This window comes from Muscardinus avellanarius (genome assembly GCF_963383645.1).
Source record: "Muscardinus avellanarius genome assembly, chromosome: 11".
NCBI lineage: Eukaryota > Metazoa > Chordata > Mammalia > Rodentia > Gliridae > Muscardinus > Muscardinus avellanarius.
This window is the reverse complement of record NC_137797.1, coordinates 91745420-91817508: the sequence shown is the minus strand read 5'-3', so window position 1 is coordinate 91817508 and position 72089 is coordinate 91745420. Positions and strand designations below refer to the sequence as shown.

The window sequence follows — 72089 nt, the reverse complement described above, 5'->3', positions numbered from 1 at the left end:
GGTACTGGGGTTCCTGGAAGTCCTTCTACCTCCGGGCTACACTCCCAGACCTATTTTTACATTTCTATTTGGAAACAGGGTCTCTTAAACCAGCGCGGCTGGCTTCGAACCTGTGCGATCCTCCTGTCTCCGCCTCCCAAGTGCGGGGATTACAAGCGTGCGCCACCACACCCGGCTTTCGCAAGCCTATTGTATTTATAAGTTTCGATCATTCTTTCAAGAGCTGTCAAGGTCTTCTTTTTAAAAAAATGGGGTTCTTTTTCCTTTTTTCAAATGGAAATGAGCAGGGAGATGCTCCCTGACACTCCGAGGTCACATCTGGAAAGACAGGTAAGGGGATGTTAGCATCTCTGGCTCTTGGCTGTTGCCCAGTGTCACCTCTGACTTCTTCCCAAGGGCGTTTGTCCCCACTTGACTCAGGTCAAGGGCGGATGCTCTTCAGAGGAGAGCTGGCCCCAGGCACAATCCCAAGACTAGCAAAACATTTGATGCGATGAAGTTTCTATGCACTGTCTTTCCCCTTGCTGTTTTTGTCCCTTTGCCCTAACTCAGTTTCGCCTCCACCGCCACTATGCCACTTGGGTCTAAGAAGAATGACAAAACCTCGTGAATTCATTGGGTGGGCTGCTGCCGCCACCTCCACCCGCTACCCCTCAGGAAGGCGCGCATTTTAAAGCAGTGCGTTGACAAGGTTGGCCATTTAGGCCGGTGGCCTGGCTAGGAGCCGGAGTTTGGAAAGCACCATGGTTTTCAGTGTCCAATAAGTAATCACAGTTTGTCACCTTGGCCTTTTTCCAGTTTCCATGTTCTCATTCTGACCAGCCCTGTTCTCCTCTCCGTTGCCAGTCTTTACATCCCCCAGCCTTTGCCTTTCTCTGCCCAATCCCGTTTGCTGCTTTTTTTTTTTTGTGCTACTAGGGATTGAACCTAGGGCACGCCACCACTGAGCTGCCTCCCGAGCCTTTTTATTTTTTATTTCCAGCCAGGTTCTCAATTCAAGGAATGACCTTGAAATGGTTTTTTGAGCTCTGGCTTTTCTTCCAAGAATCCCTATTTTCCAGAGACATGAGACCTAGCTAACATTAACACCCTCTCCAAGGACCTCTGGGATCTTTATATTTATCGCTCTGGAATATCCCTAGGACCTCTTAAAAAGCCCTTCGCCCTTGGCAGAGAAACTTCTCCAAATTTATTGGCAACATAACTAAGAGGAAATTCAGATGACCATCTGGGAAGAAATAAACTTCATAATAACTTCAATTCTAAGGGTTTATTTGCCTCTAAAAAGGAACAACTCAGAGATAAACACCTACTGGACACCTCTCCTGTGATCATTATTTTATTTGGTATTACTTTTCTTTCTTTTCTTTGTCTACTTGCTACTTTTTTTTTCCCCCCGTTGGTACTAGGAATTAAACCCAGGGGCATTCTACCTCCAAGACACACCCCCAGCCCTTTTTATTTTTTATTTTGAAACAAGGTCTTGTTAAGTGGCTGAGGCTGGCCTTGAACCTGTGATCCTCCTGTCTCAGCCTCCCAAATGCTGGGATTGTGCGCTACCATGCTCCGCTCTCCCACTCACTTGTATGATCTCTCCAGCCCTCATGGCCTGTCCCTGCTCACTTCTCCACCCTCCTGACGCCCTCTGTTTACACCCCACCCTGCAGTCCCATCCCCACACCATGACCACATCTTGCTGCTCTACCTTGTGACCAACACATTTTGTCTCCAGTTACCCTTCAGCTTACTTACATAGTCTTCTGTTTCTCTTCCTTTTCCTTGGTTCCCTAGGTGGGCATCAACTACCAGCCTCCCACCGTGGTGCCAGGAGGGGACCTGGCCAAGGTCCAGCGGGCTGTCTGCATGCTTAGCAACACTACGGCAATTGCGGAGGCCTGGGCCCGCCTCGACCATAAGTTCGACCTCATGTATGCCAAGCGGGCCTTTGTGCATTGGTATGTTGGAGAGGGGATGGAAGAAGGAGAGTTTTCTGAGGCCAGGGAGGACCTGGCCGCCCTGGAGAAGGATTATGAAGAAGTGGGAACTGATTCATTTGAAGAAGAAAATGAAGGGGAGGAATTTTAAATATACATCTTCCTCTTGGCTGTGTCTCTTTATTGATGCTTTTCTATTTGAAGTGCACTGAATTAGTCAAGAGGAACAGACTGTGCTCTCAGTCCCCGCCCCTACCCCAGCCTGCTTCCTGTCTTACATAGGAGCCTGGTGTCTGACTTCAATACACTTGGGTGCCGTGACTGGCAGGAAACGATGCCGAGCTCTATCAGACCTTCCCTTTAGCCAGGGTAGGCTTGTCACTAAACAAAAATGAAGGTCAAGCCGGGCGTGGGGGCGCACGCTTGTAATCCCAGCATTTGGGAGGGTGAGACAGGAGGATCGCGGTTCGGGGACAGCCTCAGCTACTTAGTGAGGGCCTTTGCAACTCAGTGAGACCCTGTTTCCAAATAAAGGATAAAAAATAGGGCTAGGGGTGTAACTCAGAGGTAGAATGTCCCTGGGTTTCATCCCCAGGACTGAAAAAAAAAGAAAAAAGAAAAAAGAAAAGAAGAAGAAGAAAAATGAAGGTCACTTTCTGTGGGTGAAGGTAAAACCATCAAGTTATACATGTGAAGAGGCTGGAACAGTAGTTTTAATTCTAGATCACATTGTTTCCACCCCAAGACATGGCAGCTGGTCAGGGAATCATAAAACACTTGGAGAAATGAGAGATCTTGGCACTGGGAAGATTCCAGAAGTTCACATGAATGGACTCATAGCATGGCCCAAGAAGGGTCTGGGCTTATCCCACTTACCACTCATTGAATATTTGAATACAGTCATCCCTCCCCCTTATCTGCAGGGTACATACTCCAAGACCTACCACTGGGTGCCAGAAACCACAGCGACCACTGAACCCTACAGATAATGTGATTTTTCCTTTACATATATACTTATTGATAAAGTATAATTTATAATTTAGACACAGTAAGAGACTAGCAACGATGGCTACTAATGAGATGGAACGATTCCAATAAAATGCTATAAAAAAAATCATGCAAGGCCCTGGGGATGTTGCTCAGCAGAAAAAGGTGCGCTTGGCATGTGTGAAGCCCTGGGTTTGTTCTGTAGCACCAAGCATGTGCACGTACACACAGTTACATGAGTGCAATCTCTTGCTCTCTTAAAATATATTAGTGTGCTGTTCTTGCCCTTCTTACCCTGGGAAACTCCAGCTATGGAAGTGAAACTTCAGATACCGGAGCTCTGGCACTGCCCTAGGATCTAGAGAGTTAGCGATAAGACGGACCCATCTCCTGCCTTCCCAAACACATGAAGTGATCAGGTGGTGGGCGGCCAAGCAAAATGAGGGCCTGGAGGAACGGGGTGGGCACGGCCAGCCTTGGAGAGCACGGCGGAGACTTCAGAGTGCTTCCTGAGTAAAGCACCAAAAGCTTTAAGTAGAAGGATATCTACTGTTCATTCATTCATTCATTCATTCATTCATTCATGGTATTTGGGATTAAACCCAGGCACATTCTACCTTCAAGTCACCCCCATGGCCCTTTTAATTTTTTGTTTGCTTGTTTTTGTCATGATGTAGATGAAGAAACTGAATCTTGAAGAGTCGCCATGTTGGAGGCATTGAGGGGTGGCCTTCAGAGAGGAGGGCGCTCGGCAGGTCTACCCTCCTGTCCACCCACACTGTCCTAACCCATGGTGCTTCTCCCAGGTTCCAGACGCTGCCTACTAAAATGGATGGGGAGAAGCAAGTCTTCATCATTTGCAAAGCACGGAATGCGTGGATGGTGCATCTCTTCCCAAAAGTGGAAGCTCTGGCAGGATTTTAGAAATAATCCAAAAAGCAGTGTTTTCCTTGGGAAGCTAAGACAGGAGGACCACAGGTTTGAGGCCAGCCTCAACAACTTAGCGAGATCTCGTTTCAAAAATGAAAAGGGCGGTGGGTGTAGTCTGGAGGTCAAATGCCCGCTCCTAGGTTCAATCCCCAGTCCCTCTTCGTTCCTCAAAAAGCTCTCACCTAGGCTGGACCATTGTGATTCCCTGTGCATTGAGTTCTGGGCGTAGAAACTAAAGTCTAAAATGTAAGGCTGCTTGTTAAGCTCATGGTCAATGAGACACAGCACAGTGTCTCTAAGCTGGTGCCATTATCGTGTGTGTGTGTGTGTGTGTGTGTGTGTGTGTGTGTGTGTAAGAATAAAACTACAGTGTCTATAAAAAAATTTAGATGAACACATTGAATAAACTATATGTAGAAGAGACATACCTCAACATAAAAAGTCTATATACAATAAATCCATAGCCAATATTGTATGGAATGAAGAAAAACATTTTTTTCTAAAATCAGGAATGAGGGGAGGACATAACCTGTCACGCCTCTCTCTTTCTCTCTTTGTGGAATTGACCCCAGGACAACTCTACCACTGACTCACACCCCCAGCCCTTTAAAAATATTTTCCTTTTGGCCAGACGTGGTGGCGCATGCTTGTCATCCCTGCACTGGGGAGGCGGAGACAGGAGGATCACGCAGGTTCGAAGCCAGCCGTGCAGGCTTAAGAGACCCTGTTTCTAAATTTAAAAATGTATAAAAATAGGTCTGGGAGTGTAGCCCGGAGGTAGAAGGGTTTCCGGGAACCCCAGTACCACACAAAAAATATTTTCCTTTTGAAACAGGATCTCACTACTTTGCTGCATACTGCTGGCCTCTACCACTCTGACTTAATATAGTACTTGAAATTTTAGCCAGAGGAATCGGGCAAGAGAAAAGAGTATAAAGAGAAAAGGAGAAAGTCAAACTACCCCTGTTTTCAGAAGATATGAATCCCTACTTAGAAAACTAAGATGCTTGCAATTCCAGTGCTTGGGAGGACGAGCAGGAGGATCATGGGAGGATCACAGGTTCGCAGCCAGTCTCAGCAACACGAGGCCTCTGCAACTTAGTGAGACCTCGTTTCAAGTAGGGCTGGGAGTGTAGCTCAGAGGTAGAATGCCCCTGAGTTCAATCCCCAGTACCTCCAAGAAAGAAAGAAAGAAAAAAAATTAGCATCTCCACCAAAAGACTCTTAGAACTGATAAACTGATTCAACAAAGTAGGATGAAAAATAAAAAAATCAACATATAAAAATAAGTAGCTTTTCTATGCACCAATAATGAACCTACTACACAATAAATCAGGAAAACAATCTCCTTCACAGTAAACCCCCCCCCCCAAAAAAAAAAAGAAAAGGAAAAGAAAAAGTAATTCAATCAACAACTGGTGAAATGGTTGAAGAGGAACCGGGCGTGGTGGCGCACGCTTGTAATCCCCGCTTGGGAGGCTGAGACAGGAGGATCGCGCAGGTTCGAAGCCAGCCTCAGCTACTTAGTGAGGCTCTCAGCAGCCTAGTGAGACCCTGTTTCCAAATAAAATATAAAATAGGTCTGGGAGTGTAGCCCAGAGCTAGAAAGCCCCTGCGTTTAATTCCCAGTACCATAAACAAACAAATAAGTAAATAAATAAGTAAATAAATAAACAAATAAATAAATAATAAATGGTTGAAGAGGCACTTCTCAAGGAAGAAGTACAAATGGCCAAAGCATATGAAAAAAGTGCTTAACATGTTCAGCCATCAGGTAAATGCAAATCAAAACTTCACCGAGCCAGGCATGGTGGCGCACACCTGTAAGTACTTGGGAGGCTGAGACAGGAGGATCGCAGGTCCTTGACAACTCAGCAAGACCTTGTTTGAAAAAAACATAAAAGGGCTAGGGGTGTAGCTCAGAGGTAGAGTACCCCTAGGTTCAGTCCTCACTACAAAAAAAAAAAAAAAAGATTCATTGATTCATTGAGATTTTTTTCACCCCAGTCATAATGGCAATTATCAAATTAAATAAGTAAATAAATAACCATTGGTAGAGATGATGTGGCGCAAAAGGAACCTTAGACACTGTTGGTGGGAATGTACATTAGTACAGCCACTATGGAAAACAGGACATAGGGCCCTAAGAAATTAAACACAGAGCTGCTCCGTGATCCGCTCTCGCACCCCTAGTTAATGCCCAAAGGAAATGAAGTCGGCACGCAGAGGGGCGGCCTGCATGCGGCTGCTGTGGCGCCATTAGCAAGAGCCCAGATACACGACCGGCGCAGGTGCCACCAGTGGAGGAAGGGGATAAATATTTATGGGGTTTTATTCAGTCAGAAGGAAGAATGAAATGATGTCATTTGCAGGAAAATGGGTGTAACTGGAGGTCATCGTGTTAAGGAAATTAGCCAGGCGCAGAAAAATAAAATACTGTTTTGTCTCATATGCAAAACCTAACATAAAAGGTGACTGGAAAATAGAAGACTGGAGGGAACTGGGGAGGAGGGTACAGGAGAGAGCATGAGAGGCCTGAAGGGTGGGTACAATCAAAGACGATACCTGGGTATAAGGCAGTGTCATACTGAAACTCATTAACTTCTACAATGAATATTATGTTTGAATAGTTATAATAATAAATAAATTCATATATAAGAAGAAAGTTAACATCACCATTTGTAACACAAATTGAAATCAGGCGGTTCCTGATGTGATGTCTAGAGAAACATACAACGTCATATATGTAGTACTATCATTAAAAGGGTGTAACCTGAACCGAGCGTGGTGGTGCTTACCTGTAACTCCAGAACTTGGGAGGCTGACATAGGAAGATCACAGGTTCAACACCAGCCTCAGCAACTTAGTAAGACCCTGTTTCAAAAAATAAAAAATAAAAAGTGCTGGCTTAGAAGGAAGAATGCCCCTGGGTTCAGTCCCCAGTGTCAAAACAGAATAAAATAAATGATAAAAATTAAAAAATAGGTGGGTAATCTGAAGCATATCTGAGAAAACAGGCCAGTCTCAAATTATAGGAGTCATTCTAGGAAACAACAGGCCTATACTATTTAAAAAAATCAACAAAAAATAGTCAAGGAATTGGTTCAGATGAGAGAAGACTAAAGTGACATTAAAATGATATGAAATACAGGTGTGGTAGCACTTGGGAGGCTGAGATAGGAAGATTGCATGTTTGCGGCCAGAGTCAGTAACTTAGCAAGGCCCTCAGCAACTTAGTGAGCTTCTGATTCAAACAAACAAACAAACAAACAAACAAATAAACAAACAAACATGTAAATTAAATAGGGCTGGGGTAGCTTAGAAGTAGAATCCCCCCTCCAGTTTAATCCTTAGTAACACACACACACACACACACACACACACACACACACTGACTAATCAGGGTGCTATATCATCACACATCTGTCAGAAAGACTAAAATAAGAACAGCACAGCACCAAGTGCTGGGGAGGATGTGGGTAACTGGTTCACGTAACATTCTGTGGGAATGTAAAATGGTGCAGTTATGCTAGGAAAGAATCTGGCACTTAAAAAAAAAATTACATGTGCAACTACATACCATCCAGCAATGGTACCCCTAGGCATCTATCCCAGAAAAACAAAAAGCATCCACATAGAAAGATTACACATTTTTTAACAGCAGTTTTACTTGTAATGGACCCAAAATGGAAATAACTCAGATATTCTTCAAGAGATGAATGGAGTGAGCTATGATACATTCATCTTATGGAATATTACTTGGCAATAAAAAGGAACAGACGGTTGATAAACTCAGTAATCTCGATGAACCTCCAGACGGATATGCTGAGTGAAAAAGCTATTCCTCAAAGATTACATACTGCGGGGCTCAATTTATACAACACTTCTGAAATTATGAAGTTATAGAAAAGATCCAGGGAGTGATTGCCAGGGGCTCGAAGGGGAAGGTAGACCCTTGTGTAAAGAAGATCACCAGGGTTCTGTGCTCAAGGGATGCTCTGTGTTTCGGCTGTGTCAATGTCAGTATCCTGGCTGGGATGTGTAATGCAGTTTATCACTGGGGACAAGGTCTACAGGATCACTCTTTCTTCTCTCTCTCTGTACTGAGGATGGAACCCAGGGGCATTCTCTCTCTGAACTACACCTCAGCTCTATCTTATTTTTTAAATTTTGAAACAAGGTCTCATTAAATTGCGGAGGGTCTCATTAAGTTGCTGAGGCTGGCCTTGAACCTGCGATCCTCCCGTCTTAGCCTCCTAAGTACTGGAGTTATAACCATGCACTACCATGCCTGGCTTCTGTATTCTTTTTTATAACTGCACATGAATCCACAAAATAATAATAAAAACCTAAATGAATGAGATTGTGGATTGAATCCTGTATTGGGGGAGAAAAGTTGTTGTACAGGACAGTATCAGGAAAATTTAAATAATGACTGTATACTTAAAAAAATGTTTTGCATGGGCATTAAATTTCCTGAATTTTGTGATGTTTACACTATGACTGTATAAGAAAAACTATATATATCTTTGATTCTAGATGGCAGAAGAATCCCGATCTCTGCATTTTTCTATCAAATACTCTATATAATGTGTATAGATATGTTATAGATTTGTGTGTATATATGTGTGTGAACGAAAAAGAAAAAACATTAAAACAGTCATGCCACAGTGTCCATAATGAGTGTCAGGTATATGAGATTGTTATAATCATTTTATAATTTTTACTTAGGTATACAATTGATTTTCCCAAATAAAGTATTTAATAAAATCTTTCAGAGGTCTTCTAATAAGGCAACCAACTGACGGAAGCCAGAGACTGACCGGGGAAGGTAACAGATTTCTTTGCTCTAATCAGATTTAGTTTTCCCCTGAGCCGTGCCAGGAAAGTGAAACTTAAGAGTTCTGTTTGACTGCTTCAGTTTAACATCACCCTCTTCGACTTCAACTACTATGGGGAGATTTCAGTTATGCCCCTAAAAACTCAATTTGTTATTTATTCTTGGAAGCATGCAAATACAGTAAAATTTAAAATGCAAGAAAAAAAAATCCTTGACAAAATGCAGGGAATATGAAAGAGAGGTGTGCAGAGTGAGCCGCATGAAGTGTGCCAGAAAAGAGTTGTGTAAAGAAGTGCCCAAACTTGATCAGCCATTGGGTCCATCTTGCCCAATTAAAACATCGCTTGCTCTCACCCCATGCAATAAACCTGGCCCTTTTTAATCACCATTGGATAAATGATTTCTCACCTCAGGCAAATGACTTTCCTCTCAAGTAGTTTTGACTGCAAAGGAGAACACAATTATTCCATCAAGTTAGCCCCAATCCTCTTCTTCTCTGACCAAGTTTTTAGGCAGAATTTTCAAGTTGAAATGGTTAGGTGTGGTCTCTTGTCTCATAGGGAAGGGAGAGAGAGAGAGAGAGAGAGAGAGAGGGAGGGAGAGAGAGAGAGGAGAGGGAGGAAAAGAAAGAGGAAAAAGAATAAGACATTTAGCTGATGAGAATTTTGTGATCCTAAGATATATAAAATAGGCAGAAATTGGATCTAAGAGCTAAACTTTCTTTTGAGACAAGCTTTAAACAGTTTCAGTTTAAACTCGTTCCTGCCTGGTACTGAAAAATAGTTTACCAAAAAGCACAATCTTCAGAGCTTTCAGAAACAATAACAAACCTCATAATATTTCTTTTTGCATTTAAAAATTTCAGGACAGTATTAAACCTACAAAAAATGTTGCTGGTTCAAAGAACTTAACACCAAGAGCTGTGTGCATGTATGGTTTTTTTTTTTTTTAATCACGTTGAACTTCACTATGATGTATAATTGTCATGTACTCATAAAATAATTTTAAAAGACATTTTATTTGGTGGAACTGGGGTTCTTGGAAGCCCTTCTACCTCCAGGCTACTCTCCCAGATCTCTTAAACCATCAAGGCTGGCTTCAAACCTGCGCGATCCTCCTGTCTCCACCTCCCAAGTGCGGGGATTACAAGCGTGTGCCACCACACCTGGCTTTAAAAAGACATTTGAAGGTCAGTTTTTTATTTTTTGGAAGGGGGAGAACTGGGTATTGAACCCAGGGGCATTTTACTCTGGAGCTACACACCCAGCCTTATTTATTTATTTATTTATTTATTTATTTATTAAACAGGGTCTCACCAGGTTACTGAGAGTCTCATTATGTTGCCGAGGCTGTCCTTGAACCTGTGATCCTCCTGCCTCAGTCTCCCAAGTACTAGGATTATAGGCAGGAGCTACCATGCCTGGCTTCTCCCATTCTTTATTTGCAATTTCCTTTCCTGACAATTTCAAACCTGGTGTCAGTTATCCTTAGTATATTCACTTATTGTATCCTCTCCCTGTACACAAGTGAACCCTCATCTCTACACACACGCACCCTCCCTACATGGACAGGTCCTGACCTGCCTGCCTCTGCCCTTCCCGGAGGGGCCTCCGGGCACCTGGGCCGGGCCGCCCTTGTTCCACCTGTGCGGACTCCTCTCCCACTCCTGTACGGATGCTCCCCTCACCTTGCCTGGTGTCAATGCCCTTGCTCTGGGCCACTGTGCAACTCTGCTACATGAACACCTACTTTGTTCGGCCCACATAATGGCTTTAGTGGCTGAATTCGTCAGCAAGAAAAGGGGAAGAAGGAGAATGAGGAGAGGAAGGACCGCCATAATAATTGGAATGGATCCTTTCATTATGTGGCTCAGTGTCCAGTCCTGAGCTCGACCTGTAGAGAGCTATTAGGTTTTCCCCTAAAAGAATATTTCTGACTCAGTTGACTGTCCTTCGCCCAGAGTCAACAAGGTTTGGGGTCATAGAACATTCAAAGTGAAAGGTTTGAGAGATCAGGTGGTGATGTTCAGATCAGGTGGTGATGGCATGAGGGTATTGATTGACCTCCCTGTAATGTATGTGTTTTGGATTGGTCTTTTATTGTATTTCAGTGGTGACAGCACGAGGATATTGATTGACCTGTAACCTCAAGAGAAATAAACCCATAGACCCCCTCCCCTTTTGGTACTGGGGATTGAACCCAGTGGCATTCTACCTCCGAGCTCCACCCCTAGCCAACTGTTTAATCTTTGTTTTGAAACAGGGTCTCACTAAATTGCGGAGTACCTCACTAACTAGCTGAGGGTGACCACGAACCTGTGATCCTCCTGTCTCAGCCTCCCAAGAACTGAGATTACAAGCGTGCCACTATGCCGGGCTCTCCCTCATCCATTCTTACTGGGGTAGCAATGCTAATTATTTTGCTTCATTGAATTACTAAGATCCAAATAGAATTGATCAATTGATTACAAATAGCTGTCTGCTAATAATTCCTGGAAGCAAATATAATTTGTTCTCTATAATTTTACAGGCTTGAAATATTTAGTAAACTGTATTGAATTCTGAGACATCCTTTCTCATTTGAGACATTCTCTCATTTGAGAGTTTTTGTGGTTCCTGTTTATGGACAAAGCTTAACAGGCTTATAAAGCTAGTTATATAATTGATTGGCCAGCAAATAAATTGGGGACCTAATATGTACTCACTTGTGTAAACACCATGTTGGATACCCTCAACCTGTTTCAGAAAAAAAAAAAGTGACATTGTGTATCATACTGGTTTCTATTTCTGTAGAAGAAAAGGGGAGTCTTAGCTTATATGGACATAGGTATACAGCACATATTTTATGCCTGTCCTCACGCTTCTAACACATGCACAATTATATTACAGGTATACTTATATATCTTTGTTATATTTTGAACAGAACACATACTTGGCTGCAGACCCTACTAGCACTCAGGAAGGTCCTGACTTTGGGCTGGAGACTCACTCTCACCTTAGCCCCAGGCCTTTAAGAAAGAAAAAGCACTTGTGAAGAGATTTCACTCTACTTCTCTCCACAAATTAACCCAGTAGCTGGAATCCAAGGTCCCTGGCAGAGAACTCCCTCTTTCTCTCTCTACTCCCACGAGTCTACAGGCAAGAAAGAGATCTGGGAGCCAGGTGTGGGGTGCATGCTTGTAACCCCAGTACTTGGGAGACTGAGACAGGCAGATGGCAGGCTTTAGGCCAGTCTCTGCAACTTAGTGAGACTGTTTCAAAAATCAAACATGAAAAGGGCTGGAGGTGTAGCTCAGAAGGAGAAGGGTTCAAACCCTAGCACCCCATCCCTCCAAAAATAAAATAGAAAAGAAAAAAGAAAAACATCTGTAAAGAGATAGTATTTTAAGTGCGCAAGCGTCAGATTCTTTAACCTTACTTGCATATTCCTGTCGGGGGTGGGGGGCTCCTCACAATGATCTATTATTTTCCATGAAGGAGTTAAGGTTAAACCCAAGGTGGTCGCGGTGGTGGTTAAGACTGAGGCTTCTGAAGACGCCTCCTCTTCAGAATCTTGGCTTCCATGCTCACAATGTCACTTGCAGTCTTGGGCATTTAATCTCGGGGTTAATAGAGGCCCTCAGGAGAATGTGGTAAAGTCGAGAAAATTAGGTTTAAAGCTTCATGGAAAGCCTGGCCAATAGCAGCGACCCAGTAAATGTTAAAAGGTCTACCTTTAGACCTGATCATTATAAACTCTGAAGGGTGCTAACTATTTCATTCCCTTCCCCTCCACTGCCACTGCACGTGGAGCCTCTGCTCTGGGCTCCAGCAGGACAGCAGAATGCAACTTTACACGTGGCACATTATCTTCGACCCTACAAGCCATCGATGCTAAAAGACACGCGATTTAAGAAATTATAGTACAGCATGAGAAAGATAAAGAATCGAAGGAAGGAAAGAAAAAGGGAAGAGAGGGAAAGAAAGAAAAAAGAAAAAAAAAAAAGAAAGGCCGCTCTCATCATCAAGAGATGCCAGGCGATTGCTAAGATCCTCCTCGCAGGGATCTTGAAAAGTCAAATAACAAGCGTGGAATCACAGCCAACAACAGCATAGACCGAGAGGCACCAGCCGGACCCAGTGATCCCGGCCCCGCTCGCCCCGCCCGCGCCGCTTCCTCGCTGAGTTTCGCTTGCGGTTTAGGGGAAAACGAAAGCCGGCGGGGCTGGGGCGTGGGCGTGGCCGGGGGCGTGGCCCGGGAGTGTCGGGGGCGGGGCCTGCGGCGCGGCTCGCTTATGACAGGACCCGCCAGGCGCGCGGTAGTGGCTGCGGCGGTGTCTGGGCTCCTGCTGTAGTGTCTGCTCCCCGGGCTGGACCCGAGCCGGATCGTCGAGTTGAGCAGCGGAGGCTTGACGCTCGCGAGGCGCTTGAGGCAAGTTTGGGGCTAATTTGGGAAGTTTTCTTTCTAAGGAAAAGACGTCCCACGGAGCTCTGCTTATGCGCCTCCTGGATAATTAAGGAATTTATTTGGACCGTGCAAATGGTTTGTATTTATTATACGCATATATTGGACCGATGGCTTTCCAACCTTCCACGCTGATATATGTTTTTGGACGTTTGGCATAACTTTGTGTTTAATTAAAAACAAAATGTCCAAAGTGTTGCAAGCTTGTTAGAAAAAAAAAAAATTCAAGCGGTGCGGACAAATGTGTGAAGTAGAAACATGGTTTTCTAAGTCCCCAAATTGGTGTCATTTCTGTGTATATTTTATCCGATGTGCTAATCTTTAAAATTGTTTTGTAACCTGCCCAGTCTATTATGGATTTTTTATGGCAGGGCATATAGATATGTTAGTGGCGTAGCGTAATAAAACTGATGCCTTATAGGGGAAGTACGTTATTTAAAACAAGGCATGGACCTTTAGGTTGTTTCCAGCATTTAGTAGTAGACTGAATATCATTTTATATACACATGCATGTAAATATAAGAATATATTCTGAAGGAATGCAGGAAGAAGAATCTAAGATATTGACAATACTAGTATAGGGAATCTACTAGAAATAAGAAAGCAGGATATTAGAATTAAAATAGGACCCTTGTAGAAGTAAGAGAGTAACAAAAACATGTGAGAGTACTGTGAGGAAACATTCCCCTCTCCTGATAAAATTAAAATGTGAAGAATTAACCTAGAATAAAACTGTGAGTCTCTGCTTCGGTAACCCCACTTGCCAATATAAAGTACAACTTATAAGTTCCTGCTTATGATAACTGCCTGAGTTTTGGCTTCTGTGAAACTGCTTGCTTATATCCCAGCTACCTTAATGTTAAAAGTTGTTTTATTTTAAAACCTAAGTTACTGTTAGAAATTATTTTAAGGATATTACTAAAGTTTGAAACATTTTAAAATAGTATAAAGTAGTTTAGAGAGTGAAGCTATATGAAGCTACTTTTCTTGGAAGTGAGTTCCAAGCCCGCTATAAACCTTATCTAAAGAAGACACCTGGTATTCAAGGGCCGAGCTGAAGGTTACCATAGTAACCGAGCATGAAAGAGAAAGTCACTCCTTGGCGGGCAGTGACGTAGAAAGGCTGTCCTTTAAGACTATTTGCTGTGATTCAAGTGTGTGTGTGCTTTCTTTTGAAATTATTGGTTATACTTGTTTACCTTTTTATCTGATTGGTTGTATCCTACAATTTGGCGGGCTGTGACGTGTGTAGCCACCCCTTCAGGGGCTATAAATATAGAGCCTGAAGTGTGCTAGGGGTCGAGCTCCGACCACTTTCCTTGCTGTCTACTGAGGCTGAACGCTAGCTCGGCCAGAGGCTCCCTCTGGTAGCTGCTGGGCAATTCCTCTACTGACAGTCAAGCTAGTGAAGGAGTCTCGACCACTGGCGTGCCAGTAAGAGCTGCAGCACTATAAACTCTGCTTGTGAGTTGCAACCTTGGTGTGTCCTTCGTTATTTGGGTAAGGGGGTGACTCTCGGACCCTAACAATTCGTGGATAATTCCTAGTCATAGAATTGCTGGTCAGTGGGCATATGTACTGAGAGATTTGATTGATTTTTGTCAAACTGCAAATCAGAGTCTTTGACTTTTCTTCTTTTTTTTCTTTCTTTTTTTTTTTTTTGCGGTACTGGGGATAGAACCCAGGGACATTCTTCCTCCCAGCAACACCCCCAGCCCTATTTTTTTATTCTTTATTTTGAAACAGGGTCTCACTGAGTTGCAAAGGACCTCACTAACTAGCTGAGGCTGTCTGCGAACCACGATCCTCTGGTCCCAGCCTCCCGATTGCTGGGATTACAAGCCTGTACCGCCAGCCGGGCAGAGTCTTTGACTTTTAATCTCTCTCCCTCCCTTCCTTCTTGTTTTTCCAGGACCAAAGTGAATTTATTTATTTATTTATTTATTTATTTATTTATTTAATTATTTATTTGTGGTACTCGGAATTGGACCTAGAAGCATTCTACCTCTAAGATACATCTCAGCCCTATTTTACTGTTTATTTGGAAACAGGGTCTCATTAAGTTGCTGAGAGCCTTGCTAGGTTGCTGAGACTGGCCTTAAACCTGTGTGATCCTCCCGTCTCAGCCTCCTAAGAACTGGAATTAAAACTCCATTCTAAGATCTTTGAAAATCTGAGTTCATTGTGTTAGGAAATTAAAGCACAGGCTTTAATTTCATACCCTGCAACACTGAAGTAGTTAGATTTTGATATTCCAGGAAAGAAGGCAAGCGTTTTAAAATGTTGAAAACTATTTCATGAAGTTTTCCTTTGGATGCCTCACTGAGTCGAATGAGGTGGGAGTTAAATCTCAATATCTAGGGTACCTACTGTGGTCATAGGAACAAAATGGAGAAGAAAGTTAACACAGGTACTTTCCATCTTTTTCCTTTTCTTTTCTTTTCTTTTTGGACTAGGGATTGAACCCAGGGGGTTCTACCTTTGAGCAACATCCAGATCCCTGTAAAACAATTTTTATATTTTTATATTGAAACAGGGTCTTGCTAAGTTCCTGAGGCTGGCCTTAAACCTCTGGATCTTCCTGTCTCAGCCTCCCAAGCGTCGGGATTACAGGTCAGTACTACCACACCCAGCAACAGCTCCATCTTGATTTACAAAGGACTAGCAAGAAAACTAAAGGAGCGTGAACCTCCCTTCCTCTTGCCCTATCCTTGCCTGGGATACAGGGAATTGAACCCAGAGGCATTCTGCCTTCAAGCTACATGGCTAGCCCAATATATATATTTTTATTCTCATCAGACAAATGGGCAGAACCCCTGTTTCTTAACTCCTCCCTTGGACCTCTGTCAGAAGGCAGATCTAATATACTACAGGCAGAAGGCAGAGTAAGCCCTTTTTACAGGACCCAGAACTCAGCACAGCCCCACACCCATTGTTCTTCAAAGCAGCCCCTTCCCATAGGCCAGGGGGAGGGGAAGCAGAACTTGGGGACCCAAGACCTGTGGAGAAGGTTGAGCAGCCAGACACAGGGGCTTCTCTGAAGAGGCGAAGACATCCCAGGTCTCCAAGGCCTCCAAGCAGCCTAGCTCAGGTCTTCAGGACAAGGGTCTCGAGGCCTTTTTGGGGTTGGGGTCCATAGCTGGACTTGGACATGAAGCCCAGGTGGCGTACTGAGGGGGGGTCTGCCCTGCCTCAGATGATGTTGGGACTCAGCTGTCATCCTGCTTGATGTGGTAGCTGTGAATCTTGCTGTTCACACTGCTGCTGCACTCTCCTCCCCCTGACCTATTTTTATTTTTTGTTCTGAAACAGGGTCTCACTGGGTGCTGAGAGTCTCACAATTTGCTGAGGCTGGCCTTGAACCTGTGATCCTGCCATCTTAGCCCCCAAAGTACTGGGTTTACAGGCAAGGGTCACATTACCCAGCAAAGGTTTTTTAGAGATTTTATTTTTTACTATTAAAAAATGTGTTGCCTGCCAGGTGTGGTGGCGCACGCTTGTAATCCCCACGCTTGGGAGGCGGAGACAGGAGGATCGCGCAGGTTCGAAGCCAGCCGCGCGCGCTGGCTTAGGAGACCCTGTTTCCAAATAAAAATGTAAAAATAGGTCTGGGAGTGTAGCCCGGGGGTAGAAGGGTTTCCAGGAACCCCAGTACCACCAAAAAATGTGTTGCACAGTTTTGGGCTTAAAAAAGGGGAAATATTTAATGTGACATAGCCAATGAGCTGGGCTTGGTGGTACACAATTTTAATCCCATTACTTGGGAGGCTGAGACAGGAAGACTGCAGGTTTGAAGTCAGCCTTAGCTGACTTCACTTGGTGAAGCCCTCAGCAACTTAGTGAGATTCTGTTTTAAAATGAACAATAAGCTGGGAGTGGTGGTACATGCTTATAATCCCAATATTTGGAAGGCTAAGACCAGAGAATCGTGGTTTGTGAATAGCCTCAGCTACTACTACTATTACTACTTAGTGAGGCCCTTTGCAACTAAGTGAGACCCTGTTTCTAAATAAAAAATAGGACTGGGTCCCATCCCCAGTACTTCTCCTCAGTGTCTTCTCTCTGATGGATGCCTGTTGCACCTGCTCAGCTCACGGCAGGGCGGCTGCTCACTCTGCCTTCCCACTCTTCCTCAGATCTCAGATAAGTTTCACTTTCCTTCCCTTTGTTACCCCTCCCCTACTCTTGGGCTCTCAGCCCTGAAACATGGCTGTACTTTTCTGTTGCCTAAGGGGGACCTGGCCCATCCGCCTGCCCAGCGATACTCTCCACTCAGGACCCTGTCCCTGGAAGATGCAAGCTGGCCTTTTCTGGTCAGTTCTATCAGATCTCTGTCAATGATGGCCTGAAGTTCCTATTTCTTACTGATGGAATTATTGGCTATCATCTTTTCACTTTAAGCTTCAATCTCCTAGGCTGAGGCTCATGAGGAACAGATGTTTTTAATGACCTTTTAAAATATTTAAAACCAATTGAGCTGGGTGCAGTCATACATGCCTGTAATTCCAGTACTTGGGAGGCTGAGACAGGAGAATTGTAAGTTAGAGGCCAGCCTTAGCAACTTAGGGAGATCTTGTTTCAAAATAAAAAATATATATATAGATGGTTCAGGGTATAGCTCAAAGGTAGAATGCTTCTGGGTTCAATCCCCAGTGCCACAAAAAAAAAAAAAACTAATTGACACAATATTTATGAAATACAGTATCAGTACTCGTAGTATATGATATGGAGGGATAAGATGAGGGTAACTGGCATATTCACTACCTTAAACATTATTTCACTGTATTGGGAACATTTGAAATCTTCTCCACTAGCTATTTTGAAATTGAGTTGATTTATTTCAACTATAGGTACCCTACTATGCTATAGAACAGTGATAATGGCAATTATCAAGAGTACAAAAAAATAAGTGCTGATGAGGATGTGGGGAAACAGGAACCCTTACCCACTGTCGGTGGGATTGCAAATTAGCTCAGCTGCTGTAGAGATCACTGCGGAGGTTCCTCAGAAGTCTGGTCAGGGAACCGCTACAAGACACAGCTATACTCCTGTTCAGTACTTTTTTCAAAGGAATTGGAGTCAGAATGGTGATAGAAACATATCTATGTTCATGGTAGCACAATAGCTAAATTATGGAACTAGCCCAGCTGTCTGTCAACAGACGAATGGGTAAAGAAATGGTGGTATGTTCACACAATGACATTTTACTCAACCATAAAGAGGAACAAAATTATGCCATTTGCAGGAAAGTGGATGGAAGTGGAGAATATTATACTGGATGAGAGAGGCAGCCTCAGAAAGTGAAAGATTGTATGTCTTCTCTCCTGTGTGGAAACTGGATAGAGATTGGGAAACAAAAGAGACTTTAGATAAATGAGATTTCAGTAAATTAGTGGAAAGGAATTAGGGGAGAAAGGGGAAGAGACTTGATGACGGAAACGTACAGATAATGCTGCGTAGTTATAAGAAATGAACACTCATCTCAGTGACGTGTATGGGGGACCTGGAGGGAAACACAAGCGCCGTGTGCATGTCTCTGTCACCCTGAAATTAAAAAAATAATTTTTGTGTATAATTAGATGTACCAATAGAAGTATATAAAGAAAGAAGTGTTTTTCTTTTTTATCTAACGGAATCCTTGCTCTTGATTATAGTCTCTATTTTCATCCCTCTCCTACCCTTGCCGGTCTCTGGTAGCCACTGTCCTACCCTCTTATATTCCGTGAGAGCGGCGTTTGTGGCTTCCAGTTATGAGCGAGGCATGCAGTTTGTCTCTCTGTGCCTGGCTCGTTTCCCTTGGCGTTAACGTTTCCCAGGCTCATCCATGTGGCCATAAATAGCAGGAATCGTTGTATTTCTCTCTTGAGAAGTCTGGTAATAGCCGTAGAGGGATGCTTCTGAACGTGATGTTTCTTACTTCTTACTGCCTTCAGTATTCTTTGTCTTTGATTATGCTGTGTCTTTTTATTTATTTATTTATTTTTGTGGTATTGGGGATGGAACCCAGGGACTGTTTTACCTCCTGCTATACTCCCAGACCTATTTGATACTTTATTTGGAAACAGGGTCTCACTAAGTTGCTGAGAGCCTCACTAAGTAGCTGAGGCTGGCTTCAAACCTGTGCGATCCTCCTGTCTCAGCCTCCCGAGCCCGGGGATTACAAGCGTGCGCCACCGTGCCCGGCTATGCTGTGCTTTTCAAATTCTTCTTTGGGTTGAATTTGATTGGAGACCTCTGAACCTCCTGCATGTGGATACTGCCTTTTCCCAGGTTTGGAAAAGAGTTAGTCATTATTTCCTTAAATATGCTTTGGGTTCTCTCTCTCTCTCTTCCAGGATAAGTGAGTTTTCTTGGTGCTGTCCCACAGCTCCCGCAGGCTGCCTTAATTCTTTTTCATTTGTTTCCTTTTTGCCTCTCTGACTAGGGAACCCCAAATGTCCTCTCTCCAAGGCCACTGATTCCTTCTGCTTATCAAGTCTGCTGTTGAAGACTCTTATTGAGTCTTTCAGTTCAGTTATTACATTCTTTTTAAAAAAATTTAGTTTGATTTTATTTGTTGTCACAGGGATTGAACTCAGGTGCGTTCTACCGTTAAGATACACTCTCAGCCTTACTTTATTTTTTATTTTGAAACAGTCTCACTAAGTTGTTGAGACTGGCTTAAAACTAGTGTTCCTCCTGTCTCAGCCTCCTAAGTACTGGGAAGACAGGTGTGCGCCACTGTGCATGGTTAAGAATGAACATATTTATATATGGTTCTGGAATGACTTTACCATAACTTTCTAACTTATGCAATTTTTCTTATCATCATGAGTCTTTAATTTTACTAGTAAAACACATAACATAGGTAAGCCATAGCCAAACATGGTGGTGCACACTTGTAATCCCAGCATTTTGGAGGCTGAGACTGGAGGATCAAGGTTCGCGGACAGCCTCAGATACTTATGAGGCCCTCTACAACTTAGTGAGACCCTGTTTCAAAATAAAGAATTAAAAAATAGGGCAGGGGGTGTAGCTTGGAGGTTAAATGCCCCTGGGTTCTGTCCCTAGACCCGCAAAAAAATAAAAAAATAAAAAAATTAGGTAAGCCATAACAACATATTTTTGGGAAACAATTTCTTTTTCTTTTTGGGGGGGGTACTGGGGGTGGAATCCAGGGGCTTTTCTACCTCCAGGCTACACTCCCAGACCTATTTTTATATTTTATTTGGAAACAGGGTCTCACTAAGTTGCTGAGAGCCTCACTCAGTAGCTGAGGCTGGCCTCGAACCTGCGCGATCATTCTGTCTCAGCCTCCCAAGCGCAGGAATTACAAGCGTGCGCAAACACGCCTGGGGAAACAATTTCTTACATAGATTTCTGTGTATGTATATATGTGTGTATGCATATTAGTATCAATTATTAGTCAGTATTCTTTCAGCAATAAATGATAGGATCCAGTTTCGAATTACTTTAAGAAACAGAAGAGAGGACTGTGAATGGTGGCTTAGTGGGCCGTTAGCTTGAGGCATGGCTGGGCCCAGGACTTAAACCTTCGGATTGTCTCTCTCTTTCTCTGGCTCTGTTTTCTTTTATTTGCTTCCTTTCTTTGTCCGTCTAGTTTTCTTCCTGTGTTGGAAAAAGATGGTCTGATTTATATTCTTTCAGCTTAAAACCTCATCTAAGAAGTCGAGGGACTGATTATGAACAGCTCGAACCGTGTTGCATGTGCAGTGCCAAACAGCTCTTCTGGAAACTATAGAATCAAAACTGGGTCACGTGACCCTGGCCTCAGATGGGGAGTGGGTGTGGTTGGTTGGGGTGAGTCTCACCCAGTTTGCATGGCCTGCAAATAGAGGTTTTCCTCCATTCATTTGGTTGCAGCTAGAGGGAAGGGTGCCAGTTATGCAGAATTGACAGTTGTCCACGGCGATAACTTTCCAGATGGTGATATATGGCTGAATTGGAATTCAGGTTTTCTGCAGCAGTGTGCGATTCCAGTAGCAGAGTGCGGAGCTCTTGGGCAGTGGGTTTCACATGCAAAGTTGACTGCTACTTGCTAAATCTGGACCAAGAGATGTGTGCCTATGGATCGCTTGGGAATTTTGAAAAGATGAAACTTCCAATTCAGTAGGTTGGGGTCAGGGCCTAATAATCTGTCCTTTTAATGGGCACCCAGGTAATGCTAACGCTATTAGACCAGGGATTTGGTGGTTCACAAGCTCCAGTAAAACAAAACTAAAATCAGTACTTTACTCTCCTCAAGATAATAATTGGACTTAGTACTCATTAATTGAGAAAAGACACTGTAAATTACTATGTGTTCAGAATAGCTTTTACATAAACTTGTGCTTTTAAAGTGAAGAAAACATGTGTGAGGCTCTGGATTTGATCTCCAGCATCATACAAACACACAAAATATTAAGGGTTGGAAATATAGCTGGGTGGTAGTGTTACGGTTTGGGAAACTGTTCCCCGGGAACCCCTGCGAGGGTCCCGGACACACTTTCCCCCAACCCATAACAAAACCCAAAATGACCAAAACCAGAAAATTACCGCGGGTTCTTGTCCTAAGCTAAGAATAAATATGCATAGCTTGGATAGTTGCTGAAGATTTAAAGAAGTTTATTAGTAAGATAGAAATACAGGACTTCTGGGAAGATGGCGGCCGAGAAAAGTGGGGCTTAAGAGTCCCTCTAACAACCAAATTTCATTACCACAAAATCAGCGCCTTTCATAGCCAGAAAACACCATCACCAGAGAAACAAAAAAATCACCAGGCTCCAGAGAGAAAGCGGACTGAGAACAGAGCTCAGAGCCACAGAGGGGATACACTGGCCTCACACCCGAGGACGCGGCAGCAGCGCCATACTGCCGGCGGCAGCGGCGAATTCACCGGACGGCTACAGCAAGCCGAGGTGAGCCGCTGCGGAACATCCAGGCGGGATTTTTCAGCGCAGGGAGCATCTAAAGCTCCCAGTGGCTGAGCTCAGGACACGCTGCAAGGACTCAGAGTGGAATTCAAAACCAAGAAGAAATAAGCCAGCCTCACGGCCGAGGGCGTGGCAGCAGCGCCATATTGCCACCGGCAGCAGCAGCAGTGAATTCACCGAGACCAGTACAGCTACATCTGCGAACTCAAGAACAGTGAGTCAAATTGCAGGCCACAGAGGAGAAATCCCAGTACTGTACTCCCTGGGACTTGACCCAGTGGGGGAGGGGTGGTGGCAGAGATATCACACCATAGGAGAACGCCCAACCTGGCACCCCCCCATAGTTTAAAGCAGCCTCTATCGACTCCCTGGGTTGGAGACTCTGTGATACAACCCAGTAAAGGAGTAGTGGGGTCTGAGATACTACAGACTCGAGATCCAGAACACCTTAAGTGAAGTCATAGTGACCCAAGGGAAGAACCCAGAGAAGGCACAAACTTCTGAAATCATGGGAAAGAGGAATAACACTGGAGCAATGAATGCCCACAACCCCACAACATCAGAACCCGATAAAACAGAAAATCAGAGATTTCTAGAAGATCAAATAAGAAAAATAACTGTAGAAATAATAGAGGTGCTTCGAAAAGAACTCAGAGAGAGCCAAAAAGAGATAAAGGATGCAATTAATGAAGTAAAGGCCTCAATTCAAAGCACAAACAACCGATTAGAACACATGGAGAACAGAATCTCGCTCTTAGAAGATGATCATTCCAAAAATGAACGCATAGTTTCTAATCTAGAAAAAAATATCCAACAGCAGGAATCTGACATTGAAGAAATATGGGCCCATTTTAAGAGAGCTAACCTAAGAATAATTGGAATAGAGGAGGGAAAAGAAAGTGATACCAAAGGGATCAACAATCTCTTCAAGGAAGTAATAGCAGAAAATTTTCCAAACATAGAGCAAGAGGTTGATACACAGGTCCAGGAAACTTATAGAACTCCCTTTAGACAGGATGAGAGAAGAGGATCCCCACGCCACATAATTGTCAAAATGACCAATGTGGAAGCCAAGCAGAGAATCTTAAAGGCAACAAAAACAAAGGGCCAAGTGACATTCAGAGGCAAACCAATTAGAATCACTCCAGACTTCCCAAACCAAGTCATGAGAGCCAGAAGGGCTTGGAGTAACATATTCCAAACTCTGAAAGAAAACAACTTCCAGCCCAAAATTTTCTACCCAGCAAAACTTTCTATCAAATTAGATGGAGAAATAAGAAGCTTCCATGACAAACAGAAACTGATGGAATTTATGTCTTCAAAACCAGCACTAGAGAAAATACTCAAAGAAATTAACTACAAAGAAGAAATAGGTAACACACTCCAGAACTAGAGAAACAAGATTTTCCATCCAACAGACAACTAAGATTGGTTATCTGTGGAGATTCATTATTTATGTTAGTCTTTTACCTATCTCTAAAGGGTATTGTTTGCCTTTATTGTTGTTAATTTTTAGGATTTCTAGTTGGAATATTAATATACCTTCAGATATAGCATTTGGAAATATTTTATCCAATTCTATTAGTAACTTTGAACTCTGTTTACATTGTCTTTGGATATACAATATTTTTTTATTTTTTAGGGAGTTTGTATACTCCTCTGTTGCCTGTGCCATTGAAATCATATCCAAGAAATCACTGCCAATTTCAATGTTGTGAGGTTTTATGACCCAGATTTTCTCCTAAAAGTTTATAGTCTTAAGATTTATACTTAGATCTTTTATCTATTTTGAGTTAATACTTGTATATGGGATTAGGTAAGGGTCCAATTTTATTCTTTTCCATGTAATTATTATTTTTCAACAATATTTAGTTAAAAGATTATTATTTCTACCACCAAATGTTCGTGGAAACCTTGTCAAAAATAACTTGATAATATAGGGAAGAATTTAGCTCTAGGCTTGTATTTAACTCCAATGGTTTATATATCTGCCTTTAGAACAGTACTACACTGTTTCAATTATTGTAGCTTTATATGGTTTGAAATCAGAAAATATATATCTTCTAGCTTTGTTCTTTTTCAAGATCATTTTGGGTATCTAGAATCCATATTCCATATTAGGATAGATTTTTTTCTGAAAAATAAATATATAAATATATGATAGTTTCACCTAAAAAAATAGAAAAAAATATTCTCTGGTAAGAAAGAAAGCAAAAAGAAATATTGAAATGTTATCTTTAAGTCATCAAAAGCTTGGTATCAGACAAATGAAACTGTTATGTGAGATTATCATTTTTAATTTTGGATAAATTGCTATAATACTAGATGTCAACCACTAAGCCAAGCATGGGAAGGAGGGAAGGGGAGGGAATGGGGTGGGGATCGGGTAGGGGCTGACTGGGCGATGTGTGCATATATGTCTACAAAAGTTTGTATCCCACTATGATGTATGAATACAGTGCACCAATAAAATAAATAAATTAATTAAAAAAAAGAAAGATAGAAATACAGAAAATAGAAATACAGCTTCATATCAGATGAATACACCAAAGGAATTACACGTGGACTCAGCCTTTTAAACCCATGACTCCATCTTGTTTGCGTGACTCTGATGTAGTGAATGTCCCTGTAAGGTACCTCCCTCAGTAAGGTGTGGCAAGGTGTCTTTCATGAAGGGCAAAGTCAAACCCTGCTCCATCCTCCCTAGATCATCATGTAGATCTGTCTTTAGATAAAGGCCTAGTTCTCCTTTCCTACTGACTTGTTAATCACCTTTAACTAGGTTAATTTACATTGAAATAGTTGCCTGCTTTTAGGCAGAAACCAAGTCCTTGCACAGATTTGCCCCTCACCCAACTTTTGAAATATATTAATAATCACAGCTTTCTCAAATTTTCCTAGGCCATTCCCAATCCTGGTATAGTAGACTACTTGCCTAGCATGTGCAAGACTCTGGGTTTGATCTCCAGCATCACAAATACATACACACATACGTACATACATACATACTGGGTCTGATCTCCAGCACCGTACATAAATAAATACATACGTACAAAATAAATTAAAAATATAGTCATGACAACATCTGCCTGCATTTTGACACCTTTTGACAAAGGTTCAGAGTGTCCAAATCAATATTTTGTCAACGAGGAGACCATCTGCCTCTCTTGTTTTTCCTTAAAAGTACACCAATTTCAACATCTTTCCTGGAACTGAAGATAGGAGGATCTGTACTGCAGGTATTACATGAGAAGCATTTGGAGGGTCAGGATGAGTTTTGTTTTATTTTTTAGTTTGTTCAGTGGAACATACTTTAGTGAGCAGTGAGCCATGTGTATGAATTGCTTGTATACTCTCATTAGTGAAAACAGACTATTCTGGGTATTATGTGTACCAGTATTGGGAATGGCCTAGGAAGATTTGGGAAAGCTCTGATTATTAATATACTTCAAAAAAATAATTGATATATTTCAAAAATAGTTGTGTCAAAATGGCGGCAGACAGGGGTAAAGAAAAGATTTGATTTCTGCCATAAAACAGGCAGCTATTTCAATGTAAATTAACCTAGCTCAAAGTAATTAATAAGTCAATAGAGGAGAGCTAGGGCTTCCTCTTTCTAAAGACAGATCTACATGATAATCTAGGGAGGATGGGGCAGGGTGTGACCTTGCCCTTCAAGAAAGGAGCTGCCTTGCCACACCTGGCTGGGGGAGGTACCTTACAGAGACATTCACTATGTCAGGATTATGTGAACAAGATGGAGGTCATGGGTATAAAAAAGGTCGAGTCCAAGTGTGATCCCTTTGGTGTATTCATTCGAGTCACCCCTCCATGCCAGTCTGGTATGGAGCTGTACCTATCCTCTGTATTTCTATCTTTTAATAAACTTCATTAAATCTTCAGCAAGAGTTCGGGCTAATGTATATTTATACTTAGCTCAGAACAAGAACCTGTGGTTTTTCTGTTTTTGGTCATTTTGGGTTTTGTTGTGGTTTGAGGGAAATTGTGTCTGGGACCCTAACAGGGGTCCCTGGGAACAGTTTCCCCACACCATATTCTCCTAAACTGTATCATTATGATTTTTCTAAAATTTTCATTTTTTTCTGATTTTAATATTCTTTATTATATCTGGATTAAATGATTTATTGCTGGTTTTGTGGCTTATATGTTTGTTTTTTCTGACAATTTGAGGTAGTGAAGTTGTCATTCTGCTTTTACTATTTTTTTTTTTTTTACTCCTCCCATATTCTTGGGGAATTCTTAGCCTCTTGCTAGATATTTATTATGCAAACTGTTTTTAGAATGTGAAAGTCTTAGGTCCCAACTCCTCCATCCACTTGCTAATTGCTTTTAGGGAGGGTACTTTCCATTATAACAGCTACTTGAGTGCCTGGCAGTAACCAGGCCCTAACTGCCTTTCTCTTTTACAGATCTGATCTCCACTTTCTATAAACCGATTTTTGAAATATATTATTAACCAAAACTTCTTTTTTGAATCTTTTTAGGCTATTTCCTAATACTGGTACAGAATTGTATTTCCTGGTGGCAGCTGTCACCCTGAGAACAAGACAAAGGAAGCATACAAGAAGGACTTCCATCCTACACAGGGACACATCACATAAAGTGAGTTTATTAATGACTACATCTTGAAGCTAGCCATTTGTCCAATGTTTAAACAACAAGCTGATTAGTATTTAAGCAGAAGGCTCTGCCATCATGTGAGAGAGGTACAGCTTACCCATAAACCATTCACACACTCATATATTAAATACTGTTTTTATTTAAAACAAGACACCCCTACTTTTTCTGAAAAAATAGGATGTGCTACCCCACTGAAAAAGCAAGTGAGAAGCTTAGATTTTTTTCCTAGCTAGAGCTTGTTTAAATTCAAGCGAAGCCGTTAAGGTCCTTACCAGTCTGGACTATGCTGACATATCATTTTATGGTTTTGAGACTGACAAATTCCTTTAAAAGGTTTACCTTAAAACAAAAAAAGTGGGGTGGGAGGTTTTCAGATAGTTTTATTTTTATTTTTTAATTTGTGGTACTGGGGATAGAACCCAGGGCATTCTACCTTTGAGTTAGGTATACCCCCAGTCCTAATTTATTTATTTTTTATTTGGAAATAGGGTCTTAAAAAGTTGCTGGGGGTCTTGCTAAGTGACTTCCAACTTGTGGTCCTTCAGTCTCAACCTCCCAAGTACTGAAATTATAGGTATGAGCCACCATGCCCACCATTTCAGACAACTTTTAAGTCTGTTAGCCTGTTTTTTTTTTTTTTTTTTTTTTTCTGGGGGTCTGGGAATGGAACCCAGGGATATTTGACCTCCTGCCCTATTTTTTATTCTTTATTTTGAAACAGGGTCTCACTGAGCTGCGGAGGGCCTCACTAAGTAGCTGAGGCTGTCCGCGAACCACGATCCTCTGGGTCTCAGCCTTCTGAATGCTGGGATTACAAGTGTGCGCCACCACGCCTGGCTGCCAGCCTGTTTTTTTGAGTCTCTGAGAGTAGAGTCTGAATGGCTGTTCCCCATCTTGGCCAGAGGTGCTGAGGAAGGCTGTCTGAATCTGCATATATATATTTTCTTTCTTTTGTCTGTTTGCTGCTTCTTAAAAAACTTCCTTTGCCACTGAGTTCTCTGAAGAAAGAGGCTAGAAACGAGAAAGTTTCCTCTGTCTTCCTTCAGAATAATGGCTTTGAATAAAGTCTAGTTTTCTGCCAGTTTCACTCCAACTAGAGTGAAGTGGATGGGCGGTAGAGTTCAGCCTCTGCCTGGTTCAATAACAGTTCCACCTGGTAACAAACACTAGGAAACAAAGTATATGAGATTTTCAACACTATACATAAGATATTTGCAACGAATGTCCAGATAGTAATACTTAGTGCAAATGGCCTCCCCTTTTTCTGGGATGCTCAGATATCATAGTAACCACAGTGGCCACTCGATCGATTCTGCACAGATACAAGGATGCCAGAAATTATTTGACATGGTACTTGGCAATCTTTCATTTTTACCTGGATATTCCTCATGTACTCCACTAGGGGGCAGCTCCTCCATTCCCAGGCTTGATTTGGCATCTGTTCTCCACCAGAAGAAACTGTAGTATGTATAGGTTTTGTGAAGACTTTTAAAAAAAATTTTAAATTCTTTTGGTGGTACTGGGGATGGAACCCTTCTACCTCTGGGCTACATTCCCAGACCTATTTTATAATTTTTATTTGTAAATAGGGTATCTTAAACCAGCAAGGCTGGCTTCAAACCTGCGCAATCCTATCTCCACCTCCCAAACGCGAGATTACAAACGTGTGCCACCACGCCCAGCTTGTGAAGACTTTTATGTATGAATGCATTCATTCATTGTTACTGGGGACTGAACTCAGGGGCATTCTGCCTCTGAGCCACACCTCAGCTCTTTTTATTTTTTATTTGGAAATAGGGTCTCCTTAAGTTGCTAAGGCTGGCTTCAAACCTGTGATCCTTCTGTCTCAGCCTCTCAAGTACTGGGATTTCAAGTGTATGCCATGGGGCCAGCTTTTTCTGCCTATTAATAAGGACTCCTCATCACAGTCAGTCCAAGCTGAATGTTGTAGAGGAGAGCTGATTTGCACTTGGGATTGGTCGTACATTGTGCGGATGTACCTCATGCCAGAGCGTGCGCACAGCTCAGGCATGCCCACTGTGTCAGGGTCCTGGGCTTGATCCCCAGCAAAGTAAAAAAAAATCTTTGGGTTTTGGGGTTGAAGTTGGGTGAATGTTTAAAAGTTGATGCCAAAGTTGTTTTCTCACATGATTGTACTATTTTACAGCCCTCCCTAGTAGTATATAAAAACCCCATTTATCCACATCCCCTCCAACATTTGGTCCAATCAAAATTCTTTTTTTCTTATATATTTTAATTTATATATTTACAATATTTATATTTATAAAAATATAAATAAATATACATTTATACTTATAAATGTATAAATGATAAATATATTTATATTTATAAATATTTATATTTTTATATATTTCTTATATATTTATTTTTCTTATATATTTTTAGTTGATACACAATACTTGTACATATTTGTATAGTATAACATTTAAATACATGCATAACATGTAATGATCAGATTTTATCAGAATTCTTAACTGTTCTCAACTAAATAGTATAGAATGGTACTTCATTATGGACTTGGTTTGAGTTTCCATGACTACCAATTAGCTAGTTTTTTTTAAAAATAAAATTGCAATTCTGGAACCTTTACCTTTCTTCCATGTTGAGTTTGGATTTGTGCAAACCAGCTCACAGTCCTCACATACCATAACCTCTTTTCCCAAATACTGATATTTTGTGCATCACCTACTGTGTCTCAAGACACCCTGATTTCAAACCACATCCTCTCCTTCTGAATATGCTCCGTTCTAGACTTACCTCTTCCAGGAACACCTGCCCTTGCAAACATCAAAAACCACAGGTTAGTTCATTTAGCTACTGAGTCCTGACTTGCCTGTCATAGCCCGTTGGCTGGACTGTAAACTGGTATAGGACATGTAGCCGTGCATGTTAAGAACCTTACACCTTGTATACTGTGACCAGATAATTTCTAAGAATCAGTCCCAAAGGTGGTGAGAGCTGAGTGTGGTAGCACACACCTGTAATCCCAGTACTCTGGAAGGCTGAGGCAGGAGGATCCCAGGTTCAAGTCCAGCCTCAGCAACTTAATGAGGCCCTCAGCAACTTAGCAAGAAGACCCTATTTCAAAATAAAAAAGGCCTGGGGTTATCGCTTGAAAGCAGAGTGCCCCTGAGTTCAATCTCCAGTACTAAAAACAAAGGTGGTGAGAGAGTCATAGCTGATCAGAACTGACTTAGTGTCTAGTGGCCAGGGAGGCCATAGGGCTTCAGATTTATTTGCAGAAAAGGAGAAACATTGAGGAAATGTGTACATGTCCCTGGGTAGAGAGCAGGGGACACAGAACGCAGAATGGTCATGCTCTGCAGTTCAGGCCTGGGCAAAGGACTGAATGTACTGGAGGGGAGAGAAGCTTTGGGCAGAACCGTAGCCCTTTCAGAAGGAGCTCGGTAAAGTGAGAAGAGCCGCGTGTTCCCCACTGACGTCACATCCCCACTCAGAGATGCCAGGGTGCCGTCTGTGTTGACCTCTGTGTCTGGCAGTGGCTGGAGGACACTCGAGGGGGGCTAGTGTCATGGTACACGGTTGTGATCTTTGCTCTAGAACACAGGAGAGACTCCTTCTGAGATTCCAAAACATGCTGGGGAGAATTTACAGGTGTCTGAGGTCTCTTTTGTCAGGAGGAAGTAAAGACATAGGGAGAATTGTCATACATAGTTAACACGTCCTCAGTCATGGCTACCATATTGTATGCATGGCGAGGCTCAGCTGGGTTCTGTCAACCACCAACACTCCCCAGGACTGGACCCAGGGAACGTGTATCTGTGTTGAAGGGGAGTCTGAGTAATGAACAGCCGCATCTACAAGTGGAGAAAGAGATGTTCCTCACCTTAGAGTGTAAGTAGCTAAGCTGGGCGTGGGAGAGCACACCAGTAATCCTAGTACCTGGGAGGCTGAGACAGGAGGATTGAAAATTCAAGCAACCTCAACAACTTAGTGAGACTCTTAGCAACCTACTGAGACCCTGTTTCAAAATAAATAATACGCATTTCTTAAAAAAAAAAAGGGCTGGAGGGTGTAGCTTAATGGTAGGATGCTTCTGGGTTCAATCTCTGGTACCAAAAAAAAAAAAAAAAAAAAAAAAGAATATGACTAGCTAATTATTTGGATAGCTCTGTGGTTAAAGTACACGAGAGCGTAGACAACGCCCAGGACTTCTGAGGACCCAAGATAGGCTTCCCAGAGCAGGTACATTTTATTGGAACATGGGTGTCTGGAGGCGGATCCCAGGAAGTCAGAGGTGTGGATGGCAAGGAGTTGGCTTGTGAGCAGTCTATAAGCGGTGGAACTGGGGACTGGGGACTGGAGCGAGGAACAAGGAGACATTCGGCTTTCTGATCTGGACTCCTTGGTGAAGACATCATGCCATTTACTATAATGGAGAATGCGCAAGGGAGGGAAGAGGACGGTTGGTGTTAGGATGTGGCGTGCTCTTTGAAATAGAACAGGTGGGAGCGTGAGGGACTCAGGGTCAGGGTATCTGGACCACTTGTTATTCCCACCCCATGAGCATTATGCGTCATCTCCCCAGTTATCTCCCTGTATGACTTGGCTCTGAGATCAAAGAACTGATTGCACACTTTGGTCCTATCCTGACCTACCTGCTGCCTGTTTTCCCAGAGGTCCATGTGAGTGGCTCCCGGATGTCCAGTTGTGGAGTCCTGAGCGCTGGCCAGGGAGCCTTGGTGTGGCGATTTTGGAGCAATCACTGATGGGCAAGGAGCCTGGGTTCCTGAGGAAAACCTGCTGGTCCATCCTGGCTGAGTCTCAGCAGAGCCCTGGAGACCCCGCTGAGAAGAAGGAAGAGAGTAAAGACATGAAGGGGAAGAAGGAGCCTCTCAGCGCCTGGGGCCGCCCGCATGGAGGTTAGACCTCCTGCTTCCCTCTTTTTGACTTCACAGAGATGCTTTGCTCACTCCCTGCTATCAGGAGCAGCAGAGCTGTAGGGTCGATGGCTCTGATCTCTTGTGCCTCAATTTCTGCATCTGAAGTGAGGCCAATAATAGTGCTGAGTACAGAGGTTTGTTGGGGGCTTAAATGAGATCATTTATGGAAATGTTTTTTTTTTTTTAATTTTTGTGGTGCTGGGGCTTGAACCCAGGGGTATTCTACCTCTGAGCTACACCCCCAGCCCGTTTGTTTTTATTCTTTATTTTGAAACAGGATCTCACTGAGTTGTGGAGGGCCTCACTAAGTAGCCGAGGCTGGCTGCAAACCTGGATCCCCCTGTCTCAGCCTCCCAAGTACTGGGATTACAAGTGGGAGCCACCACGCCCGGCTATGGAAATGGTTATAAACCAACGTTTGGCATGCTGTAACACTCAGCATGGGTTTCTGTTACTTTGGACACATCTTGTGTACCAGCGAAGCACTCCTGGTGGCTTGGGAGAAGTGACCATCACCTGTTGCCCCTGGATGTTTACAGCTTGCTGCTCTATCCTGTATTCAGCAGAGCCCCCTCCTCAGCAATTCTTAGATTAGCTCTCCCCTCTCCGTTTTAAATTTCTCAACTGCTGGGGTCAGCTGAGCCTAGGTTTGGGTGGGAAAAGGTTTTGGGTGGTTGTTAGTGGATCCAAGAAATAGTATTTTGGTTTTGGCATATCCTTTAAAGTTCCATCTGGCTTTCAGTCTCTGAGGGTGAGTTTAGGATAAGTGGATTTCCCTAAAACGGTCTTTCCTTTTCCTCCATCCTGGTGTTGTGGACTGGGCAGGGACTCTTGGAGTCTAACAGAGACCAGCTGGGCTTCACACTTATCTCTAAGCCCCATCCACAGCCATTCTGACTCAGCTCGAATGGGAGGAACCCATGGCTCCCAGTTAGGCTCTCAGAATATTTATTTCTTTTCCTTTGATCTTTCAACAGCTGCTTGTACTACTCATTTGTCAATGAGTAATACACTTTCTTGTGATATCCCCCCTCCCTCCCTTCCTTCCTTCCTCTGAATTGAACTCAGGAGTGTTCTGCCTTTGAGCTACACCCAAGTCCTATTTTATTTATTTATTTATTTTTTTGTAGCTTCAACAAGTCTTTATTAAAAAAAAAAGATTATTTTCCTACAAAATTAGTAGGAAATAGAAAGGGAAAAGAAGAAAAGCAGCATGCCTGAGACATGCTGAAGAGCCCGAAAGTGGAACTCTGACCCCCTTGCCATCCCTGGCCTTTAAATAGACGTTATATTGGTCTGTTCTTATCAGAATTACCAAGTCAGTGGGCTAGCAACTTATTTCTTAGCCAGGTGGTACCTCTTGCCTCTGGACAGGGCACTTAGGAGCTGAGGTCAATAATTTACCTGGCTTCCTCATCTATTGTCTTAGGCAGTATTGGTTGCTCATTAACTATGGGTGCTTTGAAGTAACACAGAGTTTGCATTTTTAGATGCTCCCTCTTATTCTTTGGGACCTAAAAATGCAACTCTGCTTGAGCAGAGAAGAAAATGAGAGCTCTTCTCTTAAGATCTGGGAGTCTAACCCATCCCAGTGTTTGAAGATGCATGCAAGCGGAGTTCTGGCTTCCACTCTGGGTTGCTGGGATCCCATCTAAGAGAGAGCGGTTGGATTTTACTGGTCTTTCTGGGCAACGTCGCCCTCCTCCCCAGCACATCCCAGCCTGCACCCAGTGAAGTGAGGCTCAGCCAGGGGCGAGTCTGGCTAAGCACCTTGTGTGAGCTTTGTGGTGGTGGCTCCTCACGGTTCACCAGGGTGAGCCTCTAAAGAGCACGGGCCTGAGTCCTCCCAGACCCTGTCTCTGTTCATTCCCCCATCCTCTCTCTCTCTTCTAAGCTTTCCTAAAGCTTAGAAATTTTTGGTGCTATAAGTTAATCAAGCATTGTATTTCCCAGTTTATTTTCATAAGCCACAGATGGATTGTAGCTAGCAGAGCTAGAATCGGAAGAGTGGGAGTCCCCTGCTTCTCATTATTCTGCCTCAGAAAGTTGCATTAGCTAGGTGAGGATAGAAGCCTAAAACTGCCAATAAATCAGAGATAGCCACCCATAGGTGTTCTTTTTTCCTAAGTTCTGCACAGGGAGCCATTAACAGCCTATGCTATATTAAGTGACAAAAGAGAGGAGCCCAGGACACAGAGGACATTGGTCTTTGTAGGAATTATATGTGCAGAGCAGATTAGAAGTTAATCTAGCAGCAGTAGGATCCTGAGGATCCTTGGCCTCTGGAGCTGCACCCAAGGCTCCCAAAAGTGGATGTGCCGCTATTAGGAAATGTCTTTGATACTAACTTCAAAATGTATTGATTTCAAATGCTTTGGCATTAATTTTAAAATAGTCAGACTGGGGTGTTGTGCAGTTACTCAGGAACCCTGCAGAGTTCCCAGCACCAAGGGTGATTAGCAAGAAAACAGAGGCAGCCCAGGGCCTTTGCATTTTAAAGAGAAGTTTATAGGAAAAATAAGTTCTAGCAGACAGACTAGGATGTGGGAGGATGGCACAAGCCTTCAAGAGATCCCTCACTTCTAATCAAGTAACACATTTTGGGGTCTTACAGATTTGAGCTTAACAGCTATAGGAAGAAGATTTTTGGTCAGACAGGATGTAGGATAGTGAATCCCCACATCAAAAGACTTGCCTCGGAGAAGGGGCGGATCTAGTCGGGTCAGGAAGGTGATCAGTTAAGCAAAGATATGGGATAAAATTTTTTTTTATAAAGACCATTCTATATCCCAAAACTTCAGTAACTTATTTTCAAGGGATACCACTACAGCCCTCTGGTGTAGTGCTTTATAAGTCCTGTCTTGTTTTTCTAACTTTGTAATAATAAAATTACTTAAGTTTACAGCAGTAGAGTTTCTGGCTATTCTTTTCTAAGATAGCTAAGAACAAAAACCCGTGGCTACATCTCACAGTGGTACAATTGTGCTGGACTACCGTAACAGTGGGGGCAGTGGCGGCAGGTGTTTGCAGAGCCACCCATGCCCATCCCTTCCCGGGAACTCTCAGGGTGCAAGGTACACATGGGTGCCGTGCAAGGGTGCAGAAGCGGCCGATTCCCTTCTACTCTACTGGAAATGACCATGGCTGCGGGCTGTGTCGGCTTGCTGGCTGCTGCTGCTGCTGTTAAGAGCAACTCTTTCAAGGGCTTGGTCCTGAGCAAGACTGCTGGCCTGCATGGCTTGCCCTGGCTAGCCCAGGGCTTGTCCCGAGGAGCTGCTGTCGCAGTGGTGTCTGGAGAAACTCGCTGATACACTGACCTTTAGGGTGCGGCGGCATGAAAGAACCCACCTTTGAAACGCCGTGGAAGTCACTTTTGGAGACGCAGTGGCGCAAAAGATGCTCTGCAGGTGTTTCAGAGCTGCTGCCACTTGCTGAATCACCCGGCCAAAAGTCCCGTGGAAATTGTTACTTGAAATTTCTTCCCGAGCCACATGTCTCATCTGGATCACCGAGAATGTTACGGTCATAATGGCACCATGGGCTCTTCTTCCTCTATTCAACTAGAACTTGTTGAATAGGGAAATTCAAACTAATACCTTGGTGCAGCTTCAGCAAGTCTTTATTACAAAATCAGTAGGAAATAGGAAGGGAATAGAGAAGAAAAGTAGCGTGCCTGGGGCACACTGGAGAGCCCGAAAACGGAACTTTCCCTATTTTATTTTTTATTTCTAAGCAGGGTTTTATTAAATGGCTGAGGGCCTCACTAAATTACTGAGGCTGGCCTCAAACTTGCGATCCTCCTGTTTCACCCTTTTACGGATTGAGAGTATAGGTATGTACCACCATACCTGACTCCTCCTCCTCCTCCTCCTCCTCCTCCTCCTCCTCCTCCTCCTCCTCTTCCTCCTCTTCCTCCTCCTCCTCCTCCTCCTTCTTCTTTTTCTTTTCTTCTTCTTTACTAAGAATTGAACCCAGAGGCACTCTACCTCCAAGCTACACCTCCAACCCTATTTTTTATGCTTCATTTTAAAACTAAGTAAGGCTAGCCACGAACTTGTGACATTCCTGTTTCAGCCTCCCAAGTACTAGGGTTACAAGCATAGGCCCAGCTTCTTTTTCTTTTTTATAATTTATTTTTACTAGTGCACTGCAATTATACATCATAGTGAGGTTCAGTCTGATAAAAATATACATCAAGTCGGGCATGGTGGTGCATGCTTGTAATTCCAGAATTCGGGAGGCTGAGACAGAAGGATTGCAATTTGAGGCCAGCCTCAGCTACTTGGTGAGGTCCTTTGCAACTCAGTGAGACCATGTTTCAAAATAAAGAATAAAAATAGGGCTGGGTGTGTAGCTTGGAAATAGAATGCCCCTGGGTTCTATCCCCAGTACTGCCAAAAAAATATATGTATATATGTATATATGTATATGTGTATATGTATGTATATATATGTATATATGTATGTGCATATGTGTATATGTGTGTATATATATGAATATATGTATGTGTATACATGTATGTGTATATATGTATGTGTATATGTGTGTATATATATGAATATATGTATGTGTATATATGTATGTGTATATGTGTGTATATATATGAATATATGTATGTGTATATATGTATGTGTATATATGTATGTGTATATGTGTGTATATATGTATATGTGTGTATATATGTATATGTGTGTATATATGTGTATATGTTTATATGTGTATATATGTATATGTGTATATGTGTATATATGTATATGTGTATATGTGTATATATATGTGTATATGTGTATATGTGTATATGTGTATATATATGTGTATATGTGTATATGTGTATATATGTATATATGTATATGTGTATATGTGTATATATGTATATGTGTATATGTGTGTATATATGTGTATATGTATATGTGTATATATGTATATGTGTATATGTGTGTATATATGTATGTGTATATATATATGTGTATATATGTGTTTTTGTGTATATGTGTATATATGTATATGTGTATATATGTATATGTGTATATATGTATATACGTATATGTGTATATGTGTATATGTGTATATGTGTATATGTGTGTATATATATGTATATGTGTATATGTGTATATGTGTATATGTGTATATGTGTATATATATGTGTATATGTGTATATATGTGTGTATATGTGTATATGTGTATATGTGTATATATATGTGTATATGTGTATATGTGTATATGTGTATATGTGTATGTGTATATGTGTGTATATGTGTATATGTGTATATGTGTATATGTCTATATATGTATATATACACATGCACACAGGTGGCTCTTGGAGTATTTCCTTACATCTCACTCCACTTCCCACACTGCCCCCCGCCCTGCAAATGTTAGTGAAATTGGCAGTGATGCTTTCATATTGCTGCAGCATTATTTAAATTGCTTCCTTCCTCCTTTTCCCTCCCTAATTTCCTTTCTCAACCCCCTTCCACTACTCTATAGGTCTCTCAACATATTATTAAAAGTTTCTTATGTTTTCTATTTTTCTTCAGTTTCTGCATAGGAGAGAAAACAAACTCTTGACTTCCTAAGATTGGCTGGTTGTGCTTAGCATAATATCTCTCGTGCCATCTGTTTTCTTACAAATGATGTAATTTTCTTGTTCTTTATGGCTGAGTAGAATTCTGTCATGTGAGCCAGGCATGATGGCACACATCTATAATCTTAATATTTGGGAGGCAGAGACAAGGAGGATTGTAGGTTTGAGACCAGTTTCAGCAACTTAGTGAGATCCTGTTTCAAAATCAAAAGACTAAAAAATAGGAATAAAAAGACTAAAAAATAGGGCTGGTGGTGTAGTTCAGAGGTACAGTGCCCCTGGGTTCCATCCTCAGTACAAAAAAAAAAAAATAATAGGGTTTGGGGTATAACTCAGAGTTAGAATGCCCCTGAGTTCAATTCCCAGGACCACCCCCCCCACAAAAAAAGAATTTTGTTGTATGTTTCTTTATTGATTCATCTGTTGAGGGGCAACAAGGTTGGTTCCATAGTCTGGCTATTTTGAATTGTGCCGCTGTAAGCATGGATATACATGTATTACTATCGTATTCTAATTTTTTTGGAAAGAGACCGAGTAGTGGAATAGCTGGGTTTTATAGTGGTCTCTTATCCAGTTTCTTGAGGACCCTCCAAACTGGTCTCTGTAGCAGCTGTGCTAGTTTACAATTCTACCAAGGGTGTATAAGAGTTCCTATTTCTCCATATCCTCACCAACATTTTTTATTGTTTGTAGTGTGTGTGTGTGTGTGTGTGTGTGTGTGTGTGTGTGTTACTAGAGAGCAAATCTAGGACATTCTACTTCTGAGGTACACTCCTAGGTCTGTTTTATTTTTATTTTTGAAGCAGGTTCTCACTAAGTTGCGGAGGGCCTCACTAAGTTGCTGAGGCTGGCCATGAACCTGCGGTCTTCCTGCCTCAGCCTCCCAAGTGCTGGGATTACAAGTGCACACCACCATGCCTGGCTTCTTATTTGTATTATTGATAACTGACATTCTAACTGGAGTTAGAAGGAATCTCAGTGTAGTTTTTTTTTTTTTTTGGTGGTGATAGTGGGGTTCCCGGAAGCCCTTCTACCTCCAGGCTACACTCCCAGACCTATTTTATTAATTTTTTTATTTGGAAACAGGGTCTCTTTAGCCAGCAAGGCTGGCTCCAAAACAGTGCGATCCTCCTGTCTCCGCCTCCCAAGAGAGGGGATTACAATCAGTGTAGTTTTGATTTGCATTTTCCTAACTGCTAGTGATGTTGAATATATTTCATATATTTATTGGCCAGTTTTATATCTTCTTTTGAGAAATGTCTATTCAGTTCAATAGCCCATTTTTCTAATGGACTATTAAAATTGTCCTGTTATTTGACTTTTCCAAGGTTCACGCTTGATGGTTCCTTTCCAATTTGTTTGAAAGCTCCTTGGGGAATTCTTTGTACCTCTTTCACAGTATAAAGGATTTCATGTTCTGAGTGTATTCTATAAGAGCATTTGCATCTTGTCAATGCTTTAGTTTTGCCCTGTCTTCAATATTTTTTCCTCTTCCCTCTATAGGCCCAGTTGGTCTACACAACATTGGACAGACCTGCTGCCTCAATGCCCTGATCCAGGTGTTTATAATGAATGTGGACTTCACCACGATCCTGAAGAGGTCAGACGGGTATTCAGGCTGATAAACATGCAGATTATGTTATGTTTTAAGCATTCAGTTACTCACAGCAACTTGCACTTTAGAAGTCTTCTTTCAAACGTTGCCAGAGAAGCTGGGCTCGGAGGCTCACTGCTGGAACACCACTATTTGGGAGGCTGGATGGGCAGCCGGAGCACGATCAGTTAGGGCGATTCTGTTTCAAAATAAAAAAGTAAAAAGGGCTGGGGGTGTAGCTCAGTGGTAGAATGTCCCTGGGTTCAATCTTCAGTACCATTAAAATAATAATAAAAAAAAAAAGGTTGCCAGAGAAAAGATCTTTTTCTGCATGTTCTGGGCTATGCATTAGCACCAACTAAGGAGTTTTAAAACACATAAATGCCCAATCCTACCTCCAGTTACTTGGTTTCAGTGGGTCTGGGTTTTCAAAGACTCCTCAGGGGATCTTGAATTGCAGCCAGGATTGACAGCCTCTGATTTGGTTAACAGAGATTTGGAACTAAACCAATGTCAGAGAACACGCCAGCGAGGCCAGATGTGTGCTTGTGTGCACGCACGGACACAGGAGCACACCCCATCACTCTTCCTCCTTTTCTGCCCCGTGCTTCCTTCTTTTTCCCTTCCCCTGGCACAGGCAATTGAGAGCTGCCTATAATTAAATGAATCATTGCCAAAACACATTGCCTTCCCTTCGTGTTGCCCTTTCTTCCTGGGACTTCAGTCGGTATTTGCTGTTAGGCAGCAACTGAGTGGATCCGTCTCAGCTGGGTACGCACGGCGCATCACTACACAGCGGTTCTCAAGCACTTACCCATTGGGACCTTCTGGGCCTCACTCCCCGGTTATGACTGAATGTATGCGGGGAGTGGCCTGGATGTGGAGAGATTTTAAATTTCCCAGTGACTTGGTGTGCACCCAGCACGGAGGGATGTGGGTATAAGGAGGCTCCTGGCTGTTCTTACTTGGCAGGATAACGGTGCCAAGGCAAACAGAGGAGCAGAAAAGAAGCGTCCCCTTCCAGCTTCTTTTGCTGCTGGAGAAGATGCGAGACAGCCGGCAGAAAGCGGTGCGGCCCATGGAATTCGCCTACTGCCTCCAGAAGTACAACGTCCCCTGTAAGACAGCCCCCCGCTAGCCCGAGGAGAGGGGCTGCCGCACGGTGAAGGGGGGAAGTGATTTGTAATCTGGACCCCTAGTTCTGGGAGCATTGTAGATCTGATTTTTTGGGGCCATTCTACCTCCAAGATGCACATGCAGCCCTATTTTTTATTCTTTATTTTGAAACAGGGTCTCATTGAGTTGCAGAGGTCCTCACTAAGTAACTGAGGCTGACTGCAAACCTCTAATCCTCCTGTTTCAGCCTCCCAAGTACTGGGATTGCAGGCATGTCCCACCACACCCAGCATTATTATTTTTTTATTTTGAGACAGGATCTCACTAGGTTGCTGGGAGCATTACATTGCTGAGACTGTCCTTGAAACTGCAACCCTCCTGCCTTAACTTCCCAAGCACTGGGATTATGGGCATGTGCCACCATGCCCAGGTGAAATGGTCTTCTTTTAATTAATTAATTAATTTATTTATTTGTGGTTCTGGGGTTCCTGGAAACCCTTCCACCTCCACACTACACTCCCAGACCTATTTTATACTTTTTATTTGGAGACAGAGTCTCTTAAGTCAGCATGGCTGGCTTTGAACCTGCACAATCCTCCTGTCTCCACCTCCCAAGTGCAGGTATTACAAGCGTGCGCCACCACGCCCGGCTGGTCTTCTTTTACAATTGTCATAACTATACATGTTTATGGGACAGTGTGGTGATTTGATACATTTGTACAATGAATAATGATTAAATCATGGTAATTAGCATTTTCTTTTCCCTAAGTACTTATCATTTCTTAGTGCTGGGAAGCTTTGAATTCTTCTAATTGTTGATAAACTACACAATAAATTGTGAACTGTAGCCATCCTGTTGTGCTATAGAACATCAGGACTTATTCTTCCCCTCTCTCCGTATTTTGATACCTTTTATGCCAACTTGCCTTCATCCTTTCTTCCTTGAACCCTTCTTACCTTCTAGTGATTACTATTTTACTGTGTACTTTTTTGAATTCAGTGATTTAGTTTCCACCTGTGTGGGACATGTCTTTATGTGCCTGATCTATTTCACTTAACACAATGTCCCTCAGTTCCATCCATGTTGCTGTACATGACAGGATTTCATTCTTTTCAGTGGCTGACTACTATGCCAGTGTGTATGGGTCCCACCTCTTTTCAATTATTTATTAGTCAGTGGATACTTTGGTTGTTTCCGTTCCTTGGCTATTGTAAGGACCATGCAATAAATATGGAATGGATGTTTCTTCCCTCAACGGACTCTATTTTTATACCAGTACCATGCTTTTTCTGGTGACTGTTGCTTTGTAGTATGTTTGGAAAGCAGGTGCTATAATGCTTCCAGTATTGTTCTTTTTGTTCAGGATTGCTTTGGTTATTCAGGGTATTTTGTGGTTCCACATGAATTTAATAGATTTTTTTTCTAGTTCGGAGAAGAATGCCATTGGTATTTTTATAGGAATTGCATTTAATCTATATCTCACCTTGTGTCCCGTTCAATTTCTTTCATCCACGTTTTATAATATTCATTGTAAACTGGACGGTGGTGGTGCACATTTGTAATTCCAGTATAGAGGAGGCCAAGACAGGAGTATCACAGGTTCACAGCCAGCCTCAGCTACTTAGTGAGGCCCTCTGAAACTTAGTGAGACCCTGTTTCACAATCAAGAATAATAGAATAGGGCCGGGGTTAGGGGTGTAGCTTGGAGGTAGAATGCCTCTGGGTTCAATCCATAGTGCTGAAAAAAAAAATGTAAAATTCTTTTACTTCCTTGGTTAAATTTATTTCTAAGTTTGTGTGTGTGTGTGTGTGTGTGTGTGTGTGTGTGTGTGTGTGTATCTATTGGAAATAAGACCACTTTCTTTATTCCTTTCTTAGTAATTTCATTATTAGTGTACAAAACAGCTACTGATAGCTGGGGTTGGTGGCGCACCCTGTAATCCCAGTGATTTGGGAGCCTGAGGGGGAAGGATCACAAGTTCCAGGCTACCCTGGGCAGTGTAGTGAGATCCTGCTTCAAAATATAAATAAAAAGTGCTGGGGATGTAACTTATCAGTGGAGCACTCCTGTACTATCCACCCCCAGTACCCAAAATAAAGCTACTGATATTTTTATGTGGATTTAATATTCTATAACTTTACTGAATTTATCAGTTTTAACAGTTTTCTGGTGGAGTCTTCAGGGAATTTTTATATAAAATCATTTGCAAACTTCACTACTTCCTTTTTTTTTTTTTTTTTTTTTTTTTTTTTACTAGGATACCTTTTATTTCTTTCTTCTGGTCTTAATGCTCTGGCTGAACTCCAATACTGATGTTGAATAACCTGTTGAAAGTTGGCATTCTTGTCTTGATCTTAGAAGAAGTGGTTTCAGCTTTTTCCCATTCAGTATGATGCTTGCTATGGTTTGTTACTTACAGCCTTTACTGTGTTGAGGTAAATTTTTTTATACCTGTAACATTTTTTTTGACAGCATGTTGAATTTCAGTATTTTCTATAAAGGCGCTTATTGCTTCTTTCTTAGTACTGCTTTTCTGGTATTCTGTAGGTTTCGGTATTTTCATTCCTATTTTGCTTGAAAAAATTAAAAATTTTATTTATATATTGGTAGATGGAACCCCAGGGGTGTTGTACCCCTGGGTGATACTCTTTTTATTTTTATTTTTATTTTGAGACCAGGTCTTGCTAAGTTGCTCAGGCTAGCCTTGAACTTGTGATCCTCCTGCCTCAGTGTCCCAATTAGCTGGGATTAGAATCACAAGTGAACAGATGTCCTAAACATATATTAACTTAGTTCTTACTTTTGAAGCAAAATTCAGAGTTTATAGATCCGTAGGACAATTATAATATTGTAACTTTGCCTTTAACAGGTCAACATAGGTTAACAGCACTAACAAAAATCAAAGAATAGCTTTAGACATCTTATAAGTTTAGAAAATAGTATTAAAAATCACAAACTTACTACCTGATGTACAAGTATATTTAATATATACAGCAATAAAATTCTTCATATTGTATAAAGAAGAGCACTTAGTTATCTTGCATGTATTAAACCTACATACCTTTAATATTACAGACTTTTGTATAACATTTAAACAAAACTCAGATACATAGCATATTTAGTGCTGAGAGGTATACACGTCTCTAGTCACAAATTTACATATATGATGTCAAATATATCATAACGACTTTAAATATTATCATTGTTTATCCAGAATTATAAAATGGTCACTTAGGATATTTTAAAGCAGAATTTTTTTCTATATGCCAGAATTTCATAAAAACATATTTACATAGACCCAAATATGTATGTGTAAATATATATTCTTATATAATCTATGTATAAGTAGACATATATTCTTTAAGAATAAATATTATATATGTGCATATATACATATATACATGTGCATATATAATATATCTGATAATATATGTACATTCTTTTGAGGTATTTATTTATTTATTTATTTATTTATTTATTTATTTTGGTGGTACTGGGGTTTTTGGAAACCCTTCTACCTCCGGGCTACACTCCCAGACCTATTTTTTATATTTTTATTTGGAAACAGGGTCTCTTAAGCCAGCGTGGCTGGCTTCGAACCTGTGCGATCCTCCTGTCTCCGCCTCCCAAGCGCGGGGATTACAAGGATGCGCCACTACACCCGGCCCTTTGAGGGTTTTAAAAAATGTTAGGCCAGGCGTGGTGGCGCACGCTTGTAATCCCCGCGCTTGGGAGGCAGAGACGGGAGGAGCGCGCGCGGCTGGCTTAGGAGACCCTGTTTCCAAATAAAAATGTAAAAATAGCTCTGGGAGTGTAGCCCGGAAGTAGAAGGGCTTCCAGGAACCCCAATACCACACACACACACACACAAAAATGTTAGATTGTAGATATGACCATCATAACCCTAAGCAAGCTTAATCTTAAGTCCACACTTTGAAAGGTATGACTAATAGAAAACTCACATTCCAGAGACACGGAGCTGAGTCTGCACATCCCAGGGAAAGGCGAGGCAAAGGTCCTGAGAAAGCAGAAGGTTTAAAGATGAGGCTTGCCAGGCAGATTCGAATGAATGCCTTTTCCTGATTTAGGAATTAATCAATAGAGGAGACACCCTTACAAATGGAAATTTCTTTTGCAAAGGGCAATAGAAATCATACTTTGGAGAACAAGCTAGTTGCTGAGTCCTTCTGACCTAACTAGTTTTCTAATCAGATGTAGCCTGTAAATGAACAGGGCAAAGAGCACTTCCCTGGCCGCCTGACCTGGGAACGCCTCCTCCGAGCTCTCCAGACCTTTTCCTTCCGGCCTTCCTTTATCTCAGGATTCAGTCATGTTAGGAGGAGTTTGCTTTTTAAAACATTCCCTATTGCAGCAGAATTTAAACATACGTGGTGAGAAATTTATACTTATTATTTTTTTATTTTATTTTTGTGATATTGAGGGTTGAACCCAGGAACATTATACCTCTAAATGACACTTCCAGCCCTATTTTATTATTTTTTTTAATTTTGAAACAGAGCTTCATTAAATTGCTGAGGCTGTGCTCAAAACTGCAATCTTTTTCTCTCAACCTCCCAAGTACTGAGATTACAGGCGTGTGCCACCATGCCAAGCAAAAATTTATATATCTATTACTCTGGCTTTATTGCTTAAGGACTCCAGATACTCATGCAAGAAAACCAATTTGGAATATTAAATATTCTCCACTCTTTTTGTACTTGCAAGTCAAAGGGCCATAATCATCAAAGATTAAATCTGCTGGGGTGCCTGGTGAGTCTTTTTTTCCGAACGCTTTCTCCTTCCTTGAATTTATTTCCCATGTTCGCCTGAAAGTGCTCCCTTCTGAGCCAACAGTGCACGTGTGCTTTGCACTAATGGAGCAAGGATGCGTGGATCAGGAGAAAGAGACAAGAAGCAAAAGGAAAAGTTACAGAGGGAGTCACAGGAGAAAAAGACCACAGGCCGGCAAACAGTGTTCTGAGCAGGGCGCTGAAACCAAGGGTGTCCAGACTGACCAGCTCAGACTAAACCAAGGGCCATCAAGCAAAGCGAACCTCCCGTAGGGACGGCTGCTGCCAGCCATCGGATTGGTTTTGTCTTATCAAGTCAGTTGTTTTTCAGTATGTTACATCCCTTCCCTGGTACTTGGCACCACAGAATTGTTGAGTTGATCTCCTTATCATTATATAGTGACCATCTTTGTGTTTTTAGTGAAACTGGAGATTGAGTCCAGGGGTGTGCTACCTCTGAGCCATATTGCTAGCCCCCCTTTATTTTTTTTAATTTTTAAGGAGGATTTCACCAAGTTACTGCATACTGGCCTTGAACCTGCGATTCTCTTTTCTCAGCCTCCCAAGTATTGGGATTACGGATGTGCACCACCATGCCTGCCTTCCATCTTTGTCTCTCATACATTGCTTAATTTTATCTCGTATATCTCACAGGTTATTTTTGTTGTTCTTTTAATTTTTAAAAAAATATGACTGGGTCTGGGCATGGTGGTGCACGCTTGTAATCCCAGTATTTAGGAGGCTGAGACAGGAGGATAGAGCTTCGTGGCCAGCCTCAGTTAATTAGTTTGGCCCTTTGCAACTCAGTGAGACCCTGTTTCAAAAATAAAGAATAAAATATAGGGTTGGGGGTGTAACTCGGAGGTAGAATGCTTCTGTGTTCCATCCCCAGTACCGAAAAACAAACAAACAAACAAATATGACTGGCTATTTCAAAAGATTTGTCACCAAGCTCAGACATTCTTTTGCCTGATCAGTTCTGCAGTTGAGGTTCTCAACTGTATTTTTCAGTGTCATTTGTTGAGTTCTTTAGCTCCACAGTTTCTGATTAGTCCTTTTTTATTATCTCTATCTCTGGTGAATTTCTCATATTAGGAATCATATTTCTGTTTCCACTGAACTGTCTTTCTGTGTTCCCTTGTATTTCATTAAGTTTTCCTAAAATAATATTTTTGAGTTCTCTGTCAGTTAGCTCTCAGTTCTCTTTTCTTTGGGCTCTGTTGCTGGAGAGTTTCTGTGCCTCTTTGGAAACATCGCGTTACCTTGTTTTTCCATGATTCTTGTTTTTCTGTGTTGGTATCTGTGCACCAGTCAGTTGTTTTTACCAAAAAGTGAATATCCTTATTCCTGACCTTAGAGGAAAAACGCAACCTCTCCCGGTACGGTCTGAAGTTAGCTGTGGGTTTCTAACACATGGTCTTTAATAGAGATTTTTGCCAGCATTTCCATTCCTTTTATAGAAGAGAAGAATTATGGAGGACTCTACCATTTCAGTTTTCTCACCTTTCGTTTAGTTTTCCATGGAAGTTTGCACACCTTAGGGAATTTTTCTATGAATTATGATTATTTGTTTACCTGTCCTCCATTAGAATATAATTTTTTGGGAGGTGGGTACAGGGACTTTCCTTGGCTTGTATAATGCCTTGCACATGGCAGGTGTTAGGTACACTGTGGGATTGGCAAGTATCTCTATCTCATAGATGAACGGGATTTTGGTCCTGGAACAGTCTGATGAGGCCAAACTGTCTCCATATGGCACCATGATCCAATTTCCTTTCCATCTAGTGTCAGCTCTGTGGCTGAGGACACAATCTGTATTTCAAATATAATTTTTTGGAGAAGATCAATATAACCCTACTATGGGACTTTTTGTCAATTAGAATATAGATTAGTTAACCTATTCAGTGAATCTATGGTGATGATGTTCACCCGTTGAATACCAGCTATTGAAGTGTTGCTGTGCTTTAGAACACTAGGTCAACAGTGTTTTAGCTTCCGTGACGCTTACATGTTAGAGGCAAATGGGCCCAAAACAAAAAGAAAATTAAACCAAAAAGGTTAAGTACAAGTTGTGATAAGTATTATGAAGGAAAGAAAATGTTTAGATGAAAGATTTTTAGCACATTTATAGTAGCCAACTTTTCTTGTAATTTGTTTGCATTTTGGCACTTATCTACCCTTTTACAAAATAGTTGTCAGTGTATTTTTCAATTTACTTGACTTCCCAGTTTTATTTTTAACAGTATTTATAAGCCAGGCATGGTGGCACATGCCTGTAATCCTGCTGTAAACAGCAATTGTTGGAGACCCCCAACAATTCAGTGAGACCCTGTTTGAAAATAAATAAAAAATAAGCAAAGGCTATGTGGCTGGGTGTGGTGGTGCACACTTGTAATCCCAGCATTTGGGAGGAGGATCACGATTTGTGGACAGCCTTAGCTACTTAGCAAAGGCCCTTTGCAACTCAGTGAGATCCTGTTTCAAAAAATAAAAGGACTAAAAAAATAGGGCTGGGGGTATAGCTTGGAGGTACAATGCTGGGTTTTATCCCCAGTGCTGCAAAAAAGGGGGGGGATATGTGTGTAGCTTGGAGGTAGAGCATTCCTGGGTTCAATCACATGTACCACCCCCTAAAAAAACCCCTCTGAAGCCAAAAGCCAATATTTATATCTGTTTACAACAATTTCAGCCTTACATGTATTTATATAATGGGTATATAATTCACTGCTTAGTTCCTGCTTCCTCTGACTTCAAGATGGTCCTTTCCCTCCTCATCTTCCCAGGAACCTTTGAGAAAACCTGGGCCTGATATTGGGAAAGTGTTTAATTTTTAGGAAAGTGAATAAGAAAATACACCAAGAGGCAGAGAAATGAATGGCCATAGGAGTCTAGCTAAGAGTATTGGCTTTGTATAGACACAGGAGAGAATTATTGGGTCTGTTTAGCTGAGTCCCTTAGTGGGGGACAGTCGGGATTGATGGTGAAACTTGAACACGTAATGATGGGACTGTGGCTTAAGTTTTAAGTGGGCCTCTTGAAGATCCATGCCAAGCTTTTGCCTACCCCCCCCCCCACCACCATATTAAGCACCTAATATGTAGTGCAGGCATAGCCTTTTTGGGAGAGGGGAAGGCTAGGACAAGACAGAGTGCTGTCTTCAGGTGCATCTTGGTAGCCAGGGCACAGGGCAGAAGTGTCCAGTGACCTCACTAATTGTGCTGTTGCTTCTCTCTGGCCAGTGTTTGTCCAGCACGACGCTGCTCAGCTCTACCTCACAGTCTGGAACCTAATTAAGGACCAAATAACTGACGTGGACTTGGTAAGATCCTGGAGCTAGGGCGCTCTGGGGTTGAAGGTGCTGCCTGAGCAACGCGCCCACACTGTATGCAGTGTGCAGAGGGGGATGGAGAGCCAGTGAGTTCCACAGGATGGTTATTCTCTTGCACCTCTATGTGTAGGGCGGTGAGTGTTAGGGGCTGCCATTTCTGGAGCTTCTGGCTGGTGGAACCAACTTCCGGAAACGTGCCTGACCTGCTTTCCAGAGTTTCTCTCCATCTTCCCTCTCCCCTCCTCCTCCTCGCAGGCAGAGAGGCTGCAGGCCCTGTACACGATCCGGATGAAGGACTCCTTGGTCTGCCTGGACTGCGCCGTGGAGAGCAGCAGAGACAGCAGCATGCTGACCCTCCCCCTCTCTCTCTTTGATGTGGACTCAAAGCCCCTCAAAACCTTGGTGAGAAACTTCTCTTGGGGACTTTGCGCACCTCAGTATCGCCAACCTCCCATGGCTTCTTTGATCGCCCTTTGGCATTCTATTTTCTTTGCATGACTTTGGTCAGTGTCTCCTTTGATTTGGCCAAAGAAGAAAAAAAAATGTTCTCCCCTAATTCTGCTTTTCTGACACTGCTTTTTAAGAAGTGCCCTTTGCTGGAAAACGGTTGGCGCTAGAGAACATTATCTAAGTGAGATCGCCACTCTCAGAAAGTCACGGGTCATAGGTTTTCTCTCCTACATGGAAGCTAGAGAGAAAATAGGGAAACAAAAGGACTTCAGATAAGCCAGAGGCCAGCAGAAGAGTGGAAGGGGGCTGGGGGAGGATTAGGGGGAAAGGGAGGCCTGAGGAAGGGGACAGTCCAAATTATGTCCATGTATGACATTTCTATCACTCTGAACTTTCTCATGATGCGCAATCATCGTGCACAAATAAATGTATATAAAAGAACAAGCTCCCCTTCCATTTCGTTCTTCCATCAGTGGGCACCTTCTGAGTTCCTGCCAAGGGTGCCACGCTGGGCTAGACGTTTAAGGGACGGCATAGAGAAATCTGGAAGCAAAACTTGGATCCGCACCATCAGGGTGTGGCGGTGGGGTTATTCTCTTAGATGGGAAATACCAATGCTGCTCTCCTTTGTTCTTCTGGGTGAGACAGGAGGATGCCCTGCGCTGTTTCTTCCAGCCCAGGGAGTTATCCAACAAAACCAAATGCTTCTGTGAGAACTGCGGGAAGAAGACACAGAGCAAGCAGGTGCGCACTCCTGAAGTCCTAATGCTTCACTGCTCTGGGGTGGTCCTGGCTGCTCTCCTGACAGTCTCCCCAGAATCCTCCCCCACCCCCAGGCATCTCTCACATTGGCTGAGAGAGGGAACTGGGTCTGGCTAGTATCTGGGACCCTGTGGTGTCTGATTTCCAGAGCTGTGGGTGTCGCTTCTCGGATCACCTCGCTGAGAGGAACAGACCCTTTTAAGGACAAGCGTAGAAGGTTTGAGAGTAGTGGGTAGCGTTTCCCCTTTGGGGTTAGACTGACTTCCTAGAGCAGAGATCATAGTTCCCCTGGCTGGAGGGGCCTGTGCGGAACCCTGGGGGTGCTGGTGCCTTCTGCGGGGGATGTGAAGTGTGTGATAGTGTGATAGCCAAGCATCACAAGTGTTGAAGGAGCTCAACAGATTCAGTGGGTGGGGGCCTTTGACTCTGTATTAAGTCACCCTGCGTTCCTCTTTTGGGGAAGCACATACGACCGGCATTGATACTTCTTAGCATCTCCCCACTTCGAATACCTTAGGGTGTCATCTCTACCATGATTTTGCTTTTTCAGGTGTTGAAGCTGACCCATTTTCCCCAAACCTTGACCATCCACCTCATGCGATTCTCCATCAGAAATTCACAGACAGAGAAGGTCTGCCACTCGCTCCGTTTCCCCCAGAGCTTGGATCTCAGTCAGGTTCTTTGTACAGAGAAAGACCGCAGTGATGCTGAGGAACAGGTGAGGTTTCCCTTCTGTCCTGTGTCCGTCCCATCAGGCACCACACCATTTAGGTTCAGCCCCCTGACCCCTCAGCTGCAAGAAGTCACCTGCTTGACTTCTCTAGTTCCAGTATCGGATCAAGTCCACCGGAATGATTTGGTTCCCAGGTTCTAGAACGTGTGGGAGAGTACAGCAGCACCACGCTGGAAGAACACCGGCCCAAGGGGCCAGCAGCCCCGTGAGTGGGGTGGGCTTGCTCTGTGTCCTTCTCTCATCCGAACAACCACGCCCTCTGCTGGCCATGCTCAGGATATACGAAGGGAGGAAAACCAAGCATGGGCGCATAGAAGCATGTGCACATTCCAGACACACTTATTTTATTATTATTTTTTTTATTTTTGTGGTTCTGGGGATGGAACCTAGGGGCATTAGACCTCTGAGCTACACCCCCTGCCCAATTTTTTCCCCTTTATTTTTGAAACAGGGTCTCACTAAGTTGCGGATGGCCTCACTAAGAGGCAGAGGCTGTCTGCAAACTGCCATCCTCCGGGTCTCAGCCTCCCAAATGCTGGGATTACAAGCGTGCGCCACCACGCCCGGCTCAGACACACTTATTTTTAAATAGCATTTTAATGTGGTCTTGAATAACAATGGTGTGTGGGTGTTATCACCACCGGTCTTTGCTGTTTATAAAGTGGCTTTTATTTTCTCTTGAAGTTTCAAAAAACTTCCTTATTTTAAAAAACCGGGTCTCTACTTAAATGCCTTACAGCTCTGAGGGAAAGAACCCACAATTCAGTACTTTCCTTTAATAATAGCATGAAGAATACTAATGTATAAGTAAACATGATAATTTGGGTTCTAAAGATAGAAACAACTAAACTTTGTTAAAACAGCCAGAGACCACTCTGAGGATAATAAAGTGCACAGTGGATAGAGCCAATTTTAATCAGAGGAAAGTTTCATTTAGTTATCCCAAGATAAACTGGGCATGGTGGTGGATACCTATAATTCTGGCAATTGGGAGGCTGAGATAGGAGAATCACAGATTTGAGGCCAGCAAATGCTGACTCTGTGTGTGTGTGTGTGTGTGTGTGTGTGTGTGTGTGTGTGTTACTTGGAATTGAACTGAGGGGCATCCTATCTCTGAGCTGTACTCTTAGCACTTTTTACTTTTTTATTTTTATTCTGTATTTATTTTTTATTGGAATAGTATAATCATACATCTTAATGGGGTACAAGATGGTAGAGGCATATATGCACACATCCCTCATTTAGCCCTTTCTTGGTAGGTTCTGAGTCTTGCTATTTGCTGAAGCTGTCACAAAACTGTGATCCTTCTGTCTCAGCTTTACAAGTACTGGGATTACAGACATATGCCACCACACCTGGCTAGCCCATGCTAGCTAAGCAAGAAGACTCTGTTTCAAAATAACAAATAAAACACACATACAGATTTATCCCAAGATAATAACCTATCAGGAGATGCCAAGGGAAAAACTGATACAGTCGTTCTTCATAGGTTTGAAATACCACGTCTAGAAAATTTTGTATCCCCATATAAACGGATCTGTTTTTTGAATGTTGGTTCTGTTATATTGTTCTGTTTGTCTATTCATGCTCAGGAACCACGATATTAAAAAAAAAATTAAGACTTGAAGCTGGGCATGATGGCACATGCCTGTAATCCCAACTATCTAGGACACTGAGGTAGGAAAGTCACAAGTTTGAAGCCAGCCTGGGCAACTCGCAAGATCTGTCCCCAAGTGGTTTTCTTCCTCTGCCCTCTTTTTTACTCTCCCACTATAACATAGGCCTCTCTCCACATTATTTAAAGTCCCTTATGTTTTCTATTTTATCTCTAGCTTCCACATATCACAGAAAACTATAACCCTTGACTTTCTGAGACTGGCTGATCTCAGTATTATATTCCCTAGCTGGTGGGATTGTAAATTAATACGATAACTACGGGGAGGGGCCTCAGAACACTAGCAGTAGAACTTCCATAGGACTCAGCTATATCACTCCTTGGTGTTTTTTTTTCAAAAGAATTAAAGTTAGGATATTGTAGCGATCTACGTGTACCTATGTTTATAGCAGCACAATCCACAATAGCCAAATTATGGAAGCAATCCACTGGCAACAGAAGAATGGGCAAGAAAAACGTGGTATATACACACAGTGGGATTTTACTCAGCCGTAAGGAAAAACAACATTATGTCATTTGTAGGAAAATGGATGAAACCAGAGAATATTTTATTTTTGAGATACATTCTTGCTAAGTTTCCCAGGTGGGCCTTGAACTTGAGGTCCTCCCGCCTCACCTTCCTGAGTACCTGGGATTAGAGGCTAAAGTTCTAATTCTTAATTTGGTTTGAGTAATTTAGGTATTTTTCAGCATTCTCTGCTTTGTTAGCCTTTGCAATTTCTGGGTCTGCACTTAATACTCCCTTTCCGTAACTTTTCTGCTGATCGAATCCATCCTTCAAATCAGTTCCAACAGGTCTTCTCTGGAGAGCTTTTTCCAGCTCTTCAGTCCTTCCTTGGCCGATTATTTCTTCTCCTATTTGGGGGCAAAAACTGAGTCTTCCCAAATTACCCTTGAGGACCTCTGGTATAGAACATGCCATTCTAATTCTGATTTAGATGTTTGTTCTTATTAGCTGTGAGATTCTTGATGTCAGGGACATTTTTTCGAGTGCCTCTGAGGTCCCAGTGTTTGGTGTAGAGCAGACATGTGTGATGAACATTTCCTTTTCAGAGGTGGGGTTAGAAAGGGAGAGGTGATGGTTGAATCATTTTATGCCTTGTCTTCTTCCAGTCTGAAGGACGGTATGAACTCTTTGCTGTGATTGCCCACGTGGGGATGGCTGACTTCGGGCACTACTGTGCCTACATCCGGAACTCTGTGGATGGAAAATGGTTCTGCTTCAATGACTCCCATGTTTGTTGGGTGAGAAACAGCATCCAAAATTGCCTCTTGACCTGGATTAGCTACCTAATAAATTCTGAGTCCAGGCCTGTGTGGGTCCTCAGGGTTAGGCTAGTGTGGTACCGTTATCTGGAGGAGGCTTTTATGAGGTTTGAGCCCCTTTTCTACATGGAATCCTCATCTGGTGTCTAGCTCTGTAAGAGCCTATTAATCTCAATGTCTAGTTTTCTGATGCTCAAGGCTCAGTTCCCTGCAGTTTCATGCTCTGTGGGAAACTTCTGTAAAGCAAGAAGATTTAGAATTATGGAAATTAGAACTCTAGGATAAGCATAATCAAGTTTAAATAGAGGGACAAGGCTATTAAAAAAGAATTTATAGCTGGGTGTGGTGGCTCATACCTATAATCCCAGTACTTGAGAAGCTGAGACAGGAGGACCACAGGTTTGAGGCCATCCTCAGTAATTTAGCAAGACCCTCAGCAACTTAGTAAGCCTTGTTTCAAAATAAAAAAAATAAAATTGGCTGTGGGTGTAGCATGGAAGTGAAAAGCCCCTGGGTTCAATTGGCAATACCAAAAAAAAAAAAAAAAAAAACAAAAGGCTTCATTATACATGAAAGCCCAGCACGAGATGCCCTGGCTTCAAGGAGTTACTGGTGGTGGGTTTGTCTAGAGGAGTGAGGAGGGCATATTGAAGTACCCTATATTCTGTGGCTACTTAGTAAGTGTGAGCTAGCTGCTGACTTCTTCTGTTCATGTTCTTACAGGTGTCCTGGCAAGACATCCAGTGCACTTATGGAAATCATAGCTATCGCTGGTAAGAGGACTATCTGGGTGATGGAAACTTGAACTAACATTGAGTTCTTGGACCTCTATGAAACTCTCATAGACCCAGCTATGGTTTACATTCCGATGTCTTTCCATTGACTAACTGTTCAGCCTCCTCTTTCAACACCCATACCTCTATAGCATGCTTTTCTTGCAATTTAGACCCCAGTTGTACTCAGGATAAGTAACTGTATCCAGACATCATGTCTGCCATCTTCTCTTTGTAGATGCCTACACACGGTTTCTGGCCGCTGTTGCCCTCTTCCAGTTTGCTGCCTGGGCTCACTTTCAGTGTGCATGGCCTTTTTCTATTCTGCAAAGTCCATACTGATGGACCCAAGCAGATTTTGGGGCTTCTCACATGCTTTTCTTGTATCTTGAGCATACCTCCTTCATAGCAAGGATCACACTATTTTTAGTTGTTTGCTTACATAACTTTCACATTAGATCATGTATTTACTATTTGCGGTGGGGGAGGAGATCACTCTTTTTGTGGCATAGTGGCTTGCCTTTAGTAAATATCAGTAAGCACTTTTTGAAATCAGTAACGATAAGTGGAGTATGATGGCACATACGTGTAATCCCAGTACTTGGGAGGCTGAGACAGGAGGGTTGTAGGTTCAAAGCCAGCCTCAGCAATTTATGAGACCCTATTTCCAAAACACACACACACACACAAAACAAAACAAACAGTGTTGGGAGTATAGCTAAGAGATAGAATGCCCTGGGTTCAACCCTTAGCAACACACACACACATAAAATAACTACAGAGAGGAAATGGGAGAGAAAAAAGCTGGATAAAGTTAAATCAGAGAAACTTTGTAAGTTTTTCTAGCTAAGTTAATGGATTAGAAGCGGTAGTGTATACTAAAGATGATGTTGGAGATGATTTTCACCTGTGGAGGTAGCCTGATCATTTGAAAAATAACAAATTAAATGCAAATTGTGTTTAAAATCCTCCTTCAAGGCCGGGCGTGGTGGCGCACGCTTGTAATCCCTGTGCTTGGGAAGCTGAGACAGGAGGATCGCACAGGTTTGAAGCCAGCCTCAGCTACTTAGTGAGGCTCTCAGCAACGTAGTGAGACCCTGTTTCCAAAAAAAAAAAAAAATATATATATATACACACACACACACACACACACACACACACACACACACACGTCTAGGAGTGTAGCCTGGAGGTAGAAAGCCTCTGGGTTCCACCCCCAGTACCACTAAAATCCTCCTTCAATGGTCTACTTTTTATCTTTTTTTTCTCTTTCTTCTAAACATCTTTCTTAGATGCCCAGTCTTTGTCAAGTTCTTATTATTATCGATTGCTCCGTGATTTAGATTAGGCATTGGCAAACATTATAATGGGCCAAAGTGAAACTATTTTAGGCTTGGGGGGGCACAGTCTCTGTTGGCGCTACTCAACTCCGCCCTTATCTGGCTTGTGGTCCTGTAATTTGTCCACCCCTGATTTAGATATCAACTCATAGCAACTTAGGGGTAATCCTCCCATGTCACCATTTTGTTCCCCTCTGAGGAGATGGATGGGTGGGCGATAGACAGGTGCAGATTTGAGCCAGCCCCTGAAAGTTGGCACGCTGATGCTCACGGCACAGGAATGAATAACATATCATTTCTTTCTTTTGCTCTGCTGATATGTTTTCTCTTCTTTCTAGGCAGGAAACTGCATATCTTCTGGTTTACATGAAGATCAAGTCCTCCTAATGGATATATTCTAACCCTTCAGAGACTGACAAGCTATCACTTTTCTTCCCTGACTCTTCTCAGAGATTTTGCAATGGAAAGAAGCATCACTTTTAAACTATATAATTAAATATTATTTTATTTTATTTTTTGTGGCACTGGGGATTGAACCCAGGGGCATTCTACCTCTGAGCTACACCCCTATCCCTATTTTATTCTTTATTTTAAAACAGGGTCTTGCTAAATTTCAGAGGGCCTCACAAGTTGCTGAGGCTGGCTGCGAACCTACCATCCTCTTCTCTCAGCCGCCGAAGTACTGGGATTATAAGCTTGTGCCACTGTGACTGGATAAACATTATTTGTAATCGGGGGTGATTATTGCTATGGTTTCGAAGTAATTTGTCTTCCAGAGGTTCACGTACTGGAGGTTTGGTTCCCAATATGGCAGGGCCAAGGTGGTCGAACTTTTAAAAAGTGGGGCTTGGTGGCAAGTAATTAGGTCATGGGATCTTCCCCTTCTGCATGCTGATAGCTTCCTTTGCATTTATTTACTATGTTCTGATGCAGCCAGGGTGCTCTTGACAACATAATAGCTCCATGATGATTGGACCCTCCAACCACCAGCATTGTGAGACAAATAAACTTCTTTACTTTGCAAAGTATTCAGCCTCTTGTATTTTGTTATAGCAACAGAAAGCATACTGGTACAAGTATCCTGATATTTAAAAATGACACTCATTGTACAAGTTCAGGTTAGTCAGTGGATACTTTTACCAGTGGACTGTGGCCCTGAGGCTCTATTAGGGATGAGTACTCCCTGATTTTCAAGGAATTAAAAAGTTCTCCTTTAGTTGGGAGATTATGGGGGAGTTCAGGTACTTCTGAAAAGGAAAATAGTGGTAATAATAGGCATTTGGGTGGCAAGGGGCAGTAGTAGGAAAGTATCTTAATATTTTACACTTGATTTGATAGTAATAGTACCTACTGGATGATTACCAGTCCCACTTGTAATATGTTACTCTATTAATTGGCAAGAATGTATTAATTACCTATTCTTCATAAGATAGTATACCAGACAAATAAAACTCTTTTCCTCAAAAGAGGTCTGTACTTAAGGGGGGATAATTAAAACACATAAGATATTGAATATTTGTGCTATACAAATTCAAAAGGAAGTGAAATCACTTTCATTGTGAAACCATGGGGGAATCCTTCAAACTGAAAAGGGGGATTGGTTGGAGGACAACCCATTTTGTAGGGAAAGCGAATCAATGACATAGTTGGAAAAGCAATACTTAACATTAAAAAAAATCTATAAACCTGGCTTCCTTATATCAAGGGAACAAGTGGCCAGGTTGCTAAAAATGGGGAGAGAGGGCTCAGAATGAGAGGGGCTCAAACTAGGCTAAGAAGTGTGGATCTAATTTGATAGATAATGAGGAACTACTGAAGGGATTAAAAAGGGAGAGAAGTGGTATGTTCTGGTAATCTAATTTTTAGGCTGATGGTGCCAGTAGATGGATGGCTCTTGTGTCTACTAATTGAAAGGACATTCATAGCCATGAGAGTCATTCTGGAGGAAAAATGGATGTCAGTAAGAGGAGTCCAGAGAGTCCAATACCAACCTGGGAGGGAGCAGGGCAGATGTTAACATCTGCAATTGAGAGAAAACAATTGAGACATTCTCATGACTTGTTTGAGATTTTATACTTGATAAGTGGAACACTTGAAACTTCAGCGTATAATGTGGGCAATTTTTAAGTTATTTTATTTTTGTTGCCTATGAAAGATTAGCTATGTAAGCGTAACTTCTCACTGTAATATCTTCAATGGATCCTCTCCATAGAATGAATCATCATTAGTCAGATATGTATTAGTTTTCTAGGGTTGCCATAACAGAGTATTATAAACTGGGTTTATGCTCAAAACAGTAAAAATTAGTGTTTAATCTCGAGGCTAGACGTCTCAAATCAAGGTTAGCCCAGAGTTGACTCTTGGTGATGCTGAAGGAAGATCTGTCCCATGCCTCCCTCTGACTTCCTGGTGGTTGCTAATAATTTTTGTCATTTGTTGTCTTCTATCTGTGTCGCTCCAGTGGCTGCTGCATCTTCACATGGCCTTCTCAAAAAGAAGTCTTGAATTTAGGGCCCACCTCAATCGACAAGACATCAGTTTTACTTTACTAGTTACATCTACAAAAACCCTATTTCCAAACAAGTTCACGTTCTGGGGATCTAAGTGGACATGGATATTTTGGGACATTATTAAATACAGTACAGTGTGTATTAAATACAGTACATTATTAAATACAGTGTGTGCCATTCTAGGCCTTTTTTCTATGCATTTGCATATATCTATCTATATATCTATATCTATTTATATATATATCACAGATGTAGATATTTCATGTCATAAGTTGCACTTATAAAGTCTACTCACTGTTTTTTACAACTTAACAATGTCTTAGAAACTTTTACAAGTCTGCTGTTGGAGGAGAGTATTCTTTTAAAATGTTGTATTTGATGTTGGGCGTGGTGGCGCACGATTGTAATCCCTGCACTTGGGAGGCGGAGACAGGATGATCGTGCAGGTTAGAAGCCAGCCGAAGCTGGCTTAAGAGACCCTGTTTCCAAAAGTAAAAAAAGTATAAATAGGTCTGGAAGTGTAGCCTGGAGGTAGAAAAGCTTCCAGGAACCCCAGTGCCACCCTCAAAAATATTGTTCTATGAATGGATTGATATAATTTATTTTTCCGTTTTCATATTGGAAAATATTTAGGGCATTTCTGTTTTTTCACTTTTTAAAAAATGTAGGGTGACTGGCCTGGTGGTACATTCCTGTAATCCTAGTACTTGGGAGACTGAGACAGGAGGATCACAGGTTTGTGGCCAGCCTCTGCAACTTAGCAAGATCCTGTTTCAAAATTAAAAAAAAAAATAGGGCTGGGGATATAGCTCAGAGGTACAGTGCCCCTGGGTTCAATTGCCAGTAACACACACACACACACACACACACACACACACACGCACACACACAATGTAGTGTGAATAGTTGTAGACATATTTTTGTCTCACAAGTGAGTTTAATCAGTCACAAAAAATAAAAAATCAGATACTTTCTCTAATATGCGAAAGCTAGGGAGAAATGGGTAACAGGGGAAACTCTAGATGAAGAAGGAGATACTATAGATGAGCAAATAAGGTGACCTAATTGAGGGGATGGGAGGGGGAAGAGGGTAACTCTCTAAAGCACATGATGTAATTAAACAAACATATCAAAGTCAATCACTAAGCCAAGCATGGGAAGGAGAGAAGGGGAGGGATTGGGGTGGTAACTGGGTAAGGGCTAATTGGGTGATGTGTGCACGTATGTCCCCACCATCTTTTATTCCTTCGAGATGTATGACTACAATGCACCAATAAAAAATCAAATTAACAGAAATATTTTAAATTTAAAAAAGTGAAATTACTGGCTCAAAGGGCATGGCTGTCTAAAAATATATTTCTACTCCAGTGCTAATGGCTGCATAACATTGCATGATAGGACCTTATCAGCATTTGTAGGAACCATTTCCTGTGGTGCCCGCAAGTCCGCTGCGAGTAGATTCTCAGTATGTGGCTTTTCTGGGACTACGTGAGAGGGACACACTTTGTTCATTCATACTGTGGTCGGTCACTGGAGGAGTCTAAAGCTTCCTGTCTCTAGGAGTGCAAAGGGATGGTTGGGGACTTGCAGACTGTAGTTTGTCCATGGTGAGAAGGTAAAGGCAGTGCTGGGTTTGTGCTCAAGGAAGAAAGATCAAGTGCAGATGCCTCCACTGGCGTGCGACTGACTTGAGCATTCTCTCAAATGTTTTTTCCCCCTGTTTCCTGATGCCAAGACTTCTTACTATTTGCCCCAAACAAAAAGTTTAGAATTCTATTGTGAGAAATAAACAGTTAAGTTTTTCAGGAGACAATAACAGCAGCAGTAAACACTTACCGAGGCCATGGGGCGTGGTATTCATTATAGGAAGGGATTTGTGTGCATTATTTTATTTAATCTTCACATCATCCCTAGGAGGTAAGGCTTTAAGATATAAACGATATAATAGAAATGTTAAAGAAAATCACACCACACTTTTGTAAGTAGGTAAGTGGGTAAAGAACTATTGTTATTTCTCTATTGCAGATATGATAATTAAGGCAGAGAGAGGTTTAATTGCTTCCTGATATCATAAACAACCAAAACCCATAATTAGGTTTTGAATAGTAAGGCAAGTTACTCTTTTTTATTTTTTATTTATTTTTATTTTTTATTTTTTGGTGGTACTGGGGTTCCTGGAAGCCCTTCTACCTCTGGGCTACACTCCCAGACCTATTTTTACATTTTTATTTGGAAACAGGGTCTCCTAAGCCAGCACGCGCGGCTGGCTTCGAATCTGCGCGATCCTCCTGTCTCTGCCTCCCAAGCGCGGGGATTACAAGCGTGCGCCACCACGCCCGGCACTCTTTTTTATTTTTAAATAGCCACCTTATCCTTGTTCTCTAGCTTTGGAAGGTACATTTGAACTTTGACCACATATTAAAAAGTGAGGACCTACATTTTCAGGATAAACAACCAAAAACCATAATTAGGACAATTAGAAATTCTTCTTTCCTTTCCTTTCCTTTCCTTTCCTTTCCTTTCCTTTCCTTTCCTTTCCCCTCCCTTCCTTCCTTCCTTCCTTCCTTCCTTCCTTCCTTCCTTCCTTCCTTCCTTCCTTCCTTCCTTCTTTTCATTTTTTTTGCAGGTTTGGGGATGGAACCCAGGGGCATTTGACCTCCAAGCTACATCCCCTGCCCTATTTTTTTTTATTCTTTATTTTGAAGCAGGGTCTCACTAGGTTGCAGAGGGCCTCACTAAGTAGCTGAGGCTGTCTGTGAACCACGATCCTCCGTTCTCAGCCTCCCGAATGCTGGGATTACAAGCATGCACCACCACGCCCGGCATCTTCTATTCTTAACTGATGACTACTGTTTAAGATTTTAAGTAGTTTTTGGTAGAGTGAGTCCCCAAACCATTAGAAGTGGGCCTTACAAGGAATACCTAGAGCGCTCAAGAGTACTGGGCATGCCAAGAGGAGTCAGGAGAAAAGATGATACAGAGTTTCCCAAAATGAATGCTGGGATTACAAGCGTGTGCCACCACGCCCAGCCTTCTGTCAACTTCTTAAAGCTCTCAGTGTACATATCTTTCACTTCCTTGGTTAAATGACCAATCGTGCAGACTGGTGCCATTTTCTCTGTGTCCCAGGGATGTGTCCGGGCACTGACAGGACTGGCCCTGGGCTTTGGCTCAAAGGGCCACAACTGAGCCACAGTGCTGTTTAGCTGCGGCTAAGCCTTTCTTCTGGGGGCCCAGGTGGGCACTCTTCCTGCTGGTTTCCCATGCTGTCTTGAGTGGGAAGCGCTAGGCCTGGCTGGGAGCCAGCTCCATTTTGGCTGGCTTGTACATTTCCTTCTCCTACCTCTCAGACTCCGATTGGTTGGGGAAATTCTTGACTTTGAGAACCTGTTGTTTTCTTTTCTGTCTTCTTGATCCTCTGTGGTGCATCCGGAGCAATTTCTTTGGAATGATCTTCCTATTCACTAATGATCCCTTCATCGATGCCCAGTCTGCAGTGTGGCCGGCGCGTTGTTGGTCCTCAATGCTCTTGGTTAGACTCCAGATGTGCTCAGCTGGTGATGGAGGTGCCACTAACCTTTTCTTTATGCAGAAAGCAGATAGAGTTTATATAGAATCCAGATGCAAGTGAAATTCAATATGGGCAACACACCCACCTGCCTGGGCTTTTTTTTTTTTAATCCTCTGGTGACTGCGCAGGAATGAATTGACGCACTTGATAGGGGGCTGGACTAAATGACTCAACACATGGGAGTCTGACCCAGCCTCAGATTGTGGGGGAAACCAGGATGGCAGAGAAGGATCTCACAGAGTGGCTCAGCCTCCCTGAGCCTCGGCTTCATCTGTGAGATGGAAACAGCCCCCAGCTCCCAGTGGCCTTGGTCTGACCTGTGTCTGCCTTTCCCTTTCTCCTGCTCCATCAGTGCAGTCCTCCCTCCCAGGACATCTCGCACTTCCATCCTTCTAAGCTCATTCATGTCCAGGATCTTTGTCCTCCCCACTACCTCTGCTGCAAAACTGCTTCCCCAGGCCCTACCAGGGCTGCATGCTGGTTCTGTGACTACTTCTAGACAGGAAGTTAGATCTTATTTTCTGCCCATTCTGCCACTCCCTGTGTTTTTGTTGGAGTGTTTAATGGAGAGAGAGAGAGAGAGAGAGAGAGAGAGAGAGAGAGAGAGAGAGAGAGATACTGGGATTGAATGCTGGGGGCATTCTACCTCTGAGCTATACCTCAGCCCCCCCTTTATTTATTTATTTGGTGGTGCTAGGGATGGAACCCTTCTACCTCTGGGTACACTCCCAGATCTATTTTATATTTTATTTGGGAACAGGTCCCTTAAGCCAGAGAGGCTGGCTTTGAACCTGTGCAATTGTCCTATCTCCGCCTCCCAAGCACTGGGATTACAAGCGTGCGCCACCACTCCCGGTATCAGCCCCCCCTTTTTGTGTGGGTCTGGGGATGGAACCCAGGGGCATTTGACGTCAGAGCTACACCCCTCACCCAATTTTTATTCTTTATTTTAAAACAGGGTCTCACTGAGTTGCAGAAGGCCTCACTAAGTAGCTGAGCCTGTCCACGAACCGCGATCCTCCAGTCTCAGCCTCCCGAATGCTGGGATTATAAGCGTGTGCCACCACGCCCGGCTTCAGGCCCTCTTTATTTGAAAGAAGGTCTTGCTAGGATGCTGAGAGTCTCTTTACATTGCTGAGGCTTTCCTTGGACCTGGAATCCTCCTGTCTCAGCCTCCCAAATACTGGGATTATAGGTATGCACCACTATGCCTTGTTGTTTAATGCACTTTTATTTAAAACAATTCCTGATGAGGAAACTTTTAACTTCTGCCATTTTTATTTGTTTCCTAGATATCTTTTTTTATTTTTTTGCTTTTTAGCCTCTCATGTCTTGCACAGTTATCTTCTTTTCTGTTTATTTGATTATTGTACAGAAACATGTTAATTCCCGTCATTTAAGTATGTTCTGTAGCGATTTCTTTGTAGTTTCCAGGGGGGTTCCATTTAACATGTGAAAGTGGTACCACTCTGGTGTGAACTGATAGCACCACAACTTCAGTTACAAACGCTGCTCCTATACAGCCCCAACCCCATCCTCCCTGTTGCTGATGTCACAAAGTTACCTGTGTATACATTATATGCTCAATAACATAGACCAATAATTTGCTTTGTTTGGTTACATTAGTTTCTTAAATCATGTTGAAAACAAAAGTAGCATTAACTTTCATAACTGTCTTGAATTTTCCTTTATCTTAGATCCTCCTGTTTTTGTCTAGCTTAGAGTTACCATCTGGCATCATTCAGTTTAGCCTGATGGACTCATCTCACACAGAAAACATGTAGTGGTAACCCATCTGCCAGTTATTGTTTATCTGGTGGTATGGATAGAATACATGTGTCTGACCAAAATTCCTGTTGAAACTTAACTTCAGTGTAGTAATGGCTCCCAGTTTGGCCCTCAGGCTGTGGCATGCACATCCTCATCAGCAGAGGGTTGGAAAGGTGGCTAGTGAGGGAGTAGGACCAGGGAGAGGCAAGCAGCCAGAGAAGATGCCAGTCAGAGAAACTAGCGCCTCTATTTAGCCTCCAGAGCCATGTCCCAGTTGTGTGGGATCCAATATTCCTGGGATATTTCTGTCTAGATTTCAGGACCATTTGTGACTCCAGAAAGTGGATGCCACACAGAGAGCTTTCTAGTATCATTCTAAAGACCACAATGTGTCCTTGAAGGAACCCTTTCCTTCTCTGGGCTTCTATTTTTTTCATTGGCAAAATGAGACGCTGGGGGAAATGTGTTCCAGGGGCCTTCTCAGCTCTGACCTGTTGTCACCAGTCTTTGTGTACTTCTCTCCAACTCTGAGTGTGACCTTCAGCACCACAGACAGAGACAACAGGGGCTTCCCAGGCTGGGGCTGACCCGAGACCACAATAGCGCATAACTCTTTCATAGTGCATCTCAATCATTTCCCTCTTTGTGACTGCTGAGGACCTCCAGGGCAGAGGATATGGATCTTCTGTGTCAGGTTCTTGGACTGAATGATCTTGTGGTGTTGCCAAATGCTGCTGCTGCTGCCATGGGGATCTTCATCGTGCTGCTTGTGAATCCCAACTTCCCCACGCCTGATGGTGAATTTAGACTTCTGAGAGGGAAGTGCAGGGAGCCACGGGGAAGGGAGAAGAAGATGGCGTGGAGGTCTGTTGGAGTCCACCCACCATTTGCCTCTTTCTTGGTCTCTTCTGCCCATCCTAACCTTTCTTTCTCTGTCCTAACGGAAATTGTCAGTGCTTCACAGAGTTTAGATACCCCTAAAGTGTTAGTAGAGGAGCAGGGGAGTCCCTCTGAGGCACATCCAGTGGGGTGGCTTTTCATTTTTTTCTGAGGGAGTCCTGCTCCTCTTCATTCTTGGACATCTGGGAACGTGAATTGATTCCCTCGGTCACTCGGTCACTCATTCGTCCTTTTACTCCACAGCTCAGGACCTTATCCACTCCTTGGTCGCCTCCTTTATTTTACATGCAGTACATGGGCAGAGGCGCTTTCCATGCACCTCCTTTCTTTGATGGCCTATGTAGCCATACTCCAGGATCTTGTTTTTTTTCCCAATAAGTTGTCTTCTTTGCCCAGGTTTTTTAAAGTATAATTTTTTGTAATTAAACATAATGGTCAGGTTTAGAGTGATAAAAACATACTTGCACATAGCAGTTGTTTGTTTTCCTCTGGATCCCACCCAGTTCCTCCCATCCCTTGACATACACACCATAGACTGATAGTGATACCTACATGTAATATTCTTTAGGGGCTGAGGATGTAGACAACTGATGGGACCTGCTTTCCCAGCATGCCTGAGCCCCTGGGTGCAATCCCCATCACAAACAAACAAAAAGCCAAAAATACAAAAAAAACCATTGATTACTAAATAACCTTACATTATTTTACTGTGTACTTGATAATGATATTGATGCTTTTTATATAAGAATCAAAACCAGTTTAATCAAGTACTCTAATATTCAACAAGTTTTCTCTTCTAGTGATCTGTTAAATTAGTGGAATATGAGCCCAAGTCTCCAATGAGAGTATATTCTCTTTAAATTCCCTTGTTGTTATTTTAGCTAGTTATTAGCTAGTTATTTTTTGTGGATGTTGAAGAATGAATTGGACCAACATGGAACTTTGTTCTAACAGCAACTGTGTAGTCACGATGAATAAACTATCCAGGGTTACTTCCGTCTCATCTTTAATCCTCTTTCATGTTGTCTAATAATAATAATCAGGCCTCTCAATTATATGCATATTTAACCTTAGCTAATTATTTTTTGTAGTCTTGAGTATTGAACCCAGAGCTTATGCAAGCTAGGTGAGTGCTCTACCACTGAGCTACCACACCCACAGCCCTTTTTTTTTTTTTTAAAGATCTGTTATTTAATTAGGCTCTTGGTAAGAAATTTAGAATACCAATTTGTGAAAATACAGTCCATTTGTTAGAGCAAAAATGTATTGCATGTGTCCCTGGAGCTGAGGAACAGCTTTGATTCTTGGTAAAACCTGTGAGTCCACAGCTTTCTGGTCAAATTTTTGCTGCTTTGTCATCTCATATTTCTCCGCCTCTGTGTCGAAAATCTCACCCTCCTGGCGTCTGGGTTTCTGTAGCTTCTTCTTGAAGTAAGCATCAGTGAGGTATTTGGGGATTTTTCACCTTGCTGCTGATGATTTTTGTAGTGGTGGCAATGACAAATTTCTGGTGTGTTCTATGCAGAGGAACTCGGTCGAGGCAAAGATGTCCAGTCATGAGCAGCAAAGCCATTGCCTAGCTGCTTCAGGGAAACCACTCTTGTGCCTCTGTGGCACCCGGTGAAAATGACCAGGATGGTCCCAGAAGTGATGCTAGAGCACAGTTTTCTCATGTGCTGGCCGAAGGGTTTTGTTTTTGCCATGGCTCAACAGCTCTCCTGGGACATCATCAGTAGGATAGTACTTAGGTATTTTGTGAAGCTTAACTACTCAGGTACCACCATTCTTGTCACCACCGACTGGTTTTGTGACAGGAGCAAGAACCTTCTCCTTCTTCTTCTCAACCTTGGACTTAGCAGCAGAGTACTTCCTCTTGTACATGGCCTTTCTAGAATACGTATCAGATCAGGAATATCAAATAATTCCTCTAACCGGGACAGGGTTCCTGCTGCAGTGTGGCTTCCCGTTCCTTGGCTTCTTAGCTTTGGAGTTGCCCTTTTTGACCTTGCCACCAATGGCAGCAGCCATCGGCCTTCTTGGCTGCAGGCTTCTTCTCCTTAGTGTCCTGCTTCTCAGCTTTTTTACCCGCCATCTTGCAAGATGGGAAAGAGAACTAAGTCCCCAGCTTCCAGTCTATAAGTAATCTTTCTGTTTGTTTTAAAATAGGTTCTCACTAAATTTACCAGGCTGTTCTCAAACTTGTGATCCTCCTGCCTCAGCCTACTAGATAGCTGGCATTTCAGGCTTGCACCAGCATGCCTACCTCAGTTTTCTATTTTTTTTTTTTGATAACTTAACCTGATTTTCTGAAAAGAAGAAATTAAATGCTTGAGATCAATGAGATAAAAATCATGAAATGGAAGTCTCTCTTGTTCAGGAAGTAGAATATGGCTTAGAATCTCCACTCTCAAACTGCCATGACGTGAACAGCTTTGTTCCGTCATGCCCTCCCCTCATGATGCTCTCTGGGGGGTATTTTGGCTTCAGTGAGGCATAGCTCACCAACACTTTTAATAGTATCTACCATCTTTATCATTATGATGTCAACCTTTATGAAACTTAAAATATCTCTGTGAACTCTTGTGTGCAGTTAGATCACTCATTTGTGGTCAACCTAAAGGGCTTCCCTATGCTGGGCATCTAGACAGTGCTAATGGATCTAAAATTTTTATGCTTAACATGCTATCCTTCTATTACAACAGTGAATATAAAGTAGTTATCATAATGTTTAAATACATATTTGTTTTCATCTTTTTTTGCCTCACCCCCATTATAATAAGTATTATAAGCTCAAAATCGTATCTGTATTCTATTTGCTCACAATGTATGTCGTATGACTTACAGTGTTCAGTGCATAATGAATCATGAATGTAAATATAAATGCATCAGTTGTATGTAATGATAAATTATTTTTCTTCAGCCCCAAGAATTCTATTAGAAGATCTTCTGTAAAAATGCCCATACTTTCTAATTTGAGGAAGTCACATCTTAATTTCTATGTAAATATGCATCCAGTTCTGCGTGTGAATGCTTCATATTGTGTTTAGGAGAGCTCCCCCTCTTCCTGATGTGAGATCAGTAGGCAAGTTATACCTCTATCCTGCTAAGAATGACGTGTGCGTTGACATCAGGATGCGAGATGAGGCTGTTGAAGTTCAGCAGTGTCTTCCACACTAAAGAGGGTCTTCTTGCAGTTGTAAGGGGAAGAGTTAATTTGCCATGAAAAAAGTCTCTGTGCAACAGTACTTTTTAGGCACTGTCTCTTCCAAGGGGCATCCAACTATTGACCTGTTGCTGAAAGGGACATACCATTGTCTACTAATACTACTGGAGCTAAAGACGAATCGTGAATGGGCCTTGATTTTGCAGCAAGCTTGACTTCGATAGCTCCTCCCCCCAAAAGGTCATTTTATATTTATGAAAAAAAAAAAGCATGATTTCAAGCCAGGGGGACAAATTGATATCAGTATTTAATACCAAACTTGTAGGCCTCCCTTGAAGCCCCTTGTGAAAATGGGCTTTCTTTTACATGCATAACTAAGATGCTTAGGTTGTTATAAGCAGGGCTGCAGTCATAGTTTCTGGTGTTGTCTCAGGATAGCTTGTTTCTAGTGCCTTCCCTATGCCAATCAGTCTTCTAGTTAGATGGATGTAGAATTTGGTTAAGGAGAGAATCTTAATCTCTACCTCTCACAAAAAGCGTTTTTACTCAAATCATTTTGAACATGTTAAGGAGAAAACACCTGAGAATTCCACATAAGTGGCCCTCTAGACCCTCAACTTGTATCTCCCACTGGTTGAAACATCTGTCTTGAACGAGATGGAAGCTTGCTGGCTCCACTGGACACCAAATGATCCAGATGGATCAAATCCAGAGAATTTTACTTCTGTGGGGTGTATAAAGGAAAAGATGCAGCAGAGGTGGGGTGGGAGGAAAGCTCAGGCCTCACAGCCCATGGTGAAGTCCCTCCACAGGTCACTGCTTCCCACCCACTCAAAAGTGATTGCAGGGAAAGCCAATAACTCACTTTCTCACCTTCCTGTGGGACCTCCATTGCCACTCAGTTCGGGGGTGACCATGGACATTGTAACCTTGGTCAGGCCTTTCCTACCTCCCAGTCCATTTCCAGTTAAAACAACCCCAAACATGGCTTCCCCCTGTGGAACCACTTTCCACGAGTTTTCTCGCTTAGAACCTTCCATCGTCTCCTCTTCTTACCCCACACACCATCAAGTCCCCACTGGAAGTGACTCCTTGCCCTGTGCTTCCAGCCTCTCCCCTCACACCCCTTGATCAGCCCAGGACCCCGTGCTCTTCCCACTCCTGGGATTCTGCAGACCCCCTTTCCTAAACTGCCCCCATCTCTAGAACCCTGGACCCAGGCCCTGATGCTCTCCAAGTTTCCTATTGGCAGGCACCACCTCTGGGAGGCCCCTGAGCCCAGATTGGGGTCCTGTAATACCCCCCTATTATTCTGTCCCCAGTTTTATACCACAATGTGTGCCTGCCAAGATCTGTTTTCTTTTTGAGAAAAGGGGACCCTTTCTGATCAGAGCTTATTCTTATTCCATCCATGTGAATATTGAGATGGGGAGACCAAGAAAAACCAGGAAAAGTCGGTGAGTAAGGAGCGGTGAGGAGAATCAGATAAAACAGAGTAGAGGACGGGATGGTCGCAGGTGACTTGGAATGGCACCATGAAAGTGAAAGAGAACAGCCTGGAAAAGAAGCAGAGGGAGAAGAGAGAGAAAAGAACAATCAGCTGAGGGATGGAGAAGGGCAGAGGAGAGAGGGGCTGTGCCCAGGAGTAGTGCTCTTGGCCACAGAAAGGTAGAAGCAAACTCATTAGTTGCCATGATGCCCAGTTTTATGACAACTTGACTGGGCTAAAAGACACCCAGGTATGGTAAAACATTTTGGGGTATGTCCAAGATCAGCAGTTGAGTTGGACTGAGTAGAGGAGACTGCTGTCACCAACGTGGTGGACATCCTCCGGCCATTGAGGGCTTGAGCGGAACAAAAAGAAGGGTGAACTTGTTCTGTGCTTCAGTGACGCTCCTCTTTTCCCCTCAAACATGGGACCTCCTGGTCCTTTGGCCTTTAAACTTGGACTGGAACTTAAATCTTTGGTTTCTCTGGTTCACGGGTCTTCATGATCAGACCGAAAGGATATTGCCAACCTTCGTGAGCCTCCGCTTACAGATGGCAGATCTGGGACTTCTCAGCCTACCTAATCATGTGAACGAATCCCCCATAATGAGCCACTTTCTGAATGTCTATATATTCTATTGGTTCCATGTATCTGGAGAATCGAAATACAGACAGTTTTTAAGTGTCCAAGTTTCTTTCCTTTTTTTTTAATTTTTAATTTTTTTTTTTTTTTTTGGTGGTACTGGGGTTCCTGGAAGCCCTTCTACCTCCGGGATACACTCCCATGGGCTACACTCCCAGACCTATTTTTAAACATTTTTATGTGGAAACAGAGTCTCTTAAGCCAGCGAGGCTGGCTCCGAACCAGCGCGATCCTCCTGTCTCCGCCTCCCAAGCGCGGGGATTACAAGCGTGCGCCACCACGCCCGGCTCTTTCCTTTTTAACTTTATATATTAGATGTGGATTGAGGTCTCAATCATTTTTTCACCTAAAAGATATATTGAAAATATTCTTTGGTGCTTAGGCAGTTTGACACTATTCCACTATGTATTTGGTAATGATATTGATCTTTTTTTGGTATCAGACCCATTGGGTGAATTGTAACTTTACATCATATTGGGGTACAGAGTGTTAGAAAAATAGATGCACACTCTCTTGTTGCCCTCTCCACCAGGTACTCTGTCACCCCACAAGTCTTTGAGGTTGGAATTGGCAATTTTGTATATGTTCATGGCATTATTTCTAATACTGCATTCTTTATGACTTTGTCCCCCTTCTTCCCTGTTTGCCCTTGGTCACTCCTCTGGAGTCTCTGCTTATTCACTTGATTTTACCCTTATTGCCAAATATTGCTCGAGCTTTCACAAATAAGAGAAAACATACATCCGCTTGTTCTTTGAGACTGTGTGTACTCACTTAACAATATTCTTAAGTTCCACCCATTTTCCTGAAAATGGTATAATTTTGTTTCTCTTCATGGCTGAATAAAATTCCACTGTGTATATATACCAAAGTTTTGCGATCCATTAATCTGTTGATAAACATCTATACAGGTTCCATAATTTGGCTATTGCTGCTATAAACATGGATATGCATGTATATAATATTCTGATTTTATTTCCTTTGGGAAGATGTCCAAGAGTGCTATCACTGGGTCATATGGTAGTTCCATTCCCAATCTTCTGAGAAATCTTTATACTGATTTCCAAAGCAGTTGTACTAGCTTGCAGTTCCACCAACATTGTAATAGGCTTTTGGTTTCCCTAAATCCTCACCAGCACTTATTATTATTTGTGTTCTTTTTTTGTGTGTGTAAGGGGGATGGAACCCAGGGACTTTCTACCTCCAGGCTATACTCCCAGACCTATTTTATATTTTATTTGGAAACAGGGTCTCACTAAGCTGCTGAGAGCTTCACTAAGTAGCCGAGGCTGGTTTTGAACCTGTGCGATCCTCTTGTCTCAGCCTCCCAAGCGCGGGGATTACAAGTGTGCGCCACCACGCCCAGTTATTATTTGTGTTCTTGATGACTGCTATTCTAATTGGAGTGAGATGGAATTTCAGTGTAGTTTTGATTTGCATTTCTCAGATTGCTAAAAATGATGAACATTTTTCATATATTTGTTGGGCATTTGCATTTCTTCTTTTGAAAAAAATGTCTGTTCAGTTCAATTGCCCCTTTAAAGCTCTTTATATATTTTAGACATTAGACCTTTGTCCAATAGGCAGGTGGTGAAGATATTTTCTCACTCTGTAGGCTCTCTCTGTAGAATCATTATGGTTTACTTTGCTGCACATAAGCTTTTTAATTCTACCCCATTCATTAATTCCTGTTTTAATTTTCAAAAATGTTGGAGTCTTACTGAGGAAGTCTCTACCTGTACCTATAGGTTGGAGTGTTGGTCCTATACCCTCTTCTAGACGTTTCAAAGTTTCTGGTCTAATTTCTAGGTCTTTGGACCATGTAGAGTTGACTTTTGTGCAGGGTGAGAGGGTAGGTTTTAGTTCCATTTTTTTCTACATATGGATACCTGGTTTTCCCAACAGAATTTGCTGAAAAGTCTGTTTTTCTCCAGTGTATGTTTTTGGCACCCTTATCAAAGAACAGCTGGCTCTGGATATAGAGCTTTGTTTCTGAGTCTTCTGTTCCCTTGGTCTATGTGTCTGTTTTTGTGCCAATTCCATGCTGTTTTTATTACTGTTGCTTTGTAGTACAGTTTGAAGGCAGGTATTGTGATGCCTCTGGCATTAGTTCTTATTCCTGAGGATTGCTCTGGATATTCTGAGTGTTTTGATTTTCCATAGGAATTTTATAACTGATTTATCTAGGCATATGAAAAATGGCAATGGTGTTTTGGTAGGGACTGTGTTGAATGTGTAGTTAGCTTTTGGAAGTATGGCCATTTTGACTATTTTTATTCTGCCTGTCCAAGAGCATGGGAGGGTTTTCCATCTTCAAAAATTTTCAATTTCTTTCTTTAGTGATTTATAATTTTCATTATAGAGGTCTTTCACTTCCTTGGTTAAATTTATCCCTAGGTATTTTCCCTTTTTTGAGGTTATTGTGAATAGAATTGTTTTCTGTATTTCTTTTTCAGTGCCTTTTGTATTAACAGTATAAAACATGTTTTCTAGTATACTAGCTAAGCTCTAGAGAGTATCGATGGTATAGTTTAATTATTCATCTTGTAGACACCCCACATCCCATCCCTCTATGAGTCTCTTACCAGTTGGAAAGTGTCTACACCAAGGATGAGCCTGAAGTCACCACTAACTACCTGACCTCTGTTACTACAAAAAGTTGATACATTTGTGGGGATTAAAACCCCATGGATGCGTTGGTTATCATGTAAAATAAAACCAATGCCTTTGGAACACAAGACACAAATTTATTAGAAAAGAAAATCACTCCTTAATCATTAGCCTTTATGTTGTACTCTTGCTGAAAACCAAGTTAGCTCTTTTCTAAATGGTTCGTCCACATCTCAAAGCTCACTCTATACCACTTAGAAAAGCATGTTTCCGGCAATGATGCCAGAAAATCGGATTGCTTCTAAACATTGTCCTTTTATACCTAGAAATTTATCTTAATGATTATTAATGTACCAGAAATATAGTATCATACTGGGATATACAAAATTTAATATCGTTCAGCCCCTTC

The 72089-nt window shown here is 42.4% G+C and overlaps 2 protein-coding genes and 1 pseudogene across 3 annotated transcripts in view; 2 read left to right on the top strand and 1 right to left on the bottom strand.

Moving 5' to 3' along the window:
* TUBA8 (tubulin alpha 8) overlaps positions 1-2085 on the top strand; it is a gene marked incomplete at its 3' end in the record, with an annotated part of 8543 nt that extends 6458 nt beyond the window's left edge. Inside the window, exon 4 of the mRNA XM_080706695.1 lies at positions 1792-2085. Coding sequence (XP_080562821.1) covers positions 1792-2085 — 294 coding nt within the window. The remainder of the gene's footprint in view (positions 1-1791) is intronic.
* A 29352-nt stretch (positions 2086-31437) lies between these two features.
* On the top strand, positions 31438-55412 carry USP18 (ubiquitin specific peptidase 18; the record flags this gene model as incomplete). Its single annotated transcript, XM_080704945.1, has 10 exons — positions 31438-31591; positions 38700-38796; positions 39763-39908; positions 47938-48017; positions 48282-48428; positions 49125-49220; positions 49789-49956; positions 52760-52891; positions 53636-53685; positions 55364-55412. The coding sequence occupies 10 exons, from the start codon at positions 31438-31440 to the stop codon at positions 55410-55412; spliced, it is 1119 nt and encodes a 372-aa protein (XP_080561071.1).
* Positions 55413-64991: 9579 nt separating this feature from the next.
* LOC308270022 (large ribosomal subunit protein eL6-like) lies at positions 64992-65868 on the bottom strand (annotated as a pseudogene). Its single transcript has one exon. The product of its transcript is annotated as a large ribosomal subunit protein eL6-like (transcript).
* Positions 65869-72089: the final 6221 nt, after the last annotated feature.